We start from the raw sequence: 72,089 nt of genomic DNA on the forward strand, positions 1-72,089 counted from the left end.
AACAGGTTCTGAAACTTGCCCATGAGAATTTTCTTTCTGGACATGTTGGTATAACTAAAACCTATTACCGCATTTCTAGATACTTTTTCTGGCCTGGACTTAAGAACTCTGTTTCTAAATACTGTAACTCATGCCATGTCTGCCAGATGGCAAGCAAGCCGAATCAGAAAATTCCTCCCGCACCCCTTTGTCCGATTCCTGTTGTAGATGATCCATTTGACCGACTGATTATTGACTGTGTCGGACCACTGCCAAAAGGGAAAGCAGGACATCAGTATATCTTCACAATAATGTGTGCGACCACCCGTTTTGTTGAAGCAATTCCATTACGTACATTGAGGGCTAAGGTGGTGGTAAAAGAGCTTCTTAAGTTCTGTACTACGTTTGGATTACCAAGGATTATACAGAGTGATCAGGGCTCGAATTTTACCTCCAAGGTTTTCAGGCAGGCTTTAGAGATGCTGGGTATTGGCCACCAAATGTCTAGTGCCTATCATCCCGAATCCCAGGGGGCCTTGGAAAGGTTTCACCAAACCCTCAAAGCGATGTTGCGACGTTATTGTATCGAGACTGGTAGAGACTGGGCTGAGGGTCTTCCTTATTTGATGTTTGCAACCAGAGAGACTGTACAGGAGTCTCTTGGTTTCAGCCCTGCTGAACTTGTGTTTGGGCACACTATGCGGGGTCCGTTAAAATTACTAAGTGATCAGTTGTTAAGCCAGCCATCTAGACCTGTGCCTGTTGATGAGTATGTTACCTCCATCCGTGAAAAGCTAGGTAAAGCACGAGACCTGGCTAAGTTACATCTGTCTGAAACTCAGTTAAAAATGAAAGAACGGTTTGATGTAAAAAGTGTAAAACGAGACTTTTCACCTGGTGATCAGGTTTTAGTTTTGCTGCCAATGCCTGGGTCGATTCTACATGCCAAATTTGCTGGTCCGTATTTGATTGAAAGGAGGTTGAATGAGACCAACTATGTTGTTGCTACACCGGACCGAAAGTGCAAGAATCGTGTATGTCATGTGAATCGCCTTAAAGCTTATGTGAGTAGAACATCATCTGATAACAATAGCAAGCAGGCTGATTCTCTCTTAACTTGTGCTGCTGCTACTGTGAGTGTAATCGCTACGACCTCTATGGACGAGGATGAACTGCAAAGCGGAGGCTTTCCTATTTCTCGCCTTCAGAATTCTGCTATATTACAAGATCCCTCTTGTTTTCTTTCACATCTGACTGCAGAACAGTCTCATGACTTGTTGGAGTTGTTGAGTACTTTTTCAATCTTGTTTAGTGATGTCCCCGGTAGAACATCTGTCTGTGCTCATGACATTGATGTGGGGAATGCCAAACCAATAAAACAACACCCTTACAGACTAAATCCACGAAAGCGGGAAGCTATAAAAGTAGAAGTTGACTACCTGTTAAAACATGGTATGGCCGTGCCCAGTCAGAGCCCATGGAGCTCTCCCTGCTTGCTGGTACCTAAACCAGATTCAACCTTTCGATTTTGCACGGATTACCGTAAAGTCAATGAGGTAACAAAGCCTGACTCCTTTCCTCTTCCTAGAATTGAAGACTGCGTGGATAAAGTTGGTTCAGCTAAATATGTTACTAAGTTGGACTTATTGAAGGGATATTGGCAGGTGCCCCTCACTAAACGAGCCTCTGAGATATCTGCATTTGTAACCCCTGATAGCTTTCTACAATACACCGTTTTAGCCTTTGGGATGAGAAATGCACCTGCTACATTTCAGAGGATGATGCACCAAGTTCTTTCGGGAGTCTCAAATTGTGAAGTGTACCTAGATGACATTGTGATTCATTCAGATGATTGGGTACAACACTTAGAAACTCTCAGAGAAGTTTGTAGTCGTTTAAGGACTGCTTCACTGACACTAAATCTGGCAAAGTGTGAATTTGCTAAAGGTACAATTACTTATTTGGGTAAGCAAGTTGGTCAGGGACTTGTAAAACCAATTGATGCTAAAATAGCAGCTATTCTTCAGTTCCCTGTTCCATCTAATAAACGTGAACTAAGACGTTTTCTGGGGATGAGTGGTTACTATCGAGCTTTTTGTTCAAATTTTTCCACCTTGGTCTGTCCACTCACAGATCTCCTCAGTATAAAACGAGAGTTTGTGTGGTCTACCGAATGTCAACTTGCTTTTGAAGCAGCAAAGGATCTCCTTTGTCAGGCTCCTGTTCTCTCTGCACCTGATTTTACAAGGACTTTCAAATTACAGGTGGATGCGAGTGACAATGGTGCTGGAGCTGTATTGTTACAGGAGGATCAAGCTTGTGTTGAACATCCTGTCTCCTATTTTTCTAAAAAGTTCATTGGAGCTCAACGGAATTATAGTGTAATTGAAAAAGAGGCCCTTGCACTGTTGTTAGCTCTCAAGCATTTTGATGTGTACCTGGGTAGTAGTATTAGTCCTATTGTGGTATATACTGATCATAATCCCCTGGTGTTCCTCTCTCGTATGTCAGGTGCTAATCAACGGTTGTTACGGTGGTCTCTTACTCTACAAGAGTACAGCTTAGATATTCGTCACAAGAAGGGGGTGGAGAATGTTATGGCAGATGCCCTTTCAAGAAGTTAAGAGTGGTACCCGATTAATGTATCCACCATCTAGGAGATGTATGGGTTGACATCTTTATTTTGTTTCTTATTTTTATTTTATTTATTTTTGCATTCTTAGTGGTGGGGGTGTTACGTCCTGTGGACGTATTTGGGGATTGTGCGCTCTTGGGAGAGTGACTTCACCTACTGGGCAAGTTCGGCATTGCATGTTTTCTTCTCTTGCTCTTTCTGTCTCTCTCTCCACTATAGATCGCTAATTGGATTCCAGCTGATGTCCATCATTCATCAGTACTGAGTGAATGCTACAGAGATCCAAGGTGTATAAGATGGCAAAGAAATAATGCTGAAGGACTGACGGCTACGCGCTCACTCTTTGTCCTGATCCAGATTGGTGTTATTTGGTGTATCTCAGTGGGACCAAGTGTGGTCTTTATTACCTCTTAACTTTGTGAATGAACTTGTCAATTACAAACTATGAGAGAGTGTGTGAACGTTATGGTGGGTGTGTTTATGATTCTTTTGTGTTATTTTCTAATCTATGTAAATACCTTTGTTTGTCTTTGTTAGGAAGCGGTAGGGAGAGGGTGCCATTTGTTTTGAATATATAATATTGCTTATGTTTATGGTAGACAGGGAGATAGGTAAGACTCTGTCATTTATTTTCTTTCTTTTTAGTTAAGGTTATTTAGAGTTTCTGTGTTTAGCTAGAGGGTTTTTTGTTTGTTATGTTGGCCTGGCCCTCTCCTGAAGATTTGCTTCCTCTTGTTATTAATAAATTAAGTTATTTGCTTAATTTAGTGTCTGTGCTTTTCTGGATCAGGGGATTGATGTGACCGTCAGACTTTTTATTTATTTACATTTTGTTACGACGTCATTTAACCCCTAGACTAACAGTGAGGTTCGTAACATGAACCTACCGCACACAAATATGTGCCATATAGTCCTCATCATCACTGTCATCATAGTCTGTATCTATTTCCTTTGTTTCGTCTTCTTCAAATGATGACACAGACTTTGTCTCCATATCAGGACACCAGGTGTCATCTTCCCAATCGATACTATGTAGTTAAATTGGAAAATTATATTCAATCTAACAATATAATTTAAAACATCTATTCAGTCAACACAACAACTTACATTGAGTTTTTAATGTTGTTAAATTCATCTTCACTGATGACATCCAGATCCAGTGATGACATACTAAAGAGAGATAAAAAAGAAAATTTTATGTCACCATCACTGGTTGAAGTAATGATGGAGAAAATAACTATAAAGTGAAGTTTGATAAAAAATGTATACAAATATCTCACTAATCAATACCTTGCATCTAATTCCTGAATGTTTTTATCCTGTACGCTGCTACTATCCAACTCTTCAACTCCAGGGACTGAGAAGTCATCATCTCTGGAAAAATGACAATAAAAACAGATAAATATGTTGATTGTTAAAAAAACTGTCACTCGTTCACTGAACGACACAACATACAAGTCTCACCGGTCAGAAAGCGACTCCGAGACAATAGTGGATACAGGTGGTGGTGTCATTGTAAATCCACTTTTCGATGGTGAGGACGTTGATATGTCTTTCTCATAACTAATAAAAAAAAATTATACAAATCAACACAACAATTACATCACATTAATAAAATGTCTTGATTACAGATAAACAGAGTAACATACACTCAAATATCAACTCACAACTGCATTGCAGACACAAAATAATAACACACACATACAACAAAGTGTGTACGACACACAGATACAAGATAAAGACAGCAGTAAACATAGGTACAGAATATAAAAAAAACAAAACAAAGGCAAAAAAAAAAATGTAAATATAGTTCTAAGAAAAGTTCCTAGATGCGGAGTAACGTTAGGCCTACTATCTGTTAAACATGTATGTAGTTATCTAAAGCAAAATTATGCACAATTCAACACTATAGCTATCATCTTGAGCTAGGCCTATAGATTATTTATCGTCTCTACTACGGCTCGCTAAGTAATGTTATGTTAGCTATATTATGCAGCTAATGACACATGCTTCATGAAAAAATAAACAAAAAAATATGTATGATCAAAATACAAAAATAAAGATTTACCTGTCCAGCAGAAATAAAGCCATCAAGGAGTCACTTTTCAGCCCCTTGAGTTCCCTCAGTTCTCGCCATCGCTGGAAAGCCACGCTGATATTAACTCGCACTTTATTTCTTTGTTTATCTAAAGACTTTTTGTTCATTGCCTTTTCTTGTACTGTTACGGTCTTCCTTTTTTTGCCTGGTTTGCCTTCAGTAACTGCATAGGCCGGTACTGTGAATTTTGCTTGCTCTGCCATTGTTTTGGTATTAGGATCCGTGCCTCTTGAATTCCTTAAATCAAACGTGCGCGCGCAAGTGGGCAGGTCATGTGTGGCAAAAGGGTGGTTGCCATGGTTGCGAGAGAGTGACAGTCGCCTAAGCTAATCCTATGTTTCGTGCCGAATGGAAATAATGAGCTGTGTTTAATACAGATTAAACGGCCTAGAGTCACTCGATTTTTATACTCTTTTTATCAGAGTACTTACATTTTAATTATGCATTGATATATATATAGAAAATTTAAACAAATTTGGAAGAAAGTTATTTATAATTTTTTTACCTACCCTGCCTTTAAAGGGACAATAAGTAACTTTTTAGGTATTTTATTATCCAAAATCAATATTTTTATTCATAAATATGCCCTCAATGGTGTACAAATACCTATGTTTAACCAGACGGTTACACGAGCTCCACCAATCAGATGCATCACTGTGGGATTGTTCAGGATTGTGGGTAATGAAGTACTTAGCCAAGACATCGCGAATAAAAGGCATTTATCTCAAAACAAGGTTAGTGCCCCATGATTCTTTTGCATTTATATGAGCATATACTATCGCTTAGTACAGCCGTAGCTGGTTTTAAGTCTACCATGTATGGTTACGTTTTTATGGCTTATTCCCCAAATGTCAATGCAGAAATTGCATTGAATTTTTACTTCCGCCACCAGCTGTGGGCGGGACTGTGATGCTCTATTAATACCTGTCTTTTGTACTTCGTTCGTGACAACTGCCTCCGTTGCGACTTGCGCACAGGCATCGCGACAGCCGCTATCTTAGGGGTCCTAGCTAGGTGGGACCTGATTTTTCAAGATGCATTGAAGACCAAGAGGCGAAACTCAATAGAATGCTCCATAGCAACAGTTGCCCCCATGACGTGATGGCGCGGCACATTATGGACTGAAAACTGAAGCAAAACGCCGAGAAATAATGGGAGTCAATGGCACTGAAAAACTTAACATAACTTAATATTTTCTGGCCGTCATATCTAAATATGAAAACAATTTAAAATACATTAATGAGTATGACTGACGTTAAATGACAGAAAATATACGTCTATGTGTCGGTTATGCATGGCCTAATTACCCTTAGGAAAATAGTATTTTGGGACAAAATATTATTATAGAAGTACGATAAGTACTATAAGTTTTCAGTCCATAATGGCGGCCGCGCCGTCACGTCATGGGGCAACTGTTGCTATGGAGCATTCTACTGAGTTTCGCCTCTTGGGCTTCTATACTTTGTCTTCAATGCATCTTGAAAAATCGGGTCCCACCTAGCTAGGACCCCTAAGATAGCGGCCGTCGCGATGCCTGTGCGCAAGTCGCAACGGAGGCAGTTGTCACGAACGAAGGACAAAAGACAGGTATTAATAGAGCATCACAGTCCCGCCCACAGCTGGTGGCGGAAGTAAAAATTCAAAAGGAAGTCGTGGCCTAATGGATAGAGGGTTGGACTCCCAATTGAAGGGTTCTCGAGTTCTAGTCTCGGGCCGGACGGAATTGTGGGTGGGGGGAGTGCATGAACAGCTCTCTCTCCACCTTCAATACCACGACTTAGGTGCCCTTGAGCAAGGCATCGAACCCCCAACTGCTCCCCGGGCGCCGCAGCATAAATGGCTGCCCACTGCTCCGGGTGTGTGCTCACAGTGTGTGTGTGTGTGTGTGTTCACTGCTCTGTGTGCATTTCGGATGGGTTAAATGCAGAGCACAAATTCTGAGTATGGGTCACCATACTTGGCTGAATGTCACTTCACTCACTCACTCACTTATAAGACTACTATAGAAATACTATACCGGCTCTAGGATATTATAGAGGTATTACAGAACATAACACACTTCTGTGATGTTCTGTAATACCTCTGTACTATTTTTAAGCTGCTATAGTATTTATATAGTAGTCTTATCGTACTTCTGTAGTATGTCCCAAATTACTATAGGCCTAGTATTCCTATAAGATTACTGTAATATTTTGTCCCAAAATACTATAAGATTCCTATAGTTCTTTTTCGTAAGGGTATGTCCCCCACCGAATCAGCTTCATCAGCCTACCACTTACGGTTTGCAAAGATACAATTATAAAATTACTGCAAACCTTTAATCTATCAATATTCATGTTCTATTATGCATTTTCCTTGGTATATGAATAACAGAAATTCATTAAATAATATATATAGGCAGACACACAGTAATAAGATTTATTCAAATGTTGATTTTGACATTAGTGAACATCACCATATATATGATTTGGAAAAATAATTAAATAAATAAAATTATAAATAAGCATTTCTAAAGACAGTTCATCTTTTACATATAAATACACAAAAATATTAACAACTTGTTTTTCAACATCTTCAGTGAAAGTGCACACACATCTGTGACTGTCCTATTACAGATGGAACGTTACAAAAAAAAGATGTGCAATCTAGCAAGTGCACACATGAACTATAAACAGTACTAAAATGGAAGTGGTGCCATAAGATCTCAGTAATTAATCAGACACCACCATCTATTGTGTGTGCATTTGTGTATGAGAAGTTTGTTTGTATTTTTTTTCTTTTTGTGAGAGAAGAGGCATTGACATAGAATGGAAGCATTAGTCAAAATATGTGTATAATCTAGCAAATGAACGCATGAACAAAAAATAACTCTGACCATCAGATGGTCTTTTGAACTGGCTGCTGTGGAAATGGGCACTGCACACCCTGTAGGTCCGATGCAGCTGATCCAAAGGTATGCCATGAAGGGATACATTCCTTAGATTTTGGACCCACCTGGCACACCTGCAATGTATATATATGAAACATGATAGATAAATGTTTTCAAGAGCGATCTAATCATACGTCAATCATTAGTTTATGATGATAATTTACATTTGTGTTTCCTTTGGAAATCGATGAAATGGCAGATTGCTTCTGGTGTACTGGTAATTTTTGCAATTTATTGCAGAACACTGCTTGCGTTTTGACCACTTGCTCATCTTCTTCACAGTTTGGTTGTGTAACGATTTCAGCTCAGCAGCTTTCAGTCCATAATGGCGGCCGCGCCTCCGCAGCGCCATCTACAGACTGTTACCATAGACAGTAAAAGAAATGGACACAGCGAACCCATTGGAACTCAATTGAGACAAATGAAGCCCAGGGCTGTGTTCAGCCCCGACAAAACGTTGCACAACGTTTTTTAAACAAAAACGGTGGTGCGTTAAACACTGTTCTGATGACGCAAGAGTTGCAACTATGGCAGCTGAGAAGGCCATTCTTTGTGTTCTTTGTGAATAATTTTCGGAGCCATCTATTTAGCCTCACATTCTAACTTTATTTGTAGTTCATACGGTTTTAATACCCTGTATTTTCTTTCTCATTTTTAGGAAAAGCACTTAATTTACATTGTTTACTTATATACCAAATGTCATACACTTGCAATGAAGCTAAAAATATAAACAACTACATCATTATGTTGATATCCTATATTTTTACAATAAAACTTACGACAAACATGTCTTCTAATATCCTCAGTTGTTGCGTATACCGAGCTGCAACGAACACATTTGTACATTATTTTCCTTGAAGCCATTGTCCGAGTTCACTTTAATACCGCAAGCTTTATATACATGTTGCTGCTGATTGGACTGCAGTTCTGACACACCCACCAAACAAGAGAAAACGCATCTCAAACCCCGTTTCACACCGGTGATGTTTCCAGGAAACATGACGTTCAACACGGAAACCGTAGCAAAACGTTGCGCACCGTTTTGAACTTCAACATGCCCCAGTTTTAGCGTTTTTTAGCACTTCCGTTTCTGACGCGCAGACTCAAACGAAGCTTGACAACGTCAGCAACCTGTCTGACAGATGTAAACCTTCTAGTGGCTGTGCGTGCAAACTGCCATCGTTAATCTTGCAGAGACGGCGAGCTTGAGCGGGGAGTTCTTTGGCGTGAGTGAGCAGGAGTAAGTATTCTGATTAATTATTTTGTATAGTATTTTAAAATGTAACGCCAGTACGCCATATTAAGATAATTGCCTGTGAGCTTCTCCTCCTGTCTGTACGGTAATGCAACAGAGAGTCGAGTGGTTATGACGCAATCGTTAGCCTATTTTTACAAAAAATGTTTCTACGGGGCCATAATGTAACATAGAAGGTAATGAAGCCATTTATACATTGTCGTGTATCTTTAGAAATAAATAATGGACAAATGGAGTCTTTAAACGCCTCAGATGTAAAGTTATTCGCTGTCAAAGTGACGCCAAAATGAATGGGAGGTCAATGGGATGCTAACGCAAGTAAAGTTCTGCTACAAGATGGCAGGACCGGCCGACTTCAACTTCCGGTCGACTTCCTTGCCGCTTGACTGTTACCCATAACACAACAGTTTCGCCTCTTGGGCTTCTATACTCTTTGGTGAAGATACGACTCTTTTCTCATGTTTATCTTTTATTTAACATAAACAAACACATATACTTTTATAATAGCGTTCAGTAAGAGAATAATTATGAATGAAATTAATAGTAAATTAAGGCACAATAAATCAAAAGGAGATTTTCATTGCAGCAGTTTTTTGTTTAATAGAAAATAGTTTATTTATATATATATATATATATATATATATATATATATATATATATATATATATATATATATATATATATATATATATATATATATATATGTATTTTCATATTACCCTTTCCAAATAGTGGGGGCAGAAAACAAGCTCTGCTCAAATAAATCACCTTCCAATTATTTAAAGCAATGTTTGAAAGCAAAATAGACTGAGTTTAACAGATTACATTTATGTCTGTTTGATTGTTTTTTATAACAACATACACATAAATCATAACTTGATTTTTGCAAGAATTGTAAACCGATGCTCTACGGTTGAAAGTGATTTTTGATGTTTCCTGCTTCTGTTGTATTCTGAACCCGTTCTGTATGATGTCAAGAAAGTCTTCCAGTATACTGTATATTAAAAAGGCAGAGAGGAAAAAAAATATTGTTATTATTATATTACAGTTCCTAAACATTTTTATATTTTTCTTTAACACAGAAGCTCTCTCCCGAGACACTCTCGAGTTACGTTGAGACTGATGATTCCCCAATCTTCCACAATGGACTTCACACAGGATGAACTGTTTCCAGTTTCAACAAAACAGCAAGAATGTTAACTGTTAACTACCAATGATATTGTACCAAATGTTCAGACTGAATATACAGAGAACTGGTCCCCAGTGTTTTTGGTTAGTCTGGTTTCTCCAAAGGTTTTTTTTCCTCCAGTATCTACATCTTACAGATTTTTCTTTATTAACCACTGTTTCCTTTGGCTTGCTTGCTGTATGTATGACGACTAATGCATTTAGCACCAACTATTAAAACAGTGAAGGTGTTTTTGACCATATAGACACAACAGTATATGTTGTATATGTTTCTGTAAAGATTCTTTGAAAATGTTATGCATTTTGAAAAATTTATAAGTCTTACATTGATAGTGTGCATATTGCTTGAACATTTATATGTAAAAAATAAAAATAAAAAAATCAGTAGAATCATTATATTATAATTGCAAGTTATAATTATATAACAAATATTGCTATCTATATAAACTATCTAGCTGTATTTTTATTTGCTTTCAGTGCACAAACAACCATTATTCACTTACTATACTTAATGGTATAAATATAATAGGCATACTGACATTATGTAAAATGAATATAACATTTGTTTTACACAAAATAATAATATATGTGTATATAATACAACAATAACACAGTTCCGCACAAGCAATTGCGATATTATATAATTTAGATTAACAATATAAATTTACACACACACACACACCGAGTAGCTGTACGCTCTGCTGGTACGCGAGTAACAACAACAACAACAACAAAAAAACGAGAAATGTTTGATTTCACAACCTACAGTATAGCGCGTCGGCTATATACTAGCCTATGAAACATGTAATTTAAAGTACATAAATGGTCATTAGAGCAAAGTTCAAACGACAAAAATAAAAACTCAAATTTGCAGGAATTGTAATCATGCGCTAAAAAATAATACCCATTAAATGTTCGTTGAGCTAATGGGATCACTCGGGTCCTAAGCAGACTCGATTTCTCGGGCGGACTCGATGTCTCATGACACCGGCTCACGAAAAAGAGCCGAAATGCCCATCACTAGTCTCGGGTGCCGCGCTAATCACTCCGCCCAAGTAGCCACTCCGCCCAAGTAACGTTAGCTGTGCTCCTACGCCTAGTGAGAGTATAGTTCCCAGTATTTATACGATTAAAAATGGTCTCTGTCTCATATAGCCTTGTTATTTGTACACACTGTGACTATACAGATCATAACATGTAAATAGGAAAATGTTTGCATTATTTTGTCACTTATTGGGATTACTATGCTACCATTATCCATTTACATCCAGTCTTTGTGCTAAGCTAGGCTAGCGGTGGGTGCGTCAAATAACATTTACAAAACGCACAGAAATGAAAAAGGTATGTATGGACTTATCTAACTCTGGGGGATACTGTGAATAAGCTAATGTCCCAAAAAGTCAGAGTGTTCCTTTAATGTGTTATTAAACGTGTTGCATTCATATTCAGGGCTCATCTGATTTTTTATAGATATTATAATTTATTAGTATGATGTTTAGTGATTTAGGTCTGTTAATATCACTGTCTTAGTACATTAAGCCACATTAAGCGTTTTTTTCACGTTAAGCGTTTTAGAATGTCCCCACATTTTGAGCCAACAGCAACAAAATAAAAATTTCCCCGGGGACATATCGGCACTGTGTCCCCGTAGCATTTATGGCAAAAATGTAAGGTAATGAGACACTCTACATAGCATTAACGGTAACTAGAACAACCCCTCATAATCATGGTGTCATTTAAGTTATTATCAGTGCCTGACAATGGTACATGGGGTAACTTTTTAAGCATTGTTGGTGGGCAGTTTTGCGGAGTGATTGTTGCTCGGGCACTTTCCCATTGGAAAAAATACAATACATTGCTATCTGGATAATTTAGATCGGTCCATCCTTTCCTAGCGCTGCCCAGGCTCTGTCCGCCTGTCAGTGCTGTGATAGCAGCAACGGTAAATTACACTGAGCCCAGCCATCAGAGAAGTGTCAGCTCTTATTTTGAAAAGGGCTTATTGAAGGGGTGTGACATCACATTGAAGCAATACCCCTGATTGGCTGACTACACGTGTGGATCATAGTCACACACTCTGCAGAAAGATAGTGCCAAAAAGATCCAAGAGGGTCTTCTCAAAAGATCTGTAAACGTGTGCAGAGGGATCTGTGAATATCCTGTGATCTGCAAACACAGATTCAACACTTGTATGCTGAGCTTTGCACAGAATGTGTAATAATGTCTTTTTACAGTGGTTTGAAAATACAAGTGAGACCGTGTTTGTTTGCAAATTGTGAGGAGGACATTTGTGGATTTCTTAAAGAAAAAAAAAAAAAAGCGAAACAGCTGTGCCAAAATTCTGAATACAAATGCAACATAATCTACAAACAAATAATGACCTTCATGCGAAGACAAGTAACTTTGCATTAATTCAAATCCTGGTTGTCAAGTCACTGATTTCTGTTTGTGAATCATGAAGAGTCTGTTTGTGGATCTTTTATCTATTTGTTGATCTTGTTTTACATTTTCGGATCATGAAGAGTTTGTTTGCAGATTTGGAATCTATTTACAGATTGTGTTTTACATTTGCAGATTTTAAATTTATTTGTAGAACTTGTTTTGTGTTTACAAATTGTAATATGCATTTTTGACTCATAGTCTCTTTATTTTTAAATGATTATGGCATTATTTTGTCACAACAGCGAAACAATGTTGTAAGAATTCTGAAAACAAATGTGACACAATCTACAAACAGAACATGATCTTCACCTGCAAAGTCACTTTGCATTCATTCAAATTCTGGTTTTCAAGTACAAGTCACTGATTTATATTTGTGAATCAGGATGTGTTTATTTGTGGATTTTTTATCTTTTTGTAGATCATGCTTTATATTTGTGGATTACAAAGAGTTTGTTTGAGGACTTTGTATTTATTTGTTGATCTTGTTTTACATTTGCGGATCATGAGGACTTTGTTTGCAGATTTTTGATCTATTTGTAGATTGTGTTTTGTGTCTACAAGTTGTAGTATCTATTTGTGACTTGTAATCTTTCCATTTTCAATGTTTTTGGCATCATTTACCCCCATAGGTTTAGTACCTCAGTATTTGAATGAGCTCTTGTTACATTATAATGCTCTACGTCCGCTACATTCTCAAAACTCAGGCAATTTGATAATACCTAGAATATCAAAATCAACTGATCCTTTTCCTATTTGGCGCCTAAACTCTGGAATAACCTACCTAACATTGTTCGGGAGGCAGACACACTCTTGCAGTTTAAATCTAGATTTAAGACTCATCTCTTTAACCTGGCTTACACATAACATACTAATTTTTAGGCTGCATAAATTAGGTAAACCGGAACCGGGAACACTTCCCATAACACCCGATGTACTTGCTCTATCATTAGAAGAATGGCATCTACGCTAATATTAGTCTGTTTCTCTCTTATTCCGAGGTCACCGTAGCCACCAGATCCAGTGTGTATCCAGATCAGAGGGTCACTGCAGTCACCCGGATCCAGTAAATATCCAGACCAGATGGTGGATCAGCACCAAGAAAGGACCTCTACTGCCCTGAAAGACAGCGGAGACCAGGACAACTAGAGCCCCAGATACAGATCCCCTGTAAAGACCTCGTCTCAGATGACCACCAGGACAAGACCACAGGAAACAGATGATTCTTCTGCACAATCTGAGCTGCAGCCTGGAATTGAACTACTGGTTTCATCTGGTCAGAGGAGAACTGACGACTTAGCCTGGTGTCTCCCAATAATTTTTTCTCCATTCTGTCACCGATGGAGTTTTGGTTCCTTAGTTGGGGTCACTTCATCACAGCGTCAAACCTTTATCAATCACCTTTATTTATATAGTGCTTTAAACAAAATACATTGCGCCAAAGCACTGAACAACATTCATTTGGAAAACAGTGTCTCAATAATGCAAAATGATAGTTAAAGGCAGTTCATCATTGAATTCATTGATGTCATCTCTGTTGAAATAGTGTCTGTTTTAATTTGCAATCAACGATATCGCTGTAGATGAAGTGACCCCAACTAAGCAAGCCAGAGGCGACAGCGGCAAGGAACCGAAACTCCATCGGTGACAGAATGGAGAAAAAAACCTTGGGAGAAACCAGGCTCAGTTGGGGGGCCAGTTCTCCTCTGACCAGACGAAACCAGTAGTTCAATTCCAGGCTGCAGCAAAGTCAGATTGTGCAGAAGAATCATCTGTTTCCTGTGGTCTTGTCCTGGTGCTCCTCTGAGACAAGGTCTTTACAGGGGATCTGTATCTGTGGCTCTAGTTGTCCTGGTCTCCGCTGTCTTTCAGGGCAGTAGAGGTCCTTTCTAGGTGCTGATCCACCATCTGGTCTGGATACGTACTGGATCCGGGTGACTGCAGTGACCCTCTGATCTGGACACAGACTGGATCTGGTGGCCACGGTGACCTCGGAACAAGAGAGAAACAGACAAATATTAGCGTAGATGCCATTCTTCTAATGATGTAGAAAGTACGGTGTTATGTGAAGTGTTCCGGTTCCAGTTTACCTAATTAATGCAGCCTAAAAATCCTTTAACGGATTTGGATATTAAAAGCATATTAGTATGTTATGTGTATGCCAGGTTAAAGAGATGGGTCTTTAATCTAGATTTAAACTGCAAGAGTGTGTCTGCCTCCCGAACAATGTTAGGTAGGTTATTCCAGAGTTTAGGCGCCAAATAGGAAAAGGATCTGCCGCCCGCAGTTGATTTTGATATTCTAGGTATTATCAAATTGCCTGAGTTTTGAGAACGTAGCGGACGTAGAGGAGTATACTGTAAAAGGAGCTCATTCAAATACTGAGGTGCTAAACCATTCAGGGCTTTATAAGTAATAAGCAATATTTTAAAATCTATACGATGTTTGATAGGGAGCCAGTGCAGTGTGGACAGGACCGGGCTAATATGGTCATACTTCCTGGTTCTAGTAAGAACTCTTGCTGCTGCATTTTGGACTAGCTGTAGTTTGTTTACCAAGCGTGCAGAACAACCACCCAATAAAGCATTACAGTAGTCTAACCTTGAAGTCATAAATGCATGGATTAACATTTCTGCATTTGACATTGAGAGCATAGGCCGTAATTTAGATATATTTTTGAGATGGAAAAATGCAGTTTTACAAATGCTAGAAACGTGGCTTTCTAAGGAAAGATTGCGATCAAGTAGCACACCTAGGTTCCTAACTGATGACGAAGAATTGACAGAGCAACCATCAAGTCTTAGACAGTGTTCTAGGTTATTACAAGTAGAGTTTTTAGGCCCTATGATTAACACCTCTGTTTTTTCTGAATTTAGCAGTAAGAAATTACTCGTCATCCAATTTTTTATATCGACTATGCATTCCATTAGTTTTTCAAATTGGTGTGTTTCACCGGGCTGCGAGGAAATATAGAGCTGCGTATCATCAGCATAACAGTGAAAGCTAACACCATGTTTCCTGATGATATCTCCCAAGGGTAACATATAAAGCGTGAAGAGTAGCGGCCCTAGAACTGAGCCTTGAGGTACTCCATACTGCACTTGTGATCGATATGATACATCTTCATTCACTGCTACGAACTGATGGCGGTCATATAAGTACGATTTAAACCATGCTAATGCACTTCCACTGATGCCAACAAAGTGTTCAAGTCTATGCAAAAGAATGTTGTGGTCAATTGTGTCAAACGCAGCACTAAGATCCAATAAAACTAATAGAGAGATACACCCACGATCAGATGATAAGAGCAGATCATTTGTAACTCTAAGGAGAGCAGTTTCAGTACTATGATACGGTCTAAATCCTGACTGGAAATCCTCACATATACCATTTTTCTCTAAGAAGGAATATAATTGTGAGGATACCAACTTTTCTAGTATCTTGGACAGAAAAGGGAGATTCGAGATTGGTCTATAATTAACTAGTTCTCTGGGGTCAAGTTGTGGCTTTTTTATGAGAGGCTTAATAACAGCCAGTTTGAAGGTTTTGGGGACATGTCCTAATAACAATGAGGAATTAATAATAGTCAGAAGAGGACCTATGACTTCTGGAAGCACCTCTTTTAAGAGCTTAGATGGTATAGGGTCTAACATACATGTTGTAAGTTTAGATGATTTAACAAGTTTATACAATTCTTCCTCTCCTATAGTAGAGAATGAGTGGAACTGTTCCTCAGGGGGTCTATAGTGCACTGTCTGATGCGAAACTGTAGCTGACGGCTGAATGGTTGCAATTTTATCTCTAATAGTATCGATTTTAGAAGTAAAGTAGTTCATAAAGTCATTACTGCTGTGGTGTTGGGAAATGTCAACACTTGTTGAGGCTTTATTTTTCGTTAATTTAGCCACTGTATTGAATAAATACCTGGGGTTATGTTTGTTTTCTTCTAAAAGAGAAGAAAAGTAATCAGATCTAGCAGTTTTTAATGCTTTTCGGTAGGATATGCTACTTTCCCGCCAAGCAATACGAAATACCTCTAGTTTTGTTTTCCTCCAGCTGCGCTCCATTTTTCGGGCTGCTCTCTTTAGGGTGCGAGTATGCTCATTATACCATGGTGTCAAACTGTTTTCCTTAACCTTTCTTAAGCGTAAAGGAGCAACTGTATTTAAAGTGCTAGAAAAGAGAGAGTCCATAGTTTCTGTTACATCATCAAGTTGTTCTGAGGTTTTGGATATGCTAAGGAATTCGGATACATCAGGAAGATAACTTAAAAATCAGTCTTTTGTGGTAGAAGTGATGGTTCTTCGATACTTGTAACAAGAAGTAGAATTTACAATTTTGGCTATATGAAGTTTACACAGAACTAAATAATGATCTGAGATATCATCACTTGGCTGAATAATTTCAACACTATCAACATCAATTCCATGTGACAGTATTAAATCTAGAGTATGATTTCGACAATGAGTAGGTCCTGAAACGTGTTGTCTAACACCAATAGAGTTCAGAATGTCTATAAATGCTGATCCCAATACATCTTTTTCATTATCGACATGGATATTAAAATCACCAACTATTAAGACTTTATCTGCAGCCAGAACTAACTCGGATGTAAAATCACCAAACTCTTTAATAAAGTCTGTATGGTGCCCTGGTGGCCTGTATACAGTAGCCAGTACAAACATAACAGGGGATTTATCATTAACATTGGTTTCTCTGGATAATGTTATATGAAGCACCATTACTTCAAACGAGTTATACTTGAAGCCTGCCCTCTGAGAAATCCTGAAAACGTTATTATAAATTGAAGCAACACCTCCCCCTTTGCCTTTTAGACGCGGCTCGTGTTTATAACAATAATCTTGGGGGGTGGACTCATTTAAAATAATGTAATCATCAGGTTTTAGCCAGGTTTCTGTCAAGCAGAGCACATCTATATTATGATCAGTTATCATATTATTTACAAAAAGTGTTTTCGTAGAAATGGATCTGATATTCAATAAGCCAATCTTTATCATTTGTTTATCCATATTGCATTTGTTTTTTATTTGTTGAACCTCAATTAAATTGTTAACCTTAACTTGGTTTGGACGTTTTTTGTATTTTCTAGTTCGTGGAACAGACACAGTCTCTATAGTGTGATATCTAGGTGAAAGAGTCTCTATGTGCTGAGAATTAACTGACCTCTGTGACGGGAGGCAGCTAGCAGACGGTCGGTTTAGCCAGTCTGTCTGCTTCCTGACCTGGGCCCCAGTTAGTCAAGTATAAACACTAAGACTATTTGCCATATTTCTAGACAGAAGAGTGGCGCCACCCCAGGAGGGATGAAGACCATCTCTTTTAAACAGGTCAGGTCTGCCCCAAAAGCTCGTACAATTGTCTATATAACCTATGTTATTCTGTGGGCACCACTTAGACATCCAGCCATTGAGTGATGACAATCTGCTATGCATCTCATCACCACGGTAAGCAGGGAGGGGACCAGAGCATATTACAGTGTCTGACATCGTGCTTGCAAGTTCACACACCTCTTTAAAGTTATTTTTAGTGATCTCCGACTGGCAAAGTCGAACATCATTAGCGCCGGCATGAATAACAATCTTACTGTATTTACGTTTAGCATTAGCCAGCACTTTTAAATTTGCCAAGATGTCAGGCGCTCTGGCTCCCGGTAAACATTTGACTATGGTGGCTGGTGTCTCTATATTCACGTTCCGTACAATAGAATCGCCAATAACTAGAGCACTTTCATCAGGTTTCTCAGTGGGTGCATCACTGAGTGGGGAGAACCTGTTTAATGTTTTGATCGGAACAGAAGAGTGGTGTTTTGACCCACGACTACGCTGCCTCACCGTCACCCAGTTGCCCTGCTGCAGGGGCTCTGCTGGAACCGGACAATGTACAGGAATCCCTGAGCTAGACGCATCCAAAGCCATATCTAGAGCCCTAACATTCTTACTGTCCTCAATTAAAGTTTGGATGCGTGTCTCTAATTCTGAAATCTTCTCTGTCAGCCTAACTGTTTCCCTGCATTTATCACATGTGAATCCCTCATCAGCGACAGAGATAGATAAACTGTACATGTGGCAAGAGGTGCAAATAACAATTGTAGGAGAAGCCATTACTCACCGTGCTTGATGAAATATTCTTACTGCGGTTGTTTGATGAACTTGTGGAAAACTGCAGCGTGAGAGAGGAGAGGAGAGGAGAAAAGAAAACGCTAATGACAAGCTAACGAGTGCTAACGCTTTGCCTTTGGGAAACATATGGATCAGCAGCAGGAGAGCATCTCGAACACCGGACGCGCTGTCCAATTGCTGGTGGCACAGGTGTCCGAGCTCACCCAGCAGATCCATCAGCTCACCTCTTCCACTGCGCCCATCGCACCGCCTGCGCCGCCCGTCCCCCGGGAGACCCCCCAGGATCACTTCCGGCCAGAGCCGCGACTTCCGGCGCCAGAAAACTACTCCGGTGAGCCAGCTTTTTGCAGAACTTTTTTGAATAAATGTTCTATGCAAATGCATGGCATTTACTCTCACGCTACTGTCGAGCAAGGCCGCCATATGGGGGAAGGCGTTGTGGGAAAATCAACATCCATGTTGCCCCTCATTCCACACCCTCTCGGAGGAAATGTGAAGGGTATTTGATCAAGCCGTGGCTGGCAGTGAGGCCACTCACCAGCTCTCAGATCTTCGTCAAGGCACTTCTTCAGTCATGGACTATTCCATTAAATTCCGTACCCTGGCGGCCGCGTGCCAGTGGAACGAGGCGCAGTGGGATCGATTCCTGCATGGGTTATCCGACCATGTTCAAAAGGAGATCTACCTCCTCGAGCTGCCCCCCTCATTCAATGGACTAATCGACTTGGCCTTACGAGTTGATGCGCGGATTAATCGCCTGGGTCGCCAGTCCAGTCCAACACGTCATACCATCTCTCCTGTTAGGGGGCGCTCGAGTCGAGAGAACGTGGTCGGTCCTGTCGACGACCAGGAGCCCATGCAGGTGGGTAGAGCTCGGCTGTCCCGGAGGGAGAGGGAACGGCGGAGGTCCCAAGGACTATGCTTATACTGTGGAGGCTCGGAACACAACATCTTCTCATGCCCGGTAAAAGAGCCAGCCTGGTAGTAAATTTGAGGCTACTATCAGGTGGGATCTCCGCTGGGAAGTCCTAAACACCATCATCGACCCTCCTTCCGGTGAAACTGCAGTGGAAGAATCACTCTCACTAATGTTACACCCTTCTGGACTCCGGAGCCGAACGTAATTTCATCGATTCTTCCCTTGCACATCACCTGAAAATTCCTGTCCTGCCTGTGTCTCTCCCCATCCACGTCACCACACTCAACGGCCAGGAACTGCCTCACGTCACACACCACACAGAACCCATCACACTGCTCACTTCTGGCAATCATCGCAAAACCATATCCTTTTTTCTCATGGACTCCCCTGTTGCTCCCATTGTGTTAGGTCACCCTTGGTTAACTAAACATAATCCACGAGGGGAGTGGGGTTCCAACACAGTCACATCGTGGAGTGAAAGTTGTCATGAGTCTTGGCTGGTTTCTGCTTGTCCTGTTGTCCCTGTTTCTGTCTTTCAGAAGGAGAACATGGTATTGCCAAATGTGCCCGCAGAGTATCAGGACCTGAAGGAAGTGTTCAGTATGTCCCATGCTGCTTCTCTTCCTCCACATCGTCCCTACGACTGTGCCATAGATTTAGTGCCAGGTAAGTCTCCGCCTAAGGGCAAGTTATACTCTCTTTCTATTCCTGAGAGGGAGGCCATGGAGAAATACATTTCTGATTCCTTAGCATCTGGGCTCATCCGTCCGTCCTCTTCTCCAGCGGGGGCGGGATTCTTTTTTGTGGGTAAAAAGGATAGTTCTCTGCGACCTTGCACTGATTACCGAGAGCTGAACAACATCACGATAAAGAACACCTATCCAACACCACTCATGTCTTCAGCTTTCGAGAGGTTGCAGGGAGCATCTGTATTCACAAAATTGGATTTACGTAATGCTTACCATTTGGTCCGCATCAGGAAGGGGGATGACCGCCTTTAATACCCCCAGAGGGCACTTTGAATACTTGGAGATGCTGTTCGGGCTCTCCAACTCACCCGGGGTTTTCCAAGCACTCGTTAATGACGTGTTGAGATATATGGTAGATCAGTTTATATATGTTTACTTGGATGACATACTGATTTTTTCTTCATCTCTCCAGGAACACGTTAAACACGTCAGACGAGTGCTCCAGAGGTTACTTGAGAATGGGCTTTTTGTCAAGGCGGATGTATGCGTATTTCATGGAGAGTCTGTTCCCTTCCTAGGGTATATCGTCTCGTCCGAGGGAATACGTATGGACCCTGACAAGATTAAGGCTGTGATAGATTGGCCATGTCCAGATTCCCGTAAGGCCCTACAGCGGTTTCTGGGGTTCGCCAATTTCTATCGGCGTTTCATTCACAATTTCAGCCAACTAGCCTCACCTCTGACAGCCTTGACCTCTCCCAGTGCTCCGTTCAGGTGGTCGAATGCAGCTGAGGCTGCGTTCACTAACCCCAAAAGCCGCTTCGTTTCGGCTCCCATCCTTGTGGCCCCTGATCCCACACGGCAGTTCATGGTGGAGGTCGACGCGTCAGAGGTGGGGGTAGGAGCAGTGTTGTCCCAACGTGCTGTTTCGGACGATAAGGTACATCCTTGCACATTTTTTTATCATCGATTATCTCCTGCTGAACGTAATTATGACATTGGCAATAGAGAGTTGTTGGCCGGCAAATTAGCGTTAGAGGAGTGGCTTCACTGGCTGGAAGGTTCAGGGGTACCTTTCATTGTTTGGACCGATCATAAGATTTTAGAGTACATTAGAACTGCCAAAAGACTCAATTCCAGGCAGGCTCGGTGGGCACTTTTTTTTGGTCACTTTGAATTTACTTTATCGTACCACCCGGGTTCCAAAAATGTCAAACCCGATTCTTTATCACGTCTTTTTGATCCTTCCACCCGGTCTATTGCTAGGAGCTTCAGTTAGCTTGTCTTCGGGTTATCATCCCCAAAGTAACGGACAATCTGAGCGAGCCAACCAAGATTTAGAGAGGACATTGCAATGTTTGGTCTCCAAGAATCCTTCTTCCTGGAGTCAACAACTCTCTATGGTGGAGTACGCCAGAGATGTATAAAGTACTAGAGACCCAGACATGAGTAAAAGTACAAGTGCTCTATCAAAAAAGTGACTTGAGTAGAAGTTGAAGTGCTCTTTAAGCACCACACTTAAGTAGAAGTACTAAAGTATTCAACATTTTTTGTACTTATGTATTGCAAGTAGTCTATTTTAAAATTTACTACTCAAGTACTGAAAGTAAAAGTACAAGTATTGTGTTTGTAGTTTTAAAATGTACTACTCAAGTACTGAAAGTAAAAGTACAAGTATTGTGTTTGTAGTTATTAAATAAAGTAGTCAAAAGTTTGAACATATTGTTTTTACTATTTCAAATGATTAACCTAAAGGACAATCACAATTCCTTTGACTAACTTTTTGTAAACAAAAAACGGTTATAGGGTTAGTTCGCCCAATTTGCAAAATTATGTCATTAATAACTTACCCTCATGTTGTTTCAAACCCGTAAGACCTCCGTTTATTTTTGGAATACGGTTTAAGATATTTTAGATTTAGTCCGAGAGCTCTCAGTCCCTCCATTGAAGCTGTGTGTACGGTCTACTGTCCATGTCCAGAAAGGTAAGAAAAACATCATCAAAGTAGTCCATGTGACATCAGAGGGTCAGTTAGAATTTGTTGAAGCATCGAAAATACATTTTGGTCCAAAAATAGCAAAAACTACGACTTTATTCAGCATTGTCTTCTCTTCCGTTTCTGTTGTAAGACAGTTAAAAACAAAGCTGTTTGTGATATCCGGTTCGCGAGAAGAATCATTCGATGTAACCGGATCTTTTTGAAACAGTTCACCAAATCGAACTGAATCGTTTTAAACGGTTCGCGTCTCCAATACGCATTAATCCACAAATTACTTAAGCGGTTAACTTGTTTAATGTGTCTGACACTCCCTCTGAGTTCAAACAAACCAATATCCCGGAGTAATTCATTTACTCAAACAGTACACTGACTGAACGGCTGTAAAGAGACAACTGAAGATGAACACCGAGCCAGATAACGAACAACAGACTGACTCGTTCACGAGTCAAGAACCGTTTCTGTCAGACGTGTCCGATTCGATAACCGAGGAGTTGATGATACTGCGCATGTGTGATTCAGCGTGAAGCAGACCGACACACAGAGCGTCTGAACCGAACTGGTTCTTTTGGTGATTGATTCTGAACTGATTCTGTGATAATGTTATGAGCCCAGGTAAACCGAAGGCTTGCCGTCAACGCCACTGACGCCATTACGCGAGCGCAAAAGAATCGGTGAACTGTTTTCTTTAAACTGGTTTATTGAATCGAACTGTCAGAAAGAACTGGTGATCCGAAAAACGATGCAACCGGTTCTTGACTCGTGAACGAGTCATTATCTGGCTCGGCTCGGTGTTCATCTCTCTCTTCACAGCAGTTCAGTCAGCACGCACAGTCTTCTTAATCGCTTGATTCTCTCAATGATATGTAATGTGGATTTGTAATGGAATGATCCGTAACATTTTTATAATTGTAACGAGTAACGATGCAGCACATAAAAAAAATATCGGAGTAAAAGTATTAAACTCAGCGAAAATATGTACTGAAGTAAAAGTGGAAGTAGGAGAAAAAAATAATACTCTAGTAAAGTACAGATACCGCCTTTTAGTACTTAAGTACAGTAGTGAAGTAGTTCTACTTCGTTACTATACATCTCTGGAGTACGCCCACAATTCATTGCCAGTGTCAGCTATGGGCCTTTCTCCATTTCAGTGTAGTTTAGGATACCAGCCACCAGTCTTTCCCAGTCTGGAAAGTCGCGGTCCCCTCCACTCACGCATTTGTCCAGAGGTGCCACCGCACCTGGACCAGAGCCCGCGAGACTCTGCTCCGGATGAGGGAGCGCACTAAGGCTAAGGCAGATCGCCACCGGTCAAAGCCTCCCGTTTACGTCATGGGTCAAAAGGTGTGGCTTTCTACCAGTGACATTCCTCTGCATTCCATTTCTAATAAATTAGCTCCCAAATTTATTGGCCCGTTTACTATCACCAAGATCATTAGTCCGGTGACAGTCCGCCTCAAACTACCTCCAGCGTACAAGAGGATTCACCCCGCCTTTCATGTGTCCAAAATTAAACCCGTGTTTTATGCACGTATTAATCCGCCTACTCTGGTTCCCCCACCGCCGCGTCTCGTAGATGGGGAAACGACTTATTCGGTAAATCATATTCTGGACTCGAGACGGAGGGGACGAGGATTCCAGTACCTGGTGGACTGGGAAGGTTACAGTCTGGAGGAGAGGATTTGGGTACCTGCTAGGGACATATTGAATCACTCCCTTATTGATGAATACAATGAGACGGTGGGCCATTCTGGGAACTCCAAGAGGAGTTCTTCGAGGGGGGGGGGGGGGGGGGGATACTGTCACAGACTTCACCACAAAGTGCAAAAACCCAGAGATCACGATTTACCATGATCTCTGGGTTTTTGCACTTTGTGGTGAAGTCTGTGTGTGTGTGTGTGTGTGTGTTTATCCTCATTCCAAATGATTAGAAAAGAGGAAGCCAACAATAAGACACGAGAAAGTACTAAATTATTACTATATTACTACACTATGTAGTAGTAAAATGCATGTGAAGAGTAGCCTACTTTTTGATCAGTAATATTCAGTAATATGTTTTTTTTTTGTCTTTTTATTCCAAATAATAATAATAATAATAATAATAATAATAATAATTCATTACATTTATAAAGTGCTTTTCTAGGCACTCAAAGTGCTTTACATTGTCAGGGGCTTTCTCCTCATCCACCACCACTGTGCAGCATCCCCCTGGATGATGCGACGGCAGCCATAGTGCGCCAGAACGCCCACCACACACCAGCTTACTGATGGATAGGAGACAGAGTGATGAAGCCAATCAGCAGATATGGGGATTGTTAGGAGGCCATGATGGTCAGAGGCCAATGGGCGAATTGAGCCAGGATACCGAGGTCACACCTCTACTCTTTTCAAAACACATCCTGGGATTTTTAATAACCACAGAGAGTCAGGACCTCGGTTTAACGTCTCATCCGAAGGACGGTGCTTGTTGACAGTATAGTGTCCCCATCACTACACTGGGGTGCTAGGACCCACACAGACCACAGGGAGAGCACCCCCTGCTGGCCTCACTAGCTCTTCTTCCAGCAGCAATCTAATTTTCTCAGGAGGTCTCCCATCCAGGTACTGACCGGGCTCAGCCCTGCTTAGCTTCAGTGGGAAACCGGTCTTGGGCTCCAGGGTGATATGGCTTCCGGCATACCAGAAAAAATGATCAGAAAAAGTAGTAAATTATTACTATTTTACTGAGCCATGGTAAAATTAATGTGCCTATTTTTTTATCAGTTGACCAGCTATCTGCCCAATCAGGTATATAGGTGACACAGTTTATAGTTCTTGAGAGTATGGTATCAACTTCTCATTGCAACACCACATTTATATTACATTAAGCAATAAAAGTCTTAATACTCAGGGTTCCCTTTAACAGTAGAGATTCTGTTCTTGACTTGATGTATTGCATGATCAGATATTCATACAACAAAAAATATGGGAGACATGAAAATTTTGTAAAATAACCATAAAACATGGGTTGGGAAAGTAAAAAAAAAAACACAAAAAACGTAATCTTCTTTATTGTTAGCTCTCTGCAACCGAGTGTGACAGTCCCACCCATATCCACAAAAAACACAAGAAAATCTCAGAATAACCATTTGAATAAGCTATGAGTCAGAGATTAACATAGTGGTGGGGTGGAGACAGAGAAATCTTGATAAATGCGGTTGTTCTTGTTTTCCATCTCATCAGAAAGCTGACGGTCAAGAAACAGTCAGATCAGATCACAGAGCAGAAGGATGAAGTTCAACAGTGCTTTGAGTTTTTCTGTAATCACACTTCTCTACATAACAGGTGAGAGCTTACAGAAAAAAACTAGTATTCAACATGACAAAAACGGATGCAAATTTAATAGTATTTGTTTCAATTGTATATTTCCTGACAAGCCATTTAATTCCTAAGAACCTTTGTTAACTCTTAACAATTATGTTTCTCATGACTGTAAAAATATTTGGATCTGAAGATCTTCGGTTAAATGCTTGTAATTGTTTTTTTAGATTTATCTACAAAATAAATTTCTCTACAAATGCATAATGTATTCATTTTAATGGATTAAGGTTTAAGTAACTTCATAAATATCACACTTTTATTTGTTATTTATAGATCTGATGAATTTAATGTTACTTTAAAATTAGAAAAATAGTGATAATTCATAATTAAAACTATTCAAAATGTTATGAAGTAATGAAAGATATAAATACATTGCTTGAAAAAGTAGACAAAGACAGACACACTTATTTTGAAATACAGATTAAGTTGCTTTAATATAGCAACAATTTGGGATTTTGGGATTGTTCCACCCATCCTTTCTCCAAATCACTGAATGTTCTGCCCACTGTCTGGTCATGGTGTATTGCTGAAACCTACAGGCCAGTTTCAATATTGCAGATGTATTATTCTGTATATGCACAGTCTTTATTTAGTTCGGCAAAGAGCAGTAATAGTTTTAGTTCAGCTCGCGAAAAGTAGACAGCATAGTAAAAAAGCATCGACGCAACAAGCAAGATTACAAGAGTTGTATTTACTATACTGCACAATCATGCGATCAAAAAAATTTAAGAATTCATTTTGCATGAAAGTAAGATGGATCCAGACAAGGATGCTGAAACTACCCAGCCAGGATTAGAGACGTGATCGCAAGTATCCAGCTCCAAATATTCTTCACCCTCGAGTAGATCATCCACCAGTTCAGCAGCTATTCATGCTAGAGCAAAAGCAGAAACGGCACGCACAGAATTGTCTTATGCTAAAAAAGAGGCAAATATTTTGAAAGAGAAAACCGAAATGAAAGTGTAATCAGTGAGATGCAAAGCAGAATTAGAAGATAATTTGCATATGTTACAAAAACAAAGGGCAGCAGTTGCAGCTTTGGCTGAAGCAGCAGTTTATGCAGCTGCAGTTGAATCAAGAAAACAACTTAGGGCTACTGATGTTCGATGACTGTCCAGAAAATGATTGGGCATGGAGGACTTCATTCCGGAGTGTGATAAGAGACTTCAGTGTAACTGCTAGGGACAAGTTGGACCTGCTCGTGAAATGATTTGGGCCAGAATCTACACAACAGGCAAAGAGTATCAGGTCAGTGCATGTCATTAATCCAGCACTATGTGTTCAGATGGCATTGCAGAGGTTGGAAGAATACATTGGTAGCTCTGAGGTCATTGAGGACGCCTTGCTGAAGAATTTAGCAAAGTTCCTCTCTTTGCTCTCTTTGCCCTGGGTTATCGAAGAATTCAGGAAACGGACACAGCTGTCCAAAGCCTCACAAGGCTGCCCGTTATGATTGAAGCAGTGGGCAGAGCGGTCAGCATTGAGACTGAGACTATTAACCGCAATATGGATAACATCACTTAGAAGCTCATGGCTTAGCAAAAGCAAATGAATCGATTCGGAGACCAGAATGGACTAATAGAGTGGACGGGTAAATTGGAATGCGGCTACTCGCCCAAAAAGACCAAACAATTGCAATCTTATCTGCTTTCGGCTCCCTTCAACCAGCACTGGCCTTAGCCAAGGTCAATACTGGGCACAACAACCCCCGGAAGAGCTCTACAGAGAGACACTCTTACGTTCCTCCCCAATTTCCACAGACACCTGCTGATTGCTGACTCTGTCTGGGACCTGATCAAGACTGTCTCCATGGCAACTTGCTGTGATGCTATCACAATCTGCGGACTGAGGCACCTAGATTTGAACGGTCAGCTCTCCAGGCCTACAAATACATGAACTCTTACGTACATACACACACACACATATATACACACATATATACAGATATGCATTCACACCCCCCACCCCCCATCCCTCGCCTTCCCTGCTTTGTTCCACCAGTCTGACAAGCGGGTCTGTGACCAGTAGGGATGGGTATCGTTAAGGTTTTAACGCTATTACTACTCATACTGATACTGCTTAACGGTCCGGTACTTTAACGGTATTCTTATCGGTACTTTGTTTTGTGTTACTGTGTTACTTTTTGTTGTGTTTAGGCAGTCAAAAACTTTGCATTTCTCTGTCTGCACATAATGCACTTTTGAAAGATGCTTTGATAGATTGCTTGTGTTTCCACCCTTACAATCAACATTTTGTTGCACTTATGACAACCAGCGTTGTCTGCATCAACTCAAGTGAAGTATAACCACACTTTGGAAACGTTTTGCTGTCTCCGCCATCTTCACTCTTTGTATTAAGCAGGAGTTTTCTTACTGTAAGGGACCATTCACATATCGCGTCTAAAAACGCGTGGAAAACGTTAGGCACGCCACTTTCTGATTTTTCCCCCAAAGCCTTCAGGCACTTGTGCTCCCGAGGAGTCTGCCATTGCTAAGCAACCATGACCTGCTCTCTCCATGAAAACGCAAAAATTTCAGCAATGGATAAATGGATTTGCAGCAGTAAAAACTGCTTGCAGTAGCCCTGCTACTAAATTAGGCAAGGCAAGGCAAGGCAAGTTTATTTATGTAGCACATTTCATACACAATGGTAATTCAAAGTGCTTTACATCAAAGAAAGTAAAATAATCATGAAAAATAAGAAAAAAAAATAAAACAAGCAATTTTAAAACTTTTAAAATGATTAAAACGTTTACTTAAAATCAATTTAAAAACAGTTAGAAATTACTTAATTACTTAAAAAATCCACAAAGAGCCATCAGCTGTTCCTTCATCTTGACTGTGCTTTCAACGTTGTTACGGAAAAGGTGAGGAAGTTACATGACCTGCGGTGCGCTTGCGGCTTTCTGAAAAGTTGAGATGTTTTTAACTCGATGTGGTGCGGACGTGCCTGGAGATAACGAGCTTGTCGTACCGCGTGCACATCACTTCCATTATGAGCGCGCATACCACACGCCTACATTTGAAATAACGAACTTGAGAACGCATAATATATGAACGGCCCCTTATGCATGTGTGTGCGCCGTGCTCGTTAATATTGTGTGTGTGTGTCACTGACAGACAGCCTCCGCGGCGCGCATGAGAGATCTCGCAGATTTCACAGACAAACGTCTTTATATGATCGCACATTAGAAATATGTGGTAAGACAAACTGTGCACAATAACATTATTAAGCAAATCTCTTTGCCATCTTCACTCTTTATTATTAAGCGTGAGTTTTCATACTGTTATGTCTGTGGTGCGCCGCGCTTGTTGTGGTGTGTGTGTGTGTGACTGACATACAGCCCGCGGAGGCTGTCTGTCAGTCACACACACACACCACAACGAGCGCGGCGCACATGAGAGATCTCGCAGATATCAATCACCTTTATTTATATAGTGCTTTAAACAAAATACATTGCGCCAAAGCACTGAACAACATTCATTTGGAAAACAGTGTCTCAATAATGCAAAATGATAGTTAAAGGCAGTTCATCATTGAATTCAGTGATGTCATCTCTGTTCAGTTGAAATAGTGTCTGTTTTAATTTGCAATCAAGTCAACGATATCGCTGTAGATGAAGTGACCCCAACTAAGCAAGCCAGAGGCGACAGCGGCAAGGAACCGAAACTCCATCGGTGACAGAATGGAGAAAAAAACCTTGGGAGAAACCAGGCTCAGTTGGGGGGCCAGTTCTCCTCTGACCAGACGAAACCAGTAGTTCAATTCCAGGCTGCAGCAAAGTCAGATTGTGCAGAAGAATCATCTGTTTCCTGTGGTCTTGTCCTGGTGCTCCTCTGAGACAAGGTCTTTACAGGGGATCTGTATCTGGGGCTCTAGTTGTCCTGGTCTCCGCTGTCTTTCAGGGCAGTAGAGGTCCTTTCTAGGTGCTGATCCACCATCTGGTCTGGATACGTACTGGATCCGGGTGACTGCAGTGACCCTCTGATCTGGACACAGACTGGATCTGGTGGCCACGGTGACCTCGGAACAAGAGAGAAACAGACAAATATTAGCGTAGATGCCATTCTTCTAATGATGTAGAAAGTACGGTGTTATGTGAAGTGTTCCGGTTCCAGTTTACCTAATTAATGCAGCCTAAAAATCCTTTAACGGATTTGGATATTAAAAGCATATTAGTATGTTATGTGTATGCCAGGTTAAAGAGATGGGTCTTTAATCTAGATTTAAACTGCAAGAGTGTGTCTGCCTCCCGAACAATGTTAGGTAGGTTATTCCAGAGTTTAGGCGCCAAATAGGAAAAGGATCTGCCGCCCGCAGTTGATTTTGATATTCTAGGTATTATCAAATTGCCTGAGTTTTGAGAACGTAGCGGACGTAGAGGAGTATAATGTAAAAGGAGCTCATTCAAATACTGAGGTGCTAAACCATTCAGGGCTTTATAAGTAATAAGCAATATTTTAAAATCTATACGATGTTTGATAGGGAGCCAGTGCAGTGTGGACAGGACCGGGCTAATATGGTCATACTTCCTGGTTCTAGTAAGAACTCTTGCTGCTGCATTTTGGACTAGCTGTAGTTTGTTTACCAAGCGTGCAGAACAACCACCCAATAAAGCATTACAGTAGTCTAACCTTGAAGTCATAAATGCATGGATTAACATTTCTGCATTTGACATTGAGAGCATAGGCCGTAATTTAGATATATTTTTGAGATGGAAAAATGCAGTTTTACAAATACTAGAAACGTGGCTTCCTAAGGAAAGATTGCGATCAAGTAGCACACCTAGGTTCCTAACTGATGACGAAGAATTGACAGAGCAACCATCAAGTCTTAGACAGTGTTCTAGGTTATTACAAGTAGAGTTTTTAGGCCCTATGATTAACACCTCTGTTTTTTCTGAATTTAGCAGTAAGAAATTACTCGTCATCCAATTTTTTATATCGACTATGCATTCCATTAGTTTTTCAAATTGGTGTGTTTCACCGGGCTGCGAGGAAATATAGAGCTGCGTATCATCAGCATAACAGTGAAAGCTAACACCATGTTTCCTGATGATATCTCCCAAGGGTAACATATAAAGCGTGAAGAGTAGCGGCCCTAGAACTGAGCCTTGTGGTACTCCATACTGCACTTGTGATCGATATGATACATCTTCATTCACTGCTACGAACTGATGGCGGTCATATAAGTACGATTTAAACCATGCTAATGCACTTCCACTGATGCCAACAAAGTGTTCAAGTCTATGCAAAAGAATGTTGTGGTCAATTGTGTCAAACGCAGCACTAAGATCCAATAAAACTAATAGAGAGATACACCCACGATCAGATGATAAGAGAAGATCATTTGTAACTCTAAGGAGAGCAGTTTCAGTACTATGATACGGTCTAAATCCTGACTGGAAATCCTCACATATACCATTTTTCTCTAAGAAGGAATATAATTGTGAGGATACCAACTTTTCTAGTATCTTGGACAGAAAAGGGAGATTCGAGATTGGTCTATAATTAACTAGTTCTCTGGGGTCAAGTTGTGGCTTTTTTATGAGAGGCTTAATAACAGCCAGTTTGAAGGTTTTGGGGACATGTCCTAATAACAATGAGGAATTAATAATAGTCAGAAGAGGACCTATGACTTCTGGAAGCACCTCTTTTAAGAGCTTAGATGGTATAGGGTCTAACATACCTGTTGTAAGTTTAGATGATTTAACAAGTTTATACAATTCTTCCTCTCCTATAGTAGAGAATGAGTGGAACTGTTCCTCAGGGGGTCTATAGTGCACTGTCTGATGCGAAACTGTAGCTGACGGCTGAATGGTTGCAATTTTATCTCTAATAGTATCGATTTTAGAAGTAAAGTAGTTCATAAAGTCATTACTGCTGTGGTGTTGGGAAATGTCAACACTTGTTGAGGCTTTATTTTTCGTTAATTTAGCCACTGTATTGAATAAATACCTGGGGTTATGTTTGTTTTCTTCTAAAAGAGAAGAAAAGTAATCAGATCTAGCAGTTTTTAATGCTTTTCGGTAGGATATGCTACTTTCCCGCCAAGCAATACGAAATACCTCTAGTTTTGTTTTCCTCCAGCTGCGCTCCATTTTTCGGGCTGCTCTCTTTAGGGTGCGAGTATGCTCATTATACCATGGTGTCAAACTGTTTTCCTTAACCTTTCTTAACCGTAAAGGAGCAACTGTATTTAAAGTGCTAGAAAAGAGAGAGTCCATAGTTTCTGTTACATCATCAAGTTGTTCTGAGGTTTTGGATATGCTAAGGAATTCGGATACATCAGGAAGATAACTTAAAAAGCTGTCTTTTGTGGTAGAAGTGATGGTTCTTCGATACTTGTAACAAGAAGTAGAATTTACAATTTTGGCTATATGAAGTTTACACAGAACTAAATAATGATCTGAGATATCATCACTTGGCTGAATAATTTCAACACTATCAACATCAATTCCATGTGACAGTATTAAATCTAGAGTATGATTTCGACAATGAGTAGGTCCTGAAACGTGTTGTCTAACACCAATAGAGTTCAGAATGTCTATAAATGCTGATCCCAATACATCTTTTTCATTATCGACATGGATATTAAAATCACCAACTATTAAGACTTTATCTGCAGCCAGAACTAACTCGGATGTAAAATCACCAAACTCTTTAATAAAGTCTGTATGGTGCCCTGGTGGCCTGTATACAGTAGCCAGTACAAACATAACAGGGGATTTATCATTAACATTGGTTTCTCTGGATAATGTTATATGAAGCACCATTACTTCAAACGAGTTATACTTGAAGCCTGCCCTCTGAGAAATCCTGAAAACGTTATTATAAATTGAAGCAACACCTCCCCCTTTGCCTTTTAGACGCGGCTCGTGTTTATAACAATAATCTTGGGGGGTGGACTCATTTAAAATAATGTAATCATCAGGTTTTAGCCAGGTTTCTGTCAAGCAGAGCACATCTATATTATGATCAGTTATCATATTATTTACAAAAAGTGTTTTCGTAGAAATGGATCTGATATTCAATAAGCCAATCTTTATCATTTGTTTATCCATATTGCATTTGTTTTTTATTTGTTGAACCTCAATTAAATTGTTAACCTTAACTTGGTTTGGACGTTTTTTGTATTTTCTAGTTCGTGGAACAGACACAGTCTCTATAGTGTGATATCTAGGTGAAAGAGTCTCTATGTGCTGAGAATTAACTGACCTCTGTGACGGGAGGCAGCTAGCAGACGGTCGGTTTAGCCAGTCTGTCTGCTTCCTGACCTGGGCCCCAGTTAGTCAAGTATAAACACTAAGACTATTTGCCATATTTCTAGACAGAAGAGTGGCGCCACCCCAGGAGGGATGAAGACCATCTCTTTTAAACAGGTCAGGTCTGCCCCAAAAGCTCGTCCAATTGTCTATATAACCTATGTTATTCTGTGGGCACCACTTAGACATCCAGCCATTGAGTGATGACAATCTGCTATGCATCTCATCACCACGGTAAGCAGGGAGGGGACCAGAGCATATTACAGTGTCTGACATCGTGCTTGCAAGTTCACACACCTCTTTAAAGTTATTTTTAGTGATCTCCGACTGGCGAAGTCGAACATCATTAGCGCCGGCATGAATAACAATCTTACTGTATTTACGTTTAGCATTAGCCAGCACTTTTAAATTTGCCAAGATGTCAGGCGCTCTGGCTCCCGGTAAACATTTGACTATGGTGGCTGGTGTCTCTATATTCACATTCCGTACAATAGAATCGCCAATAACTAGAGCACTTTCATCAGGTTTCTCAGTGGGTGCATCACTGAGTGGGGAGAACCTGTTTAATGTTTTGATCGGAACAGAAGAGCGGTGTTTTGACCCACGACTACGCTGCCTCACTGTCACCCAGTTGCCCTGCTGCAGGGGCTCTGCTGGAACCAGACAATGTACAGGAATCCCTGAGCTAGACGCATCCAAAGCCATATCTAGAGCCCTAACATTCTTACTGTCCTCAATTAAAGTTTGGATGCGTGTCTCTAATTCTGAAATCTTCTCTGTCAGCCTAACTATTTCCCTGCATTTATCACATGTGAATCCCTCATCAGCGACAGAGATAGATAAACTGTACATGTGGCAAGAGGTGCAAATAACAATTGTAGGAGAAGCCATTACTCACCGTGCTTGATGAAATATTCTTACTGCGGTTGTTTGATGAACTTGTGGAAAACTGCAGCGTGAGAGAGGAGAGGAGAGGAGAAAAGAAAACGCTAATGACAAGCTAACGAGTGCTAACGCTTTGCAGGTGTGCTGCAGTCACGGAAGAGTGAACGATCAAAGTTAATATGATAAGATTGATCGGTAATATCAGAAATATGGTGTGAATTAAGTTATATTTTACAATTAAAAAAACAAACAAACAGACAGTGATAGTAAGAAAGATTATAGAGAAAAAATATAAAATAAAAACAGCTACATGGAGCTATGATTAGCTACAGAAGGCCAACAGGAAGTAGAGCAATATGATCTTAATATAATCGCACATTAGAAATGTTTGGTGAGATTAAATGTGCACGATAACATTATTAAGCAAAAATACATAGTACATAAATTTTTTCCCCTCCAGTACCGAAAGCAGAACCAATACCGTCAGATCTTACTGATACTATGGTCTTTCATAATTTAGCCCCGGGGCCATTTTAATACCGGGTTTCGGTACCCATCCCTAGTGACCAGTGCTGAATGGCTGCAGGACCGGATGCCTGCTTGCCTGTGCTGGGTTATCTCCTCCCCCGTGTGTTGCAAGTCGTGTGTTTTTCATGTTGTATGAGTATTTGCTCTTGTTGCTGAGGTGTTTTTCCTGTTCTCACAATGTACTCCCAAAGGAGCATAGTCTGGGTGTTATCTGAAATCTGTAGCAGACAAGATTCCAGAACATGATCCTGATGCTTCAATACCTCTGCTGTTGGGTAGAGATGTATTAAGTGTTTAAAAGGTATGTGAGCAAATCAATGGGCATGCCTTATGCCCAGAGACTAGGTTTAGGCTGGGTTATAGTTGGAGAAGTGTGCTTAGGAGTACCTGATAAGCCAACAAAAGTGAGCACTTTCAAAACAAATGTGCTATTAAATGGACAACCACCTCTTGTTCATCCCTTGCAGAAACTACATGAAAATAAAAGACACTTTCAGCAAGAAGACTGTAAAGATTCACTGTGTTCCCTAGATTTTCATACATAGGATGTCAAGGAAAAGCAGGCTGGATTCAGGAGCTGGTTACACAGAGCTTTATTAAAGCTGAAGAGATCCGAGCAGGCAATCGACCGTTCCACAGCTGGCTCGCGAGGACGAGGAATCTGTCGTAACCCAATTGGGAGAGAGTAGCAGCAACTGACATCAGCTGAAACAACGGCAAGGGAGGTGAAGCTGGTAATGCGGATCGCAAATCCGAGCATCCACTCACTGAACAGCCGAGACCAGGATGGGATGAAAACTGGAGGGATTTCTCTGCAACTGAGCACACGGAGCGGGGGGCGGGGGGCGGGTTGCGGGGGGCGGGGAGTAAAACAAACAGCTATGAGCACTGGAGCCTGATGACAAGACACGGCAAGGTGAGTACACTGACCAACAAGACGATCGGAGCTATCAGAACGAATCACAACAGAAAGAGAAACACAGGGAACTATAAAGGGAATAAATTAGAGGTAACCGGGGCCAGGTGGCAAACAATTTAGGTTACCAAGTGGAGAAAAAGGAGGGCGGTAACCAATAACATACACACACACACACACACGCACGTTTGTTTTTGTGAAAAGTGGGTTCATCCCATAGGTGTAATGGTTTTTATACTGTACAAACTGTATATTCTATGGCCCTTCACCAACCCTACACCTAACCCTAACCCTCACAGGAAACTTTGTGCATTTTTACTTTCTCAAAAAAACTCATTCTGTATGATTTAGTGTTTTGAAAAATGGGGACATGGGTTATGTCCTCATAAGTCACCCTCTCCTTGTAATACCTGTGTCATACCCATGTCATCATACAGTTGACATATCCTGATATGACACAAATACAAGAGCAAGCACACACACACACACACACACACACACAGAGACACACACGGGAGCTGTCAAACCATCCATGCGCACAAAACACAAAAAAAAAACATTCAACCACAAACCAAAGAGCAGTTGATTAGACCAGAAACCCGACAAAGGAAACAGAGAATTTAGATGATTGTGTGTTCACTAAAACTCATAATGACGACAAATTTGCGCTATCTTTTAAATATGCTGAGTTTCTTCAAATAATGGAAAAATAAATGTATGTCATGAAAACAGATATATGCTGGTTTGGTAATACTTTGATACTGGGATTCAATATTGCTTTTTTGAAGATGAGACGCTGGCAAAAGAGCAGTATCTTTACAGCAGTGGATGTATTCTGCCCTAAACTAACAATCACAGAAACCCTTGCACGTGCAGTTACCTGCTGAATATGGAAAAAATTAGTTACTCACAATAACCTTTGAATTAAAAACAAGGGAACTCACAATCATACATACTGTGGGAGCATTATGGCACCATACTACACATCGTTACCATTCATAGGAAATGAAGGATATTTGTGTGACAACAACTACAAACATAACAAATCAGCCTCGCTTTTGTTGATGGGCAAAATTCCTTTTAGCAACGAGACAAGCCTACCTTTGAAACATCGTGATCATCCAACGCACAGAAACAACGATCTTGGTGGTAACAAGTACATGGATATTACCAGCCCCTTTATCTTTCTGCAAATTTGGGGCTTTGCCACTACTACACCTGCCATCAATTCACAATGGAAGGATTCATTAAAAGGGGTCGTACCACTAATGTTGTGTCCTAAGCCACAAACCACTCTCATTTTTATAGTCCCCACAACGAGCTCTGATAGATTTAAAGTTCCAGCATGACCCCAGCCAAAAGCGATAAGGGTTATACCATCTTGCTACACATTCAAAGACTGTATCATCTGTAAAAAAAAACTCAGAAGACAGCTGCATGAACAGAAAATATCAGGTCTCCCCACAGAGAGACTAATTGTGGTCCCACCGTTCACTTACACAGGACTTGATGTTTTTGGCCCTGGAATGTTTCCAATGTACTTCTGGGAGGCAGCACAGAAAGTAAGAGAAGGGCAATCATGTTCACTTGCACCAGAGCTGTTCACATAGAGATACTTGAATCTATTTTCTCTTCAATTTCATAAATGCCTTAAGAAGGTTTCTGTGTCTGTGTGGGCCTGACAAGTAATTCAGATCTGACAGAAGCACAAACTTTATATGAGCTTGCAAGTAAATCGAAGTCAAAGTCAAAATTGAAGATTCTAAGATTCAGAATTACCTACTTGACCATGGATGTACCTGGACATTCATTGCACCCAATTCATCTGACCTTTGAGGAGTGTGGGAGAGAATGATAGGTATAGCCAGACGCATTCTCGATGCAATGCTGTTAGCAAACACTCGACTTACGAATGAGATTCTCACTACACTGATGGCTGAAATAGCAACTATAATAATTGCACGACCCTTTGTTCCTATTTCTAGTGGCTTTTCATATGACTGCATTACCTGACTAAAGATGCGTCATCATATTCAAAAGCCTCCGTTTTCACAGTTCACACTACGACGCGAAGACAGCGTTTTCAAAATTATCCGCTTTGGAGAGCGTTTTCCAAAAGCTACGTTTTCGTTGACTTAAAACGCCATCTCAGTGTGGACGGAAGGCCAAAACAGAGAGAAAAATTTGTGTGGACATGCCCTTAACCTGTCAGACCCCATCTATAAATATCAATATCTAATATTTATTTATATAAAACAGAAAAAAAGAAAATCTCACACTTTATTAAACATTTATAGTCAGTTATTATGAAATAAATTGTGGTAACATTTCCAAACTGTGGAATCTCCAACATTACTAGGTAATTAAAGTAATTATTGATAAGAATAAATACCTACATCCATCAGATAATCAAAATGTGTTATAGCTTAAATAATAAGTGCTAAACATCTCATAAGCAAACTATTCTTAGTATTAGGCCAAAATATTAGCAGAAAGCAGCAGCATTAATTTATGCTCTATACAAGCATTTAGATGCAATATAACGTTTTTGTCCAATTGACATTTTCTCTAGTATTAAGACATAAAACTAGGTCAATGATTTCGGCACAACAGCAACTTACACGCAAGAAACACTAAACCATTGACATAATCTGGAAGCAAGGAAAACAGTGACTGACAAACTCTCCTAAAAAAATACAAACACATCATAAGGTCGAGCACATCATTAACATGTATTTAATATTCTTTAACACGCTCAGGTTAAAGAACATTCCACAGTTTAATTCCCTGCACTGTACTAAAACACTGTGCTAGTGGGACTCCATTACCATGTGGCTGACTGTCACTTGTATAAATGGCTAGTCTCTAATCTGCGTCACCTGGTATACCTAGGCAGATGACCCCAGCCCCATGACCTGCTTTCCTACATGCTACATAATTATTTTACCCATGCCGGACAGAGACAGATATGATGCCGCTGCATGTTGCGCCAAACTCTCAAACCTCTGCTTCTAATACACAAATGAGTGATTGTAGGCCACACAAACCAGTTTATCAGCTCTGTCTGAATGATTGTCTGTTTACTTTGTCTTCATCTCTCCATACAGGTTCACTCAGCCAGTTAGATGGTAAGTTGTCTCATAATGACCAGAAAACTCACAGATTGTGAATCTTCTGTGTCTTGGAGGCAGATTAAGAAATCTGTCTTTCTGTCATCAGTATGTGGTCGAGCCCCTCTCAGTAATAGGATTGTTGGAGGAGAGGATGCGACGACAGGGGCTTGGCCGTGGCAGGTCAGCATTCATCTCACTGGATCAGGCCATTTCTGTGGCGGGACTCTTATCAATAAAGATTGGGTGTTAACTGCAGCACACTGCTTCCACAAGTATGAATTTTAGTGCTTAAATAAAGAATAAGATATATTTGCAGATTGATAAAAGTGGGATTTTAAGAACACTTTCTCTATTTACAGGGACGATCACATTAAGATGTACTTCGGTCGTCTGAACCAATCCGGCTCAAACACTTATGAGATGTCCAGGACAGCGAGTCAAATCATCAACCATCCTAACTATACCTATATATATATGTTAAAAATTGACAATGATATAGCCCTGGTCCAGCTCTCCTCCTCTGTGACTTTCTCTGATTACATTAAGCCGGTCTGTCTGGCAGCGGCTGGGAGTGTGTTTGGGGGAGGGACAAAGAGCTGGGTCACTGGATGGGGAACACTGCAATCTGGAGGTGAGTGAATATTTGATAGACAGTTAACTGAATACAAACATCTCTCTAAACCTCAACAATTTACCTAGAAATAAAAACCATACAATGTGTCCTCTGATCTGTGTCACAGGGACTCAGATTCCTAACACACTACAGCAGGTGATGGTACCAGTTGTGAATAACAGAGCCTGTGATAATGCTTATGGAGGGGTGTTCAAAATCACAAGCAATATGATTTGTGCTGGACTGTTAAATCAGGGAGGAAAAGATTCATGTCTGGTAAGACATTAGTCATTCATTTAACCCTTGTGCATTCCTCATTTGAGAATCACACTCATGGTGGTCCTCATGGTCAAAAGTGACCAGAAACCTGAAATGTAATCTTTTTTTTTTTTTTCAGTAAAATAAATCTAATATATTTTTGTTCAATAATCTTTTTTTTATTTTGTATTTTTAGAGAATTTCATGGAACTAATTAATATGTATGCAATAATTATGATATTTTTCTCCCAATAACAATAGTACAACACTTTTTTTGTAAGTATTTCAGATTAAAATAGATATTAGGCCTTTAAAATCAAATTTTCGAAGGCAGAATAGAACCTCCTGCTGAAAGCAAAAATGCAAAACCTGTAATTTCATGTTGTAACCACTAGATTCCTGTATGGAACAAACAAACAAAACCAAAACAGCGACTTTATTCAACAATTCTTCTCCAAATTGCATCTTCCACCATTATCAACAGCGCTTAAATAATTGGTGCTGCTGACCTAGAACTTGCATGCGCTGAGCCTTGATTACACGAAGAGGAAAGCAATTTTCATGCCTCTTGTTACTCTCCATAATGGCGGAATATGCGATTTGGAGAAGAATTGTTGAATAAAGTTAATATTTTTGTTTTCTTTGCACAAAACTTATTCTTGTAGCTTTGTAAAAGTATGGTTGAAGCATTGATGTCACATGAACTGTTTTACTGATGTCCTTACTATGACTCTGGGAACATTTCAGTTGCATTGCAGCCTTTATGGAGGTTCAGAAATCTCTTGCATTTTCATAAAAATATTAGGGATGCACCGGTTAACTGGCCGTAAATCGTAACTGGGCGATTTTTGCTTAAAATACGCGATTGGTAATCGGCCGGTCTTTTGCCTTTTTTTCGGACGTTTTTTCCGGAAGTGCGCCCGCGTGCTCAGACTACTTTGTAATCATTCGCTATCATGTAATTTGTGTGGAAGTATTTCGAAATCTGTGCGCAGGACACGGACAGCCGTTCAGCACTGGAAGTGCAGAGCTACATGTCTGAGGCACAGATAGCAGGAAGCGAACTGCCGACTGCACAAAATAAGAGTCTCTATCCTGCACTCACTGAAGCTGTGCAAGCGGCAGTGAAGGGATGTTCAGATCAACTTCTCGCGTGTTCGATGAGAAACGAAACGGACTAAACTGTGACAACAGTTCACCTTAAAATTACATCGACTTAATTTGATGTAAAAAGCACCTGCTGTATTTATATTATACTTATTTATATGCCGGCAGCCATATCACCCTGGAGCTCAAGACCGGTTTCCCACTGAAGCTAAGCAGGGCTGAGCCTGGTCAGTACCTGGATGGGAGACCTCCTGAGAAAATTAGGTTGCTGCTGGAAGAAGAGCTAGTGAGGCCAGCAGGGGGCGCTCACCCTGTGGTCTGTGTGGGTCCTAGTGCCCCAGTGTAATGATGGACACTATACTGTCAACAAGCACTGTCCTTCGGATGAGACGTTAAACCGAGGTCCTGACTCTCTGTGGTCATTAAAAATCCCAGGATGTCTTTCGAAAAGAGTAGAGGTGTGACCTCGGTATCCTGGCTCAATTCGCCCATTGGCCTCTGACCATCATGGCCTCCTAACAATCCCCATATCTGCTGATTGGCTTCATCACTCTGTCTCCTATCCATCAGTAAGCTGGTGTGTGGTGGGCGTTCTGGCGCACTATGGCTGCCGTCGCATCATCCAGGGGGATGCTACACACTGGTGGTGGATGAGGAGATACCCCCTGACAATGTAAGCGCTTTGAGTGTCTAGAAAAGCGATATATAAATGTAAGGAATTATTATTATTATATTAGTGGTGGGCCGTTATCGGCGTTAACGTGCTGCGTTAACACGAGACTCTTATCGGCAATTTAAAAAATATCGCCGTTAATCTATTCTCAAAGTTGGGTTGGGAGCTGATCTCTACTAAGCAAGCTACTGTATGATGACTTTCACCTTGATATTTTATATAACCGACTCGCTGAGGCCAGCCTAAAAATATGCTCAGGACAGTTGACGGCCACTGCTGCGCTTTGTCATGAAAGCTTATCTTTTTCACGTCTTTTTAAGGCTTGCCGCTTGTCGATTTAAACATTAAAGGAAAGCTGAACAGAGCAGCTGGTTATTCGCGCGCTGTTTTTGGTGCGTATGAGAGAGAGAGAGACGCGTATCGCAGACAGCGACACTGAACCGATATCTCTTCTGCGAAGTTCTCCTCGAAGTCCCTTCTGCACCTGAACGAACAAATACAAATCGCAGTTTGGACAAACAAAAAGATGTGAAAGAGCCCAATTAGTTACTCGCAGTGTTCTTGTGTTCAGGGCTCACGCACAGAAGTCTCAAAACACTTGAACATCGAATTTGCTTATTTTTGCTCTTGTGCCGACAAATACATACAAAATATATCAAAATATCCACCTTGGAAATTATGCTCGAAAAAACTGTCAGTTATTTCTGAAGTGAAAGTAAACAGTTGAGGAAAAAATGGGATGTGTATTATATTGGATGCGTTCATCGTCTCTTAAAGTGACCGCGCCTAATTTAGCTACTGGCTGCTTTAATGTTAATCCAAGAAAATGAAAATGAAAATCACTCACTGCTCTTGACTGAATTACTTTGTAGTTTTAACAGTCAAACCAAAAATTTTTCAGACACCAGATATAATTACATATATATATATATATATATATATATATATATATATATATATATATATATACAGTATTGTTCAAAATAATAGCAGTACAATGTGACTGACCAGAATAATCAAGGTTTTTAGTATATTTTTTATTGCTACGTGGCAAACAAGTTACCAGTGGGTTCAGTAGATTGTCAGAAAACAAACAAGACCCAGCATTCATGATATGCACGCTCTTAAGGCTGTGCAATTGGGCAATTAGTTGAAAGGGGTGTGTTCAAAAAAATAGCAGTGTCTACCTTTGACTGTACAAACTCAAAACTATTTTGTACAAACATTTTTTTTTTCTGGGATTTAGCAATCCTGTGAATCACTAAACTAATATTTAGTTGTATGACCACAGTTTTTTAAAACTGCTTGACATCTGTGTGGCATGGAGTCAACCAACTTGTGGCACCTCTCAGCTGTTATTCCACTCCATGATTCTTTAACAACATTCCACAATTCATTCACATTTCTTGGTTTTGCTTCAGAAACAGCATTTTTGATATCACCCCACAAGTTCTCAATTGGATTAAGGTCTGGAGATTGGGCTGGCCACTCCATAACATTAATTTTGTTGGTTTGGAACCAAGACTTTGCCCGTTTACTAGTGTGTTTTGGGTCATTGTCTTGTTGAAACAACCATTTCAAGGGCATGTCCTCTTCAGCATAGGGCAACATGACCTCTTCAAGTATTTTAACATATGCAAACTGATCCATGATCCCTGGTATGTGATAAATAGGCCCAACACCATAGTAGGAGAAACATGCCCATATCATGATGCTTGCACCTCCATGCTTCACTGTCTTCACTGTGTACTGTGGCTTGAATTCAGAGTTTGGGGGTCGTCTCACAAACTGCCTGTGGCCCTTGGACCCAAAAATAACAATTTTACTCTCATCAGTCCACAAAATGTTCCTCCATTTCTCTTTAGGCCAGTTGATGTGTTCTTTGGCAAATTGTAACCTCTTCTGCACATGCCTTTTTTTTAACAGAGGGACTTTGCGGGGATTCTTGAAAATAGATTAGCTTCACACAGACGTCTTCTAACTGTCACAGTACTTACAGGTAACTCCAGACTGTCTTTGATCATCCTGGAGGTGATCATTGGCTGAGCCTTTGCCATTCTGGTTATTCTTCTATCCATTTTGATGGTTGTCTTCCGTTTTCTTCCACGTCTCTCTGGTTTTGCTCTCCATTTTAAGGCATTGGAGATCATTTTAGCTGAACAGCCTATCATTTTTTGCACCTCTTTATAGGTTTTCCCCTCTCTAATCAACTTTTTAATCAAAGTACGCTGTTCTTCTGAACAATGTCTTGAACGACCCATTTTCCTCAGCTTTCAAATGCATGTTCAACAAGTGTTGGCTTCATCCTTAAATAGGGGCCACCTGATTCACACCTGTTTCTTCACAAAATTGATGACCTCAGTGATTGAATGCCACACTGCTATTTTTTTGAACACACCCCTTTCAACTAATTCAACTAATTGCCCAATTGCACAGCCTTAAGAGCGTGCATATCATGAATGCTGGGTCTCATTTGTTTTCTGAGAATCTACTGGACCTACTGGTAACTTGTTTGCCACGTAGAAATAAAAAAATATACGAAAAACCTTGATTATTCTGGTTAGTCACATTGTACTGCTATTATTTTGAACAATACTGTATATATATATATATATATAGCAAAACTGTAATAATGTGAGAAATGTTGAAGGTGTCTGAATAAATGTAGGTTTGATTGTATATTTAATTTTTACATTGAAGACTATCTATTTTACATTTAATTATTTGGTTTCTGTACCTTGACACCTACAAACTTGAAAAAAAAACATTTAACATTGTGTAAATAGCACAAATAAATAAAAATAAACATACAATTTAAACTATTTCAAGCAGGGCCCACTGGTACAACCTTCACTGGGTCCCCGCTGACCCCAGCTACGGCTCTGCTCACGCCTGTACCACACATACTCCGTCTGCAGTGTGTATGCAGTCCGTGTGCGTTACGTATGTGGTGCAGCACAGACTCGATGTGCTTTCACACAAGACGCATTTGCAGTTCGCTATTTGTTGCAAGTTGCAATGGAAAGTAGGCCAGTCTCGAAACCTCACGAAAAATGCATGCCATGGTTTGGACAAAGTTGCTTTTAACTTCATTAAAACTTGAGGGGAACATTCCTCTCATCATAAAGAACACATTTTTGTGCTAAGGCCCTAATAATGACTACTGGTTAGGTTGCAACCCTCTACGGACACCTTGGTAATTGAATCGCCATTGGCTACATACTTTAGTTTACTCGCCAGACTGATTGATATATGTCACGGTTCATGAATGCAACGTCTCCAGCTGTATTCATGGTACATCATGTTAATTGTTTCATGTGGGTGTTGCCGCTGAGTGCTAGTCATTCCAACAGCCTATTTAACGCCCTGTCTTTCATCTCTTGTTTGTCAGATCGTTGCTTGAGGTCCTCCGTGTTAGATGTCTGATTCTCGTGTTCTTGCCTTGCTTTGTCTCCTGTTTCGGTTCGCTCTGGATTGTTCCCTTCGCACACGGATTATCGTCACCTCACTCGGATCTACCACCACCATCATCTTTACCAGCGCACTCAACTCACCTACTCACCAGTCTGTGCTGCCATCGAGGTTCCTGCGTCACTCTCCAACCTTCCATCATCACATCATTTACAATAAACTCTGTTTACTTGCTTTTGCCTCCTGTCTCACTTACCTAGCGTTACAGAACGATCTGACCATTATGGAGGCAGCGAGTAGTCAACATTCCACCCTCGAAGAGTTTCTCAGCGTCAGTGTTCGGAGGATGGACTCCCAGGAGAGGAGTCTTAACGACACTGGTCGACCCGCAAGGCCAGTTCAATAAGTCCGTTGAGGGACGTGGGGAGATCCAGACACTGAAGGATGTGTTCAGTAAGTCTTGTGCTGTTTCTCTTCCTCCGCATCATCCCTACGACTGTGCCATAGATTTATTGTCAGGTAAGTCTCCGCCTAAAGGCAAATTATATTCACTTTCTGTTCTGGAAAGGGAGGCTATGGAGAAATATATTTCTGATTCTCAAGCTTCAAAGTTCATCCGCCCTTCCTCTTCTCCTGCGGGGGCGGGGTTCTTTTTTGTGGAAAAGAAGGACGGATCACTGCGACCTTGTATTGATTACCGGGGACTGAACATCATCACAGTAAAGAATACTTATCCTTTGCCGTTGATGTCTTCGGCCTTCGAGAGGTTGCAGGGAGCGTACATTTTCACAAAACTGGACTTACGCAATCGTATCAGGGAGGGGGATGAATGGAAGACTGCTTTTAATACCCCCAGAGGGCACTTTGAATATTTGGTTATGCCCTTCAGGCTTTCCAACTCCCCGCCGGTTTTCCAGGCACTCGTCAACAACGTGCTGCAAGATATGATTGATCAGTTCATATATGTCTACCTGGACGACGCTAACTTCTACCGACGTTTTATTCGCAACTTCAGCCAACTAGCCGCACCTCTGACCACCTTGACCTCCGCCAAAACTGCGTTCAGGTGGTCAGACACAGCTGAGACTGTGTTTGCCAAACTGAAGAGCTGCTTCATTTCAGCCCCTTTTTTGATCACCCCTGACCCAACACGTCAGTTTGTGGTGGAGGTCGATGCGTCGGAGGTGGGGTAAGGTGCGGTGTTATCGCAACATTCTCCCTTAGACGACAAGGTCCATCCTTGCACATATTTTTCATATCGTTTATCTCCTGCCGAACAAAATTACAATATTGGTAACTGAGAATTGTTGGCAGTTAAGATGACATTGGAGGAATGGCGACACTGGTTAGAAGGATCGGGGGTTCCTTTTATTCTATGGACTGACCACAAGAATTTAGAGTACATTAGCACCTCCAAAATGTTGAACTCCAGGCAGGCTCGATGGGCACTTTTTTTCGGACGTTTTGACTTTACTATCTCGTACGCCCGGGTTCCAAAAATATCAAACCCGACTCTTTGTCACGTATTTTTTACCATTCCGAACGCCCGTCCACTCCCGAGTGTATTTTTCTTGAGACATTAGTGGTCTCCACTCCCACATGGGAGATCGAATCGAAGGTCAGAATGGCCTTAGAAGGGGTAATGCCTCCGCCCGGGTGCCCATTGAACCACTTATTTGTGCCGGAGGGATTAAGGTCCAACGTTATCCAGTGGGGACATTGCTCTAATGTAGCTTGCCATCCAGGGGTTAACCGCATTAGATTTTTAGTCAAGCAACGATTCTGGTGGCCACTTATGGCTCACAACATTCACAGTTTTGTTTTGGCTTGCTCAGGTTGTGCCAATGGTAAGACTTCCAATCGGCCCCCTGATGGGTTACTCCAACCGCTGCCGGTCCCTTCGAGACCCTGGTCCCACATCGCTCTAGATTTTATTACCGCCCTCCCACCCTCCCAGGGCAACACCATAGTTTTAACTGTGGTGGACCGGTTCTCGAAGGCAGCCCACTTTATTCCCTTGCCCAAATTACCCTCAGCCAAGGAGACAGCGTTGACCGTCGTAGATCATGTCTTTCGTTTACATGGCCTCCCGATTGACGTGGTTTCCGACAGGGGACCCCAATTTGTGTCCAAATTTTGGCGAGAATTTTGTAGATTACTGGGAGCGACTGTAAGTCTGTCCTCAGGGTTTCACCCCCAGAGCAATGGTCAAACCGAGAGAGCCAACCAAGATTTGGAAAGGGTGTTGCGATGTTTGGTCTCCAAGAATCCTTTCTCCTGGAGCCAACAATTGTCTATGGTGGAGTACGCCCACAATACCTGAATAGTATCCGCTACGGGCCTCCTTTTGAGTGTAGTGTAGGTTACCAGCCACCTATTTTTCCCAGTATGGAATCCGAAGTCGCGGTCCCCTCCGTTCACGCCTTCGTCCAGAGGTGTCACCGCACTTGGACTAGAGCCGGCGAGACTCTACTCCAAGTGGGGGCGCGCATTAAGGCCAAAGCCGATCGCCACCGGTCTAGGCCTCCCGTATACGTTGTGGGTCAAAAAGTGTGGCTTTCTACTAAGAATATTCCTCTCCGCTCCGTATCTAATAAATTGCCTCACAAATTTATTGGCCCGTTTACTGTCACCAAGATCATTAGTCCGGTGGCAGTCCGCCTTAAACTCCCTCCTGCATACAGGAGAATTCATCCCGCCTTTCACGTATCTAAAATAAAGCCCGTATTTCATTCTCCCATTAATCCGCCTACCTCAGTTGACCCCATTCCCCCCGACTCGTAGATGGGGAAACCACCTATTCGGTTAATCGCATTCTGGACTCTAGACGGAGGGGACGCGGATTTTAGTACTTGGTGGACTGGGAGGGTTACGGTCCAGAGGAGAGAAGTTGGGTACCTGCTAGGGACATCCTGGATCACTCGCTTATCGATGATTACAATCGACAGGTAAGAGATTCTGGGGACGCCAGGAGGCGTTCTTAGGAGGAGGGGTACTGTCACGGTTCATGAATGCACCGTCTCCAGCTGTATTCATGTTACGTCATGTTAATTGTTTCATATGGGTGTTTTGCCGCTGATCATCTGATCAGCGGCAGGTGCTACTCATTCCAACAGCCTATTTAACGCCCTGTCTTTCGTCTCTTGTTTGTCAGATAGTTGTTTGAGATCCTCCGTGTTAGATGTCTGATTCTCGTGTTCCTGCCTTGCTTTGTCTCCTGTTTCAGTTCGCTCTGGATTGTTCCCTTCGCACACGGATTATCGTCACCTCACTCCGATCTACCACCACCGTCATCTTTACCAGCGCACTCAACTCACCTACTCACCAGTCTGTGCTGCCATCGAGGTTCCTGCGTCACTCTTCAACCTTCCATCATCACATCATTTAGAATAAACTCTGTTTACTTGCTTCTGCCTCCTGTCTCACTTACCTAGCATTACAGATATATATATATATATATCAGTCTGGTGAGTAAACTAAAGTATATTTGTAAAATGGTGCAGCTTTTTTAAATACACTTTTTACATCAGTACACTTAACATCTGTCAGTCAAGCTTTATAATAATCAAGTATTATTTAATATCAAGTAATTATAAGTAAATTTGGTATGAATGCATATTAGTAATTTTAACTGAACATTTTAACTTGAGAGTTGGTTGTTTTTTTTCTGTCATTCAATGTTTCTGAAAACAAAACAAAAAATTGGGGAAAAAACTAACAAAAATACTGATAGGATACGGATTCTAATAATAATAACTATAAAACACACTAAGGATTACTAAGGATTAATGAGCTGATGGATTCATGAATATTAATCAGGCTTTGTGCGTTTGCTTGAACTGATTTGCGGAAATCAAAACAGGAACGATAGGTGAGCGCCAGCCAATGAGATTGCTGAGACTGTGTTTGCCAAACTGAAGAGCTGCTTCATTTCAGCCCCTTTTTTGATCACCCCTGACCCAACACGTCAGTTTGTGGTGGAGGTCGATGCGTCGGAGGTGGGGTAAGGTGCGGTGTTATCGCAACATTCTCCCTTAGACGACAAGGTCCATCCTTGCACATATTTTTCATATCGTTTATCTCCTGCCGAACAAAATTACAATATTGGTAACTGAGAATTGTTGGCAGTTAAGATGACATTGGAGGAATGGCGACACTGGTTAGAAGGATCGGGGGTTCCTTTTATTCTATGGACTGACCACAAGAATTTAGAGTACATTAGCACCTCCAAAATGTTGAACTCCAGGCAGGCTCGATGGGCACTTTTTTTCGGACGTTTTGACTTTACTATCTCGTACGCCCGGGTTCCAAAAATATCAAACCCGACTCTTTGTCACGTATTTTTTACCATTCCGAACGCCCGTCCACTCCCGAGTGTATTTTTCTTGAGACATTAGTGGTCTCCACTCTCACATGGGAGATCGAATCGAAGGTCAGAATGGCCTTAGAAGGGGTAATGCCTCCGCCCGGGTGCCCATTGAACCACTTATTTGTGCCGGAGGGATTAAGGTCCAACGTTATCCAGTGGGGACATTGCTCTAATGTAGCTTGCCATCCAGGGGTTAACCGCATTAGATTTTTAGTCAAGCAACGATTCTGGTGGCCACTTATGGCTCACAACATTCACAGTTTTGTTTTGGCTTGCTCAGGTTGTGCCAATGGTAAGACTTCCAATCGGCCCCCTGATGGGTTACTCCAACCGCTGCCGGTCCCTTCGAGACCCTGGTCCCACATCGCTCTAGATTTTATAACCGCCCTCCCACCCTCCCAGGGCAACACCATAGTTTTAACTGTGGTGGACCGGTTCTCGAAGGCAGCCCACTTTATTCCCTTGCCCAAATTACCCTCAGCCAAGGAGACAGCGTTGACCGTCGTAGATCATGTCTTTCGTTTACATGGCCTCCCGATTGACGTGGTTTAGAATATAAAGCTGTTTGAGCCTTAGCCGCGCCCACTACCGGAAAACCTGTCTGTTCTTAAAAGATGAAGACTTCCATAGGAACGCTGTTATTTTGAAAGGAAAATATAACAAATAATATTGTTTAAATGTAGCACGTCAATTCACTCACTCACTCTCTTTCTCTCTTTTTTTCTGTCTTTCTAGTGTTTCACACTAGAGTTACGGTACATTAAAAACAGGTGCACTGCACAACCACTGAGATGAACTGAGAAATATCACAGATCGCCTGATGTGGAGAGAAACACTGAAGTGCTATATACTCCAATATACTAAACTTATACTCCAACTCAACTCAACCATCGTGGCCTAATGGTTAGAGGGTTGGACTCACAATCGAAGGGTTGTGGGTTCTAGTCTCGGTCCGGACGGAATTGTGGGTGGGGGTAGTGCATGTACAGTTCTCTCTCCACCTTCAATACCACGACTTAGGTGCCCTTGAGCAAGGCATCGAACCCCCAACTGCTCCCCGGGCGCCGCAGCATAAATGGCTGCCCACTGCTCCGGGTGTGTGCTCACAGTGTGTGTGTGTGTGTTCACTGCTCTGTGTGTGTGCATTTCGGATGGGTTAAATGCAGAGCACAAATTCTGAGTATGGGTCACCATACTTGGCTGAATGTCACTTCACTTCACACTGGCGAGTAAAATCTGAGAATGTATTGGCCATTGGCTAATATTAGACATCATTTAGTGATTTACTTGTAATGTAGAGGGTTGGGTTGACAAGAAATGGATAGCTGTCTCTTCGTTTCTGTCACTAGCGCGCCAGCACAAGGCAACACTGTGTGCATGTAATACTCAAGGGAGTTAAGTTTAGTGTCGTAGTTTCTCACTACAATATTGCTTATTTCAGATGCCTTTTAAAAACACTACAATTATTCAACCCGAAAAAATGGCTAGTTGGAGTCACTGTGTTACCCGCCACGAGCCAAATCCACCCGCATTTGGCGGGGGTTAATGTCAAGCCCTGGGTACAAGACTTTGTGACTTTTGTCCCACTTGAACCTGGAATACACACACACACACACACACACATACACACACGTTTGTTTTTTGTGAAAAGTCTGTTCATCTCATAGGTGTAATGGTTTTTATACTGTACAAACAGTATATTCTATGGCCCTACACCAACCCTACACCTAACCCTAACCCTCACAGGAAACTTTGTGCATTTTTACTTTCTCAAAACAAAAAAACTCATTCTGTATGATTTATAAACGTTTTTTTTTTTTAAATGGGGACATGGTTTATGTCCTCATTACACACACACACACACACACACACACACACACAAATAAAATAAAAATCAATTTAATAATAATAATTAACCTGGAGTAGGCTAATTTATATATATATATATATATATATACAGTATTGTTCAAAATAATAGCAGTACAATGTGACTAACCAGAATAATCAAGGTTTTTCGTATATTTTTTTATTGCTACGTTGCAAACAAGTTACCAGTAGGTTCAGTAGATTCTCAGAAAACAAATGAGACCCAGCATTCATGATATGCACGCTCTTAAGGCTGTGCAATTGGGCAATTAGTTGAATTAGTTGAAAGGGGTGTGTTCAAAAAAATAGCAGTGTGGCATTAAATCACTGAGGTCATCAATTTTGTGAAGAAACAGGTTTGAATCAGGTGGCCCCTATTTAAGGATGAAGCCAACACTTGTTGAACATGCATTTGAAAGCTGAGGAAAATGGGTCGTTCAAGACATTGTTCAGAAGAACAGCGTACTTTGATTAAAAAGTTGATTAGAGAGGGGAAAACCTATAAAGATGTGCAAAAAATGATAGGCTGTTCAGCTAAAATGATCTCCAATGCCTTAAAATGGAGAGCAAAACCAGAGAGACGTGGAAGAAAACGGAAGACAACCATCAAAATGGATAGAAGAATAACCAGAATGGCAAAGGCTCAGCCAATGATCACCTCCAGGATGATCAAAGACAGTCTGGAGTTACCTGTAAGTACTGTGACAGTTAGAAGACGTCTGTGTGAAGCTAATCTATTTTCAAGAATCCCCCGCAAAGTCCCTCTGTTAAAAAAAAGGCATGTGCAGAAGAGGTTACAATTTGCCAAAGAACACATCAACTGGCCTAAAGAGAAATGGAGGAACATTTTGTGGACTGATGAGAGTAAAATTGTTCTTTTTGGGTCCAAGGGCCACAGGCAGTTTGTGAGACGACCCCCAAACTCTGAATTCAAGCCACAGTACACAGTGAAGACAGTGAAGCATGGAGGTGCAAGCATCATGATATGGGCATGTTTCTCCTACTATGGTGTTGGGCCTATTTATCGCATACCAGGGATCATGGATCAGTTTGCATATGTTAAAATACTTGAAGAGGTCATGTTGCCCTATGCTGAAGAGGACATGCCCTTGAAATGGTTATTTCAACAAGACAATGACCCAAAACACACTAGTAAACGGGCAAAGTCTTGGTTCCAAACCAACAAAATTAATGTTATGGAGTGGCCAGCCCAATCTCCAGACCTTAATCCAATTGAGAACTTGTGGGGTGATATCAAAAATGCTGTTTCTGAAGCAAAACCAAGAAATGTGAATGAATTGTGGAATGTTGTTAAAGAATCATGGAGTGGAATAACAGCTGAGAGGTGCCACAAGTTGGTTGACTCCATGCCACACAGATGTCAAGCAGTTTTGAAAAACTGTGGTCATACAACTAAATATTAGTTTAGTTATTCACAGGATTGCTAAATCCCAGAAAAAAAAAATGTTTGTACAAAATAGTTTTGAGTTTGTACAGTCAAAGGTAGACACTGCTATTTTTTTGAACACACCCCTTTCAACTAATTGCCCAATTGCACAGCCTTAAGAGCGTGCATATCATGAATGCTGGGTCTTGTTTGTTTTCTGACAATCTACTGAACCTACTGGTAACTTGTTTGCCACGTAGCAATAAAAAATATACTAAAAACCTTGATTATTCTGGTTAGTCACATTGTACTGCTATTATTTTGAACAATACTGTATATATATATATATATATATATATATATATATATATATATATATATATATATATATATATATATATATATATATAAATATATATATATATATACACACACATACTGGGGCAGGTCTGCATTACAGTTGACTGGATATTAAACAGGATGACGGACAACACATTTTACTAATACCATGATGACATTGATCAAAATTATCATGGTCATTTGTTCATTTATTACTTTTTCTTGTCTTTATATAACTCAGTTTATAAAAATGCAAATTTACATATGTCAAAATCAATAACAATAACTATTATGCTAATAGTAATAGTTTCCTGAAAATATGGTTTTCTTTGTGTCATTTAAGTTTTGATAATCCATTGCATTTTAAATTGGTACTAAACCTGACTATTACCCAACACTCAGTTTTGGTCCCACCACATATCCCACTATATCTGTTCAGAATTGCTTCCCTGATTGCATGCTTCCTACCTGAAACAAATTTCTTATTTAGAGTATAATTTAATTTAAAATCATTACAGGTAAATTCAGGCTGATTGGGACACTTTTTCCCAGTCATCTCAATGGCAAAAAAGTTTTGTCTGCAACAGTTGTTCACTGTCAGAGATATAACTGCTGAATGTTTGTCAATACAGATAGACTCTGGAGGTCCAATGGTCAGCAAGAACGGCTCCCTGTGGATTCAGTCTGGCGTTGTGAGTTTTGGTCGAGGATGCGCTGACCCCAAATATCCTGGTGTGTACTCCAGAGTCTCTGAGTATCAGGACTGGATCAAGTCTTACACGGGCAGCAACCCGCCTGGATTTGTTAATTTCAATTCAACAGCCAGCTCCAACCTAAGAAGTGTACCAAGCTGGTATATCGCTATGTTTGTCATTCATCCTTTATCTCTCTTTTTTTATTAAATGTACTATTCTTGAACAGCTTTCTTAGTGATATTAAAAGAGCAAACACTAATGTTTTCTTAACATCTTAACATTTTCTTTTTAAGTTTATCATGCCTCTGTCCTCTGAGATTCAGGATCTTTGCACAAATAGTAGAGATGGAATGATGGTATATATATATATATATATATATATATATAAGGGCTGTCTGACCAACTGATTGGTTCTGGAGCTGTTAAAAATGTAATTGTCTTTAATAAGTTCCCATGTTGTAGTCACACTGTCTAAACAGAATAAACATAAAAGAATGTACTGACTTGGGGAATTTTCTCTATATCTCTGTTCACACACACACACACACACACACACACACACACACACACACACACACATATACTGTATTTAAAAAATGGTTCATGTACTGGCAGAATTTTCTTTTTTTTTACATTTTACTGATTTACATTTTCTTCTGTCTACTCTTACCACAGCCAAGGAGGGGGAAGTCGTGGTCTAGTGGTTAGAGAGTTTGACTCTTAACCCTAGGGTTGTGGGTTCGAATCTGGGGCCGGCAATACCATGCCTGAGGTGTCCTTGAGCAAGGCACCGAACCCCCAACTGCTCCCTGGGCGCCGCAGCATAAATGGTTGCCCACAGCTCTGTGTCTGTGTTCACTGGTGTGTGTATGTACTTTGGATGGGTTGAATGCAGAGCATGGATTCTGAGGATGGGTCCCCATACTTGGCTGAATGTCATGAAACTTTCACTTTCAACAACTACAGCAGCCGAAGCAAACTCCGCAGGCGGCCAAAGCAGCCATATCTCCTCCTCTTCTTATGCTCCCCTTTACTTCTCTATTTTCCGTATCTCCTCACTGCCGCATCAGTGTCTGCTCCTGCAGGAGCCTTTTCTGTATCTCCCCACGGCCACAGCAGTGTCTGCTCCCGCAGGAGCCTTTTCGGTATCTCCCCATATAATAATAATCCTTTTTCATCATTGCACGGGTCGTGGTTCTCTTCTGGCAAAAGTCGACGTCACCTCCACTTCAAAGTTATGCCTATTCATCCTAGGTGGTGGTGATAGTATAACGTATCGATTATAGTCGAGAAGATATTAGGCTCATTCTCCTATTAATGTATTTTATTATCATTATTAGGTGGCCTACTATAATTCGGCTACCAAACTGCTCCATTATTCCATTTCACGCTTGCCCGTGCTTGCAAGGATGATTTGAGCCTGTAGGCGGTGAAGAAGTCTCAATCCTCAAACAGACGTACATCGTCTGCAGATACAAGGTATTTCATTGCACTTTAACAGGTAATCTGGAATGTGCAATATTTTAAACAAGCCTCACTAACTGAGTTTAATGCCACAGTTATGTTAGAATGCATCTCATTCTTGTTTCCGTGGTGGTGTGTCAGTCATCATGAGGCACATGGTCCGGAACGCGTATGACCAATGCATCAGTTTCAACTAAACTTTACTCCAAATATATGAACTTACCTGTTTCGAATACTTTATATTTAACACGTTCATTAACGTCCATATTAGGGTTTAATTGTTGAACTTTAAATGAAATCCACTATTGTTTTCACCATTGACCGATTTGCAGATCATTTAGACAGATAAATTCCGTGTGCAGATGCGGCAAATTTTTCACAAGACAAGCGAGATGACTGTAGTACGACTACATGACCAAGATGTTTTAAATATAGTAATTTTAGATTTAACGTCAGTTTATCAGTGCATCTGAAAGTATATATTATTTAGTCTATCGGTGATTCTGTGACAAGAACAGAGTCTCTCTCTTACTCCACCCAAGCACGATTACATCGTCGATACGTATTGTCGATCTCACGCCCTGACAAAATGACGATTAACAATGACCATATCGCTGATTCATGGCACTTATTTGGGGTACACTGGCACAGGAAATTCAAAATTTTTTTTTTGTACACTTAACTTTCCAAATACAATGACTGCACCAAGATTTTCTGACTTGTTATCAAAAGCAGCTCATTGGATTTGTTAAACAATCATGCAAGTAATACTCATAGCATCTAACCTTTAGACCACCAAATTGTTCTTAGTATTGAACCCCCTGTCAGGCACTGCAAGAGTGCTCCCGGTTGAGCCAACCTTTGCCTTTTCCGTTAAAAAGTCGGGCGAAGTCGGGCCATTCCCGAGCTCGAAACCCCTTCCCCGGACAGCACGCCAAATATGCATTATAATGCTTCAGCTAATTATATGTAAATGTGAACTTGTAAAATGTAGTTTCATAACAAGGTTCGGGAGGAGCACGTCAGATACTTAGCCTAATTAGCACAGGTGGAGCCACTTAAGATAATAAACCTTAGGGTATAAATATAGCTGAATTAGCCTACCTGTCTCCATTGACGGTTTATCAGCATTCAGCTCCTCGGTTCTCAATTCAGACGCGTCTGACAGAAACAGTTCTTGACTCGTGAATGAGTCAGACTGTTGTTCATTATCTGGCTCGCCTCTGTGTTTATCTTCAGTTCTCTCTTCACAGCAGTTCAGTCGGTGTACTGTTTGAGTAAATGAATTACTCCGGGATATTGGTTTGTTTGAACTCAGAGCGAGTGTCAGCCACATTAAAAAAGTTAACAGCTTTAGTCATTTGTGGATTAATGCGTATTGGAGACGCGAACCGTTTAAAACGATTCAGTTCGATTTGGTGAACTGGTTCAAAAAGATCGGTTTACATCAAGTGATTAGTTCGCGAAACGGATATCACAGACTGCTTTGTTTTGAACCAGAGCCTGTCTACGGAGAGCCTTCCAACTCCCTATTAAGTCCTATTCTACTGAATTTTGGTTGCAGTTCCACCAGAGTTCCACTGGGGCGAACACCATGAGTGCAAAGTTTATGGGGCTAGAAGGCAAAATTTGTTCCTTTCACCCGATTGCCGTTGAGAAATTTCAGATCTGATTGTAGGTTTTGCAATTTCAACCTGGGTTATAGGTCGAAAGTTGAATGAACGAGTACTTATGTCCTTTCGATTTCTTACAGGTTGAGTTGTTGCTGCCCGTCAGTGAAGGACCGATTACGACCAGAGATACTGCTTGATGGCATCCGAATCAGAATCAGCGGGAACAGAATGTTACGTTTTCTTTTCAACTCAGCTAATTTTTTTTGGTTGCTGGCACTTTTATCTGCCTATTGTTATGTATGTACTGTGAAATTTGCACTGAAAATTCTTGTGTTAAGAAATACCGGATACATATGGTATAGTATTGCCACCTTAAAAAAACACAAACAAATGTCACGCTCACTAGTGCTAAATATCAATAAAAATTGAAAAAGGAAAAAAATGCCTCACAGGTGTGCAATGATAAATTGTTCTAATAGTGGGCAAGGGTTATCCTATTTCTCATTTCCCAAGGACGAACAAGGCTTACCCACATGGACTGTGTTATTTGTCTGAATTTACGGTTGTTCACGTGGGGGGGAAAGTTGGCCAAATGCCCAGTTGGCTAATGTCTGGAAAGCACCATAGACATTCTCTGAAAGCACCAAATTGACTGAAGGATTGCCGTAAATCAGTATCTCTGGTCATATGATGTGTATGACGTCATTGAAATTTTAAAAGACTTTTTAAAGCAAATAAGTGACTCTAAAAAATCTAACACCCAGTAATGTTTCTATTTCTTTGCATCTCCTTTCGAATACAACATTCAAATTACTAGACATAAAATTATATCCTGAGAAAAGTGGATTTTGAGGGGTATACCACCATTGACCTCCATTAATTCTACATTCGTCCTGTGAGCGCCCTCATATGGAATCAGAGTGGAACTGTAACCAGTTCAGAAGCCGGAAGGGTAGTGAGAGTGAAACTTCTCACCATATTAGACATTCTCTATTTTGAAATCTCTCTCACAACAGACATGGAAGAGAAGACAATGCTGAATAAAGTCGTAGTTTTTGCTATTTTTGGACCAAAATGTATTTTCGATGCTTCAAAATATTCTAACTGACCCTCTGATGACACATGGACTACTTTGATGATGTTCTTCTTACCTTTCTGTACATGGACAGTAGACCGTACACACAGCTTCAATGGAGGGACTGAGAGCTCTCGGACTAAATCTAAAATATCTTAAACTGTGTTCCAAAGATAAACGGGGGTCTCACGGGTTTGGAACGAAATGAAGGGTGAATTATTTATTACGTAATTTTGCTATTTGGGTGAACTATCCCTTTAAGTGTGTTCAGTAGCTTTTATTTGTCTTAAACAGGTGAAAACAAAATCTTATGACATCAGTTAATTTAACAATGTATAAAGCACGGTTAAAAATGGTTGTATTGTGGAACACTTTTTAGAAATGCAGAAAAAGCAAACATGAGCAGGTACTTGTACTGTATTGGTGTTGTACCAAATAGTGGTCACAAAGATTCAAGATTCAAAACATTTTCAAATACAGTACATGGGGAAAAATGAATGCAAAGACAGGGATGTCATTTAAAACAATTTCTACAGAATTATAGTTAATAGTCAAATGAACTGATACCATTTTTCTATAGAACACAAGATTCAAAAGCATAGTTCACCCAGATATTTAAATTCTGTCATCAGTTACTCTCCCTCATATTGATCCAAATCCATACAATTTTCATTCATCTTTGGAACACAAATCATGAGTATTTTAATGAAATTTTTGTCTCTCCATTGAAAGCCTATGCAACCACCATTCCAAGGTCCAATAAGGTATAGCTGTCAGATTTCAATGAAAAAAAGATCTTCATTAGTGTTCCAAAAATGAACAAATGTCTAACAGGATTGGAATGAGATTTTTCATAAAGGGTAAACTGACCCTTTAAATTAGATTACAAACCTGGAATTCATTCTAAATTATCTGCATCTACAATTGAAATAGTACTACAAAAAAAAAAAAAAAAAAAAAAAAAAAAAAAAAAACTTGTACAGCATTTGAAAATGAACAGAGATTCATGCACTCATGCCTGACATTTCAATGTAAAACTAAGAAAACTACACAATCTAAATTAAGAACAGGCTCCAAGTGTTTGTGTGCTTTTAGTATCTCATGCCATGTGTTGTTTGAGGAAACTACTTTTTTTTTTCTTTTCACTAAAGACCAAGTTCTATGTTGACATTTAAAAAAAAAAAAAGCTCAATTTGTACATGGATTCTTGAAGTTGTACATAAGTCTTGGCAGCGTAGGTTACCTAATCTTTGACTCTAGTTCAGGATTTCTTCACAGGAAGACAAGAATGACAAGAAATGCATATGTTCATGCATAGGCAGCAAAATTCAATTTGAAATATGAAAAAAAAATGGCAATGCAATATGTAAAATGGTAATAAGTTCTGTATTTTGATTTACATTTTATCATAAATGTGTCCAAAATTTTGTTAAAAATTACTATTTAATTTACATAATTTGCCATTTTTTACACTAGTTCTAATATAAAAAATAAAACATTACCACTTTATAAGTTGCAAAATTAAAATTAAAATGTGATCTCTAAATTGATTCGATCGGTTTAACAAGCAAAAACTGTAGCAAAATGATTTTTTCCTAAATGCATTTAGATTTGGGGTAGACTTGGGATTGCATTTTCATCATAATACCACGTGATAATTGTAGAAAAATGCAGAGAGAATTTCTGAATGCACTCTGATCCAAACGTACAGCAAAAGGAAAGCAAAATAGTGATTTAAATGTCTTTTAAATTCCTTAGATGCATTGATACTCACATATAAGCCATTTCAAAAGCATTTTCATTTAATACCCATGTATATTGAAGTTTTTTCCAAAATTCAAATAAAAAAAAATCTAATGCAAATTCAAAAACTCTCAAAATCGTTTCTCTAAAGAGAAATCAAATGTGTTTTCATTTCCTCATTCGAGAAAGCTTGAACTGTATCCAAAATCAAATAAAAAATCAATTGTATTTTATATTTATATTTTTTTCATTATCTACCCAGCATAAACCGGTCATAATTAAATCTATAATTCAGTGCTCAAATCATAAATCAAATGCTCAAATTATAAATAAAATCCTTAAACCAACATCACAAAACTGCAAATCAAATGCTCAAACGGTCATCGCAAATATAGCATCAAATATACCATCGCAAATGGTATCACCCCTTCCTAATTTCATGATTTGAGGTTTAGCCAATAGACTGGGACCATGGGTGTATAAGAGCACATGTGCAAGCAGGTGTGTGTCATTTTCCGGGGCTGTGACTGTAATGATAATAGTTATTGGAACCAGGTGTGGTTTTAGTGATATATGTCTGCACATGTGCAGTATGGGGCAGATGCCCTGAGAGTGTGCGTGGTGACATCACGTCACAGTTGTAACCGCTAATAAACACCAGCGTTACCTTTCAGTTGTGAAGCTGTTTTATTTAATTAACTCACAAGATCATTTCATGGTGTCAGAAGTGGCTTGTTGAAAGGAACGTATGGAATGTGAAAGTGAAGAAGAAGAGTTAAGAGAGCATGCACACGTGGATTACAAGCCGCTTCCGAAACTTCAACTTCAACTTACTGTGGATCAGCACCTAGAAAGGACCTCTACTGCCCTGAAAGACAGCGGAGACCAGGACAACTAGAGCCCCAGATACAGATCCCCTGTAAAGACCTTGTCTCAGAGGAGCACCAGGACAAGACCACAGGAAACAGATGATTCTTCTGCACAATCTGACTTTGCTGCAGCCTGGAATTGAACTCAATCCGAGCAGCTGAGTCCTTATCCATCTTCAAGAATCGGCTTAAAACACATCTCTTCCATCTTTATTTGACCCTCTAACTTAAACACTCACTATTCTAATTATATTCTTAAAAAAATCTAACTTCCTTTTTAATCTTTTTGTATTCTATTTTCTCTTCATTGATTATGCAATTGTATATGTGTGTGTGTATGTGTAAAGACCTCTAACTAGCTTGCTCTATTCTTTTTCTTTATATCTGTTTTATTTTTTTATTTTTTTTATTATTTAAAATCCCATGCGTGTACTGTGTTAGCCTAACTGAGACTGGTTATAGCACTTATATATCATTGCTCTTTGTGTTGTTTATGATTGCTTCCACTGTCTTCATCTGTAAGTCGCTTTGGATAAAAGCGTCTGCTAAATGAATAAATGTAAATGTCACTACCGGTTTCGTCTGGTCAGAGGAGAACTGACCCCCAACTGAGCCTGGTTTCTCCCAAGGTTTTTTTCTCCATTCTGTCACCGATGGAGTTTCGGTTCCTTGCCGCTGTCGCCTCTGGCTTGCTTAGTTGGGGTCACTTCATCTACAGTGATATGATTGATTGATTGCAAATAAATGCACAGACACTATTTAAACTGAACAGAGATGACATCACTGAATTCAATGATGAACTGCCTTTAACTATCATTTTGCATTATTGACACACTGTTTTCCTAATGAATGTTGTTCAGTTGCTTTGACGCAATGTATTTTGTTTAAAGCACTATATAAATAAAGGTGACTTGACTTGACTAACCGGTAATGTTGCTGAGAATTGGAGACGACTCAAGCAACGATCTCTCTTGTATTTATCTGCAATTGATGGAGATCGTAAAGGGGAAAAGATGAAAGCCTCATTGTTTCTTCATGTGGTGTGTGATGAAGCATTGGAGGTATATAATAATTTTACTTTTGAAGAAGGGGAGAGTTTGAAGTTGCAGCCAATAATGGATAAATTTGAAGCATTTTGTATCCCGAAGAGGAATGTTACTTATGAAAGGCATTGATTTTTTGACGTGTATGCAGAGAATTGGAGAAACCATTGATCAATATGTAACCGGCAGAGTAATCGCTGTCTGGTTGAAGTTTGTCCCTCTGCAGCTACGGTTACCCCCTGACGTCACTCAGCTAGCCGTGAGTGGCTAAACAACTCATTTGTGTCTGGCCAGTTGCTATAAAATCGTCTGCCTGTTGAGCTTAGAGATATTCTCTGACGCACGATACGTTTTTAGTCCTGTTGCTGCTTGGGTATGTGGTTCTCCTGTGTCAAAGTGTTTTACTGATTGCCAGACGCTTCCGGGTAATCGCGCTGTGTATTGCTGAAGGTCCTGGGCCTTTGTGACCTTTCGGTGCTTTGAACAGATCTAGATTTTAAAGGTTCTGGACTACGCCACCTGGTGCCTCTCACACCAGGATATACTTTACACCTGAACTGCTAAATACCTGATTTAAGGCGAGCAGATTCGTCGAAGTACACATAAGATGAACTAGACAGAGACGTGTTCTCAGTAGAAAAACAGTAACAAAACTTTATTATACAATGGTATCATTAAAAGAGCCACACCGTCATCCTAGAGACACATTACTAATAGAGACTAGACCTGGCATTAGCTGTTACAGGGGACAATGTATGATTACCAATTAAACTAGAAAATACTGATTCGCTGGCAAGGCAGGTTACCTGTCCGAGATACGCGTGACGTTCACCACCCGTGCTCTGGAACCTGGAGCCCACGATCCCATGCATCCACACACACGCACACACACACACACGCACACACACACCACCACAAGCCGATGATTCAAACAAGATTGTGAAGTGCAATTTACCACTACAATACGTGGTGCAGGGTGTGGGGACGGAACCAGGAACCTCTCTTGTGAGCAGCTACGCTAATACTCTGGAAAGACAAGGAAAAGAACAAGTAAGTTATCACTAGAAAAATGGATAGAGAAATGTAACGCTATACACTACTAGCACAGCCAATACCACATCAGTCAGACAGAGCAGTAGACGGAGGCTACGGCAAAATAAACAATAAAGAAAAGAAATATATAAAACTTAATTCAGGCAAGGCAAAGCAGCAGGAGCAATCTGCCTCAATGTTGACATATGAACTGACACGGTGGAAAAACAGGCCTTTGCGCTGGTCTTCACAACCCTTCTAGGACCTTCAAAAGCACACAGCGCGATTACCCGGAAGCGTCTGGCAGTAACGTTACAGCTACACGGCGGGTACTTTGCCCCAGACCTTCTTGATGCTAGTAAATTGTGGTAAAGCTACCCGGCGTGTGCTTTGCCCAGGACCTTCAGCAATACACAGCGCGATTACCCGGAAGCGTCTGGCAATCAGTAAAACACTTTGACACAGGAGAACCACATACCCAAGCAGCAACAGGACTAAAAACGTATCGTGCGTCAGAGAATATCTCTAAGCTCAACAGGCAGACGATTTTATAGCAACTGGCCAGACACAAATGAGTTGTTTAGCCACTCACGGCTAGCTGAGTGACGTCAGGGGGTAACCGTAGCTGCAGAGGGACAAACTTCAACCAGACAGCGATTACCCTGCCGGTTACAAATATGTGACGGAGTTGAGACATAGGAGTAAAACGTGTGAGTTTGGTGAGTTGACAGATTCTCTAATAAAAGACAGAATTGTGTGTGGAATACCTGATAATGGATTGAGCGAGTGATTGCTCAGGGAACAAGATTTGGATTTGGAGAAGGCACGTTTGCTTTGCAGAACAGCAGAAACTGTAAAGACGCAGGCTAAAGAGTTGTTCGATGAGACCTGTACTGTGGATGTTGTAAGGAAATGTCAGACACCACCCAGTGAAAGTGTAAAGAAACCAATGTTCAGTTAAAGGGGCAGAGGTACAGATGAGAAGAAGTGTCAACGAATATGTGATCAGTGTGGAATGCAACATCCGCCTAGAAAATGTCCAGCTTATGGTAAAAAGTGCAACAAGTGTGATAAAAATAATCATTATGCACTTTGTTGTAAAAGCAAGAGATCTTTTAGCCAAGTGAATGCAATTACTGAGTGTGAAGTGGAAGAATTTTATGTTGATTCAGTAACTGAGTGTAAAAGTGATCAGAAAGACTGGATTGTACATCTACAAATTAATGATTTATTTTCCCAGCTACACCATCAACTTCATCCTCAACATCAACAGATGCATCACTTCTCAGTGCTGATGTTTCCTCTATATAGCACAAGGTACCACAAGCTCTATAATTATAGCTGATATCCTGCACAGCCCAGAGTTTAAACTGATAAGTGTGTGCTGTCATATTATTATAAAACAAAAACAGTGCAAATCACTATTGAATTCCCACCAAACAATTTTTGCAATATAGCACTAAACGTTCAGCGTTATTTAGTTTAGTCAAATAATTACACTACATAAAGAGTTTCCCGGACAGAGATTAAGCCTAGTCCTACAGTTTAGTCTTGAAGTAACTCTATAGTTCAGGTGTTAGTAATCTCTACCTAATCTGTATTTCAGAAACACATCTGTTAACCATGATTAACTATTCTAAATGAATGCCTACATCTGGCTTAATTTAAACCCTGTCTGGGAAACTGCCGCTTTAATATATACATTTATTACTTTGAACTGCATCACTCCAGTGAGATACAGTAGCTCATCCATTACTGATAGCTTTAAATCAAATACAGATAATAGGGTACTTACATTTAGCAGGAACAAATCCTGAAAAACAATGAAAGTGAACTCAAAGGTGAATCACTTCAATAATCAAGTCTCTTTTCTGAAGCAATCAAATCAAATGACTGCATTAAAAAAAGTCACCTAGTAAATACAATTCAATGGAATTGGAGTTTGCATGAACCCTCCTAAGCCTCATGTAGACTCTTACTATCGTTAGTCCTGATCTCGTTCTCTGTGAGGGTCTTTCTGATGGTTCTGCTCTGGTGCTCCACCACACAGCTGAACTCGTTCCTCCTCCACTCATCAGGTTCAGTCTTCAGGGCGACGGTCTTCTGGAAGGTCCCGTCCTCATTAGGAAGAAGTTTACCAGCCTTCACATCCTTATAATGCTCTTGTCCGTTTTTCATCCAGGTGATTGTAACATTACTGGGATAAAAGTCTGTGACATGACACAAGACTGGAGAGGAGGCATTCCTCTGCAACAAAGACACCTGAGGAGAGACTAGAGACAGATGATTTGGCTTTTAAGACACTTTCATTTGACCATTGTATCAAAATCACCATTTACAACACCAACAATAACAATACTTATCAACCGTTAGTTTAATATTCATTTCATTCATTTTGAAAAATTCAACACTACCAATAAAACACTAATTCATCATCATTACTCACAGAAATACATTTTGTGTATACATCACTTCATTTCATTTAATGTTTATTTAGTAAGATCTATTCTAACTCTATACTTTTTAATGATACAAATCGTTGCAAAGCAGCATAAAACATATTAATCACTGAAATGATGTTTAAACCACAAACTCTCTAGTGTATACATACATGAATATAAAATGACTGACAATTGTTTTTTTGTGTTTACTGTTACTAGACATGTACCTGTTTTCTCCAGGCTGTTCTCTCCAAGCTGTAAGAACTTCTTCAAATTCTCAATGCACTCATTTTCAAGGTAGTATTTCCAGTACGCAAGAGAGATGGTTTTGTTGTTACACGTCTTTTGAATGTTGAAGCCGTGCTGCATTGGGGATATCCATTCCATCCTCTTCAGATCCAGATACAGGAAAACCTCTCCATCAATTGCAAACTTCCGGAACCCATTTGTTTTTCCAGTCTCATCGTTCCATTCACAGCCATATACTAGCTGGTGTGTGTGCATGTCTAGGCGAAAAGAGTTTGAATATCGTTTTTATCATTAATCAATAAATGGTAATAGTAAAAAATAAAAAAAAATAAATGCATGCACAAAAAAAACTTTATCCTTCATTTGGCTTTAAAGTTCAAGGCTAAAATAATGCTGCAGTTCACACTGAGACAGGCAATGCGATACAAGAGGAAGGATGCCAGTGTCTGTGTTAAAATTAAGCCAGTTTTATGAAGTTGTGGTTCCCTGTCTGTCGGTCACTACGAGTTATGTCGAACGACATATGGGGTCTCACTTGGGAGCACGTGTCCCGTGCGTGAAAGAGCAGTTTTCTAAAAGAGCAAATCATTCCATCAAAGATTCCCGTCTTTTTCAAGATGCCCTTTCGTCCGTGTCCTTCTGGATGCGGCCGTTTCCTGTCTTCAGTTGATGGTCACGAGTGTTGTCTTCAGTGTCTGGGCGTCCAGCACGCTGAGGCTGCGCTCGTGGATGATTCATGCGTCTATTGTGGGCGTATAAACATGGCAGCTCCGGCTGGCGCTGGGAGATCTGAGGGTTACAGTGTCGACCTCTGAGGATGAGGATTTGGTGGGGGGTGCCCCCCTCGGGTGTTGTTACTGCTGCCGAATCCGCCCGGCGACCTCCCAAGTTCAATGGCATTCTCGAGACTCCAGTGGTAGTCCGGGACACCTCTGTCTTGCGCGAAGAGATTGCTGTCCTGCTGGCGAAGGATGCAATCGAGCCGGTCCCTGCAGCCGAGATGAGGACGGGGTTTTACAGCCCTTACTTTATCGCACCCAAGGAAAGCGGTGGCCTTCGGCCTATCCTGGATCTGCTGGTCTTGAATCGGGCCCTGCAGAAGCTCCCGTTCAAGATGCTGACGCAGAAACACATTCTCAAATGTGTTCAGCCCCAGGACTGTTTTGCAGCGATCGACCTGAAAGACGCGTATTTTCATGTCTCGATCCTCCCTCGCCACAGACCGTTTCTGCAGTTTGTATTCGAGGGTCAGGCATGGCAGAACAAGGTCCTCCCCTTCGGGCTCTCCCTGTCCCCCCGTGTTTTCACGAAGCTCGTGGAGGGCACCCTTGCCCCACTCTGGGAAGTGGGCGTCAGGATCCTCAAATATCTCGACGACTGGCTCATTATGGTCCGGATCCAGAGAGCAGTTGTGGAATCACAGGGACTTGGTGCTCTGGCACCTCAGTCAGTTGGGGCTTCAGGTCAACCGAGAGAAGAGCAAGCTCTCCCCTGCGCAGAGAATATCTTATCTCGGTATGGAGTTAGACTCGGTGAGTATGACGGCACGGCTCACCAGCGAGCGTGCCCAGTCAGTGCTGAACTGCCTGAGTTCCTTCAGAGGCAGGACAGTGGTACCACTGAAACACTTTCAGAGGCTCCAGGGGCATATCGTATCCGCAGCCGCAGTCACGCCGCTCGGGTTGTTGGGCATGGCGCCACGGTACAGATCGTGTCACCATCACACCGATGTGTCAATCTTGAAGATTTGAAGCAATCTTTCTCCGAAGGTTGAAATCCCTTCCACTAACTTTGTGTGGGCAGAACAGCAGCGTGGCCTTCTCCAGCAGCGATGTACTCTCCCTTTGGCCCCTTCGGTACCAAGGTCAGTGAGTTTGCGCTGGGGCTTTGGGAAGGTTACAAACTTAAAGCATAGCTTTTGTGGCACGCCAGGGCTTGTCGACAATTGCAGCGCCACAGGGTTGTAACAGGGTTCAGGTTGTGGCATTTTCCATAGGACACCATATGTCGTGGTTATGTACGTAACCCTCGTTACCTAATGGAGGGAACGGAGATGTTATGTCCCCATGCCACAACCTTGTACCGATCGCTGTTGCCGGGACACGTTCTCGGCTCCTAAGCATAAAACCTTGATGCAAAACAGTTGATGCACCTGTCGCCCTATTCATACCCGTTGGCACGGGGAGTGGCTCAGGTATGTTAAATCCACTAACCAATTTTCATTGGAATTTTATCTTAAACTCAGAGATGAATGGCCTCCCAAGTGAGACCCCATATGTTGTTCGACATAACGTCTCCTTCCCTCCATCAGGGAACGAGGGTTACCTACCGAGACGTTATCCCACAAAAAAAGAATACAAACAAAATGACAGCTGTTCATTGGGAGAAACAGCTCTGCGATATACTTAGTCTGCCAATTTATTGAGTTCTAAAAATAGTCCACAGCTAGGTAATGTGACCGCACTAAGTTGTGTTGCAGAGTTGCAGCGGGCAAATCTCCACTGCGTAATATCATTACGCCTGCTACACCCATGGTACAGCAGCAAAGTCCCTTGATTATAACACCGGAATGAGAGTATAGTTCTAGCCATATTGGTCAGATGTTATATAAAAATCGAAAAAAGTCGAAACTCTTTGGTCATTTTTGAGCGAGATGCTAATGGTCTAATCCGATTCAATTATCTATGCTAAGCTAAGCTAAAAGTGCTACCGCCGGTACCAGAGATCAGTTAAATGGATTCAAAAACTGTAAAACTCAACTCAACCATACTTCGGATGAGACGTTAAACCGAGGTCCTGACTCTCTCACATTAAAAATCCCAGGTGTGCCCTCAGCATCCTGGCTTAATTCGCTTATTGGCCTCTGACCATCATGGCCTCCTAACAATCCCCTTATCTGCTGAATGGCTTCAGACCAGCGCAGAAATCAACCTATATTTTTAAGCAGCAATTACGCAGTTATAAATGTGAACTGATGGATCAAAGATATTTCGGTAGCACTTTATTTTACAGTCCTGTTCCTCATGTACATACTATGTACTTATTATAGTAATTACAATAACTATGTAATAACTAGGTACTAACCCTGAACCTACCCCTAAACCTAACCCTACCCCATGTAGTTACCTTGTATTAACAGAACTTTCTTAGATAAATACACTGTAAGTACACTATAAGGACATGGAAGTACACGTACTGTAAAATAAAGTGCAACCGATATTTCTATGTTTTGTATCAGGGTGTCAAAAGTAAGGACTCCACGCAGACAAACAGAAAAGGACTGGTTAATATAGGGAAGGATAATGACTAACAAGTGAAGACACCTGAGTGCAATTAACAGGAGTGCAATTACTGTGATGAAGGGACAAGGCTAGTGGGAATTGTAGTGCCTACGGTGAGGTGCTTGTGGGGAAGTAAGACCACTAGTGGACACCCAGGGAAACAGAGACCAAACAGCATGACACAGGGGTCCAGACTCAGTCCTGGAGGGCCGGTGTCCAGCAGAGTTCAGCTCCAGCCCTAATCAAACAGACCTGGAGCAGCTCATCAAACTCTTGCTAAACACACTTGATACTTTCAGACAGGCGTGTTGAGACAAGATTGAGACTGTCTGGTGATCTTGTTTTAAATTAACATAATAAGATAATAATTGATCCTTTTGATTCATCCCTTTTCCCACAAAGTGGTTTAAAGTCTGACATGTCAAGATCGTCATTTTATAAATCCTTTGGATTATGTGTATCTGAACTATATATCATGTTTTTACAGTCATTTTACTGTTTAATATGTTGCCACAGGCGCTGCCAAACCCCGCTCATACAGTAGTGCCACCACAGAGAGAGAGTAAGTCTGTGATAAACACTGCACAGGATTCAACAGAATCTTTGTTAAAGATAATAGTGACATTGGTACATGTAACGTTTCATTCAGCAATATATACAAAATATAAAAAATTATAAAAAATAACATGCACTCAATTCCTGTGGGATTTTTCATTTGATCATTCTTTCAGCTACCAATAAAACTTTAGTATTCTCAGCTCTACTTTATCATTCTTTTAAAATACTCCATTCTGGATGAAGTTACTAGAAGACTAATGCATAATAAATGTGAATGGTTCTCTGTATTTATATTCCTGTACATAGTGCATTATTTATTTTCTGTTTTTCTTATATTGGTGTTATTTCATCTGTGTAATTATATGTAACTTCTGCACTGAAAGCTCAAGCCAAGTCAAATAACTTGTGTGTGTAAGCTGAGTGAGTAAGAGGGAGACCAGCATACCTGTTGACTTTGTGGGGACATTGTTTCAAACCCATTTATGTTCACAAATCATTACTGCTGTCTGACTGTTCCAGTAATCTGTGATTTCACTCTGTCTCATCCATTCTGTTCTTGGTGAAGCTTTCATCGTGTTGATGTCAAAGTACATAAACTGACTGTCATCCACCAGACCAACTGTAGTAAATTCATCATCGTCTCCAGAAATGGAAGTGTATAAATATTGCAGAATGTGTTTTCCTGTGGACAGAGAGAGAACAGAAATTAGCCATCTCAAATACTGTCACATTTATCTTACATATAATACATACGGACTGACTAATGATGGTTATCAACAATATACTTTATTGCTTTATGCAGAACACACACACACACACACACACACACACATTAGGTAAAACGTTACAGCTTTACTGTTTATGTTATTGTAAAGTGCCTTTTACTCTGGTGGTATGGCGTGTAAGAGTAGAGGGCATTTTTGTAACTTGATACTTTGATACTTTCACCGTTATTGTGGTTTATGTTTAAATTAAAAACAGTAAATAAACAACAGTTTTCAATGACATGAATATGTAAAAGTATGATATTTGGTACACTCTGCTCTCCGGATAAAGGCACAATAATTAGGATCATAAATCCTGGGCTCATCATTAACGCTTGTCCGGGACAAGTGAATGTTTTAGCAAGTGTTTTTACTTGCCCATGCAATCGGACAAGTTACATGTCAATACCAAAAACAATAATAACCCCTTTATTTGTGATTTAACATTTGTGATAGGTGTGTTTGATATATATTGTTTGTGATAATATCATAAAAGTTCTTTTAACAAAGTGATTAGACATTATCAAGTTTATTGCAAAAATGAAACAAAATACACATACAGAGTGCACGCATAGATTAGGCCTATGTAAAGAAGTCTAGTAGTTTAGACTAGTGCACATGTGCTTTCTTTCAGTGCATGATTCAGTATTAAAATGCATGAAGTATAAAAAGAAAATTCAAGATATGGGGGCAGAAAATGTATATAGGATATTTATGTAATTTTATATAGTTAAAAAATATCAAAGGAAGATCGAGCACCATTTTTTGATCGAAAAATCAGCATGATTACAAATGTGATTTTATACAACAGTTCAATAAACAAGAAGCCCATATCCAGACGTGTAGATGTGAATGATCAGATGAGCAGATCGATACACGGAGATTATGAAGCCCTGATCCGAACCAACTAGGACAGTAGAATCCAGTGAGATTTTGATGGTTTCCACACAGGAATGAATCTGAGGCAGAAAGCAATCAGGAATACAGACTCTGGCGAGAACAACAAGCATGAGCAAAGACAAACAATGATCTGACAACATGCAGTACAAGACACGAGAAAGCTGAAGGCAGGACAGGATGAGCTGCAAGTGCAATCAGACAGGTGACGACACACAGACACACAGAAATGAACGGATCTACGAACCTAGACATGAATGTTGTTGATACTGATTTCACTTTATTATTTTATATGAAAACAAAAATCAAACTAAATAAACAAAATGTGACATGTTTACAAAATCTACTTCATATACTCTATGAACACTATACTATGCTTTGTATAACTACATTAAATAATTATATTTTTAATTAAAATATATATATATAAGTAACACACAGGTGGGTCAAAAGTAACACACCAATATAAGCTAGAATTATTTATCTTATTTTTCTTAAGTATACCTGATTGTGACCTTGTTAATAAGTAACTGCAAACATATTTTATCCTTTATCCTTTTTGTCCTTTTTTTTTTTTGCAAAAAAAGTATTAAATTACATTTTCATATTTTCATTTTAAATTTAAGTTTAAGTTTCATCAGATGTCTTAAAACCTGACTGTATTTTTTTATTGTCAATTTCAATGTATTTTTATATAATAATAAAACAATTTTTACAGAATGCACAATATAAAAATGTAATCACATCAGCATAATAAAAAAAAAACTCTAAACATAATGTAACAGTAGGCCTATTTATGTTTCCATCCAGTTGTTTTTATGCATGAATTAAAAATGTGCATTAAAACATCTGGAAACACTGCAAATTCACAGGTGGAGGTGTAAAGACTAAGATATGGCTAAAACCTAAATATAAATGTGACGTAGCAGCTGCACAGAGAGAGATGTTCCTCTATGTCCTGAAACACCCTCTCAACAACATCTGGATAAAACCAGACCTCTGTCTGTCTTTCTGACCCTCACTCAGACATATTCTTTTGGTATAATATGACATAAACATTTGTAAGAAATGATGCAAGACACAGAAATTCACAATATAGCTTGCACTGAAACAAAATAAATACTTTTTGTGACTGTAGCGGGACAAAAGTAACAACTGTTACTTTCGTCCCGATAGGAACTCCTGACATTTAAATTCGATTTAATTTTATATATATAAAAAAAAAAAAAATAAAATGCAAACTTTAGGATGTGTTAAAGCACTAAATAACCTGTAGATTGATCATTACTGTGACACATGAAACAAGAAAAACAACATGACTAATAAAAAAAAATACCGCTTCAACAATTTACTTTTTGTACTCAAAAACAGTTTTACGGACCTAACTTTGGGAAACGATGAGGAAATCACATGATATTTCTCAGCTCCGTCAAGGATTGCATGCTGAATATGCTTTCATAGCTGGGAATGCAAATGCAGAAAGAGGCTTTCTGCATTCACATCTCAGCTTGTCTAACAGACATTTCTTGCTGGATGATGGACCATCATCTTCAGCTCGACCTTGCCAAGACAGAACTGCTTGTGATTCCAGCAAACCCATCGTTTCATTACAATTTCACCATCAAGTTAGGCCCATCAACCATAACTCCTTCAAAAACAGCTAGAAGCCTTGGAGTTATGATTGATGATCAGCTGACTTTCTCAGACCACATTGCTAAAACTGTCCGATCCTGCAGATTTGCTTTATTCAACATCAAGAAGATCAAGCCCTTTCTTTCGGATCATGCTGCACAACTCCTTGTTCAAGCTCTTGTTCTGTTCAGGCTGGACTATTGCAATGCAGGTCTTCAGCCAGTTCTATCAAACCTTTACAATTCATTCAGAACGCGGCAGCAAGATTAATTTTTAATGAGCCAAAAAGAATACACGTCACACCTCTGTTTATCAATTTGCACTGGCTTCCAACAGCTGCTCGCATAAAAGTCAAGGCATTGATGTTTGCCTACAAA

The 72,089-nt window shown here is 40.4% G+C and overlaps 3 protein-coding genes across 3 annotated transcripts in view; 1 reads left to right on the forward strand and 2 right to left on the reverse strand.

The window, feature by feature from the left end:
• The window catches only part of LOC127942645 (uncharacterized), an 8,643-nt gene extending 3,713 nt beyond the window's left edge, over nucleotides 1-4,930 (reverse strand). The window contains exons 1-5 of the mRNA XM_052538502.1: nucleotides 4,683-4,930; nucleotides 4,079-4,177; nucleotides 3,905-3,988; nucleotides 3,722-3,784; nucleotides 3,502-3,642 (exon numbers count right to left, since the gene is read on the reverse strand). Of these exons, the coding sequence (XP_052394462.1) occupies nucleotides 3,502-3,642; nucleotides 3,722-3,784; nucleotides 3,905-3,988; nucleotides 4,079-4,177; nucleotides 4,683-4,915 (620 nt within the window). The 5' untranslated portion in view covers nucleotides 4,916-4,930. The remainder of the gene's footprint in view (nucleotides 1-3,501; nucleotides 3,643-3,721; nucleotides 3,785-3,904; nucleotides 3,989-4,078; nucleotides 4,178-4,682) is intronic.
• A 20,580-nt stretch (nucleotides 4,931-25,510) lies between these two features.
• On the forward strand, nucleotides 25,511-53,271 carry LOC127942744 (trypsin-1-like). Its single transcript, XM_052538677.1, has 6 exons — nucleotides 25,511-25,591; nucleotides 38,328-38,348; nucleotides 38,440-38,605; nucleotides 38,693-38,964; nucleotides 39,074-39,222; nucleotides 52,989-53,271. Exons 1-6 carry the CDS (start codon nucleotides 25,537-25,539, stop codon nucleotides 53,256-53,258), a joined length of 933 nt encoding a protein of 310 aa, XP_052394637.1. The 5' UTR covers nucleotides 25,511-25,536; the 3' UTR covers nucleotides 53,259-53,271.
• Nucleotides 53,272-63,846: 10,575 nt separating this feature from the next.
• Nucleotides 63,847-70,008, reverse strand: LOC127943306 (major histocompatibility complex class I-related gene protein). Its single transcript, XM_052539670.1, has 3 exons — nucleotides 68,865-70,008; nucleotides 64,559-64,837; nucleotides 63,847-64,163 (listed from the first exon to the last, which is right to left on the reverse strand). Exons 2-3 carry the CDS (start codon nucleotides 64,833-64,835, stop codon nucleotides 63,847-63,849), a joined length of 594 nt encoding a protein of 197 aa, XP_052395630.1. The 5' UTR covers nucleotides 64,836-64,837; nucleotides 68,865-70,008.
• Between the last annotated feature and the right edge of the window lie 2,081 nt (nucleotides 70,009-72,089).

This window comes from Carassius gibelio, chromosome A3, assembly GCF_023724105.1.
Source record: "Carassius gibelio isolate Cgi1373 ecotype wild population from Czech Republic chromosome A3, carGib1.2-hapl.c, whole genome shotgun sequence".
Taxonomy (NCBI): Eukaryota; Metazoa; Chordata; class Actinopteri; order Cypriniformes; family Cyprinidae; genus Carassius; species Carassius gibelio.

Excerpts from the sequence above, each read along its gene's own strand:
- LOC127942744 (XM_052538677.1), top strand. The coding sequence starts at position 25,537 with ATGAAGTTCAACAGTGCTTTGAGTTTTTCTGTAATCACACTTCTCTAC. Across the intron at positions 38,349-38,439 it reads TTCACTCAGCCAGTTAGATG|TATGTGGTCGAGCCCCTCTC; the intron begins GTAAGTTGTCTC and ends TTCTGTCATCAG. Across the intron at positions 39,223-52,988 it reads GAGGAAAAGATTCATGTCTG|ATAGACTCTGGAGGTCCAAT; the intron begins GTAAGACATTAG and ends TTGTCAATACAG.
- LOC127943306 (XM_052539670.1), bottom strand. The coding sequence starts at position 64,835 with ATGCACACACACCAGCTAGTATATGGCTGTGAATGGAACGATGAGACT. Across the intron at positions 64,164-64,558 it reads GAACAGCCTGGAGAAAACAG|TCTCTCCTCAGGTGTCTTTG; the intron begins GTACATGTCTAG and ends ATCTGTCTCTAG.